At 36.7% G+C, this 61,425-nt stretch overlaps 2 protein-coding genes across 3 annotated transcripts; one reads left to right on the top strand and one right to left on the bottom strand.

Moving 5' to 3' along the window:
• Nucleotides 1-1,375: 1,375 nt before the first annotated feature.
• Mcm8 (minichromosome maintenance 8 homologous recombination repair factor) lies at nucleotides 1,376-45,468 on the bottom strand. 2 transcript variants are annotated; one of them, XM_047538479.1, is made up of 19 exons: nucleotides 45,409-45,468; nucleotides 44,095-44,247; nucleotides 43,728-43,811; nucleotides 41,810-41,892; nucleotides 41,236-41,385; nucleotides 37,280-37,383; nucleotides 36,177-36,375; nucleotides 32,643-32,728; nucleotides 29,150-29,301; nucleotides 28,713-28,905; nucleotides 26,254-26,284; nucleotides 25,453-25,593; nucleotides 16,384-16,525; nucleotides 10,982-11,177; nucleotides 9,090-9,309; nucleotides 8,528-8,737; nucleotides 7,724-7,800; nucleotides 3,251-3,440; nucleotides 1,376-2,741 (listed from the first exon to the last, which is right to left on the bottom strand). In XM_047538479.1, exons 2-19 carry the CDS (start codon nucleotides 44,240-44,242, stop codon nucleotides 2,649-2,651), a joined length of 2,499 nt encoding a protein of 832 aa, XP_047394435.1. In that variant the 5' UTR covers nucleotides 44,243-44,247; nucleotides 45,409-45,468; the 3' UTR covers nucleotides 1,376-2,648. The 2 variants fall into 2 exon arrangements, with proteins under 2 accessions (XP_047394435.1, XP_047394434.1); XM_047538478.1 differs by having other exon boundaries at nucleotides 1,377-2,741; nucleotides 45,145-45,455.
• A 147-nt stretch (nucleotides 45,469-45,615) lies between these two features.
• On the top strand, nucleotides 45,616-57,594 carry Trmt6 (tRNA methyltransferase 6 non-catalytic subunit). The gene is made up of 11 exons (XM_047539958.1): nucleotides 45,616-45,869; nucleotides 50,132-50,259; nucleotides 51,584-51,693; nucleotides 52,437-52,528; nucleotides 52,650-52,733; nucleotides 53,007-53,131; nucleotides 54,102-54,457; nucleotides 54,818-54,903; nucleotides 55,507-55,609; nucleotides 55,711-55,797; nucleotides 56,831-57,594. Exons 1-11 carry the CDS (start codon nucleotides 45,742-45,744, stop codon nucleotides 57,020-57,022), a joined length of 1,491 nt encoding a protein of 496 aa, XP_047395914.1. The 5' UTR covers nucleotides 45,616-45,741; the 3' UTR covers nucleotides 57,023-57,594.
• Nucleotides 57,595-61,425: the final 3,831 nt, after the last annotated feature.

The raw sequence follows: 61,425 nt of genomic DNA, 5'->3' as shown, positions 1-61,425 counted from the left end.
GATGTGTGTGTGTAGCTTTAGGGTCCTTGTAGGAGGCTTAAAATATTAGTGAAGTATCTGGCATGGCATAAGTACTAGTTCTCTGCTCATTTCCTGTTTTTTGAGTATTAAAATGAGCATATACATCTACGTCTAAAATAGGAATAATGGAAAATGTCAATAGTAAGAATTGCTAATTGTTTACCTGGGAGGAGTACTTACTATAAAGGTTATAGTGCATTATCCCGTTTAATCCTCCGAATTCTAGCATAGGTTCCACTATTACCTTTATTTTTACAGTTAAAAAAAACAGGTTTAGAGGTTAAAAACTAATCCCAAGTAGTCATGAATCAGTTCATCACCGATTATTATATATTCAGTATTAATGTTACATATTAACATTTTAACATTATTGTTTGTTTGCAGTGCCACTACCATCGAGCTACATCCCTTGGCTATACCAAACAATATGAATGGTTCTGGTAGCCTCCACTACACCCCTCAGTGGGGTCTGTGATGGCATACCCACCTTAAAGTTGATCTTAAAGACCAATTGAAATTGAACATAATTATAGACCTAAGCATTTTATCCAAGACTATCTTTAATTTCTTATGCACATGTTGAAATGATGATATTGAGGGAAAAACTAGATTTTTTTGTTCTAGAATTATAGGAAGGGTAATTTTGTTTCTAAACAAGCACTGGAATTAGACATCTACAATTCTCCTAGGTAGACTTGGATTTTGGATAACCCTGGTAAGGCGGAGATGGGCAGAAAGGAGGAGAGGAAAGCCTAGTCCAGAGCTTTTACTACTATAGTGGTGAAAACTGAGGGGAGGCCCCCTATTGGGCAGGAAGTGAAATATAAACTTTGGGGTTTGTGACTGAAGGGTTTGAAATAAAACCTATAAAAGCTGATTGCAAGGGAGAAGTAAACAACTGTTAGTTTGGTCCTGTGATTCACTAATGTCAAATAGACAATAAAGAATCTGAGAGAATACGGAGCCATTTCTTCTGTTAAATTAGATTTATAATCTTCTTTTCCCTTATAACTTTACACAATATTAGCCTTTGATCTTTCAGGCAAAGATCTGAAAGTTCCCTTTTCCTCTTTCAACAATGTATTCTTGTCTTTCATGTCTACTACTGTTGATATTACCTGTTGACATTTTATGAAATATGCTGTTAATAGATTTACCCCCACCTTAATCTTTTTTAATTTTTATTTATTTATTTATTTTAACTCAGGGGCACTTAATCACTGAGCCACATTCCCAGCCCCTTTTTTTGGTAGTTTATTTAGAGACAGGGTCTCACTGAGTTGCTTAGTGCCTTGCTTTTGCTGAGGCTGGCTTTGACCTTGTGATCCTCCTGCCTCAGCCTCCTGAGCCACTGGGATTACAGTAGGCATGCACCACAGCACCCAGCCTACACTAGTCTTTTAAAGACATATTTACATTACAATCTACCTTTTCAAAAATCCAGCTTTTAATATTCACATTGAGTTGTATGGCTATACTCCCACATTAATTTTAGTTGTGATCTTATTATTGGTTAAATATTTAATGTAAGACCCATATTTTTGGTTTTATTTTGGTTACATATTCATTGTCTTCTATATATTTTTTTTCATTCATTTGGTTTGCTGAGGGTTTTAGTTGATTTTCAAACAATGGCTTACACTGCCTATATTTTAAAGTATTTGTTGACTACATACATGAATATATGGCAGTTCAGTTTGAATTCACTCACAAAACGTGGAAAATTCTGATGTTAGTGGTCCAGTCTCCCTGAAGTAGAACTGGGAAAACTCCCTAGCATCCTATGAAAAGCCTTCTTTAACTGTTTCTGGATAGGACTTCTCTTTAGAATTCAGCAATTTAAGATACCCATGAAGAATCCCTTTGTTACTATTCTGGTGTGGGTAGCAGTATTCTTTGGCCTTTCTACAGAGGTTCCTGGCATGTAAGTGACATCCATGGGGCAAGGGGGCAGTAGCACATTCCTATACAGCATCCAGTGTGGCAGCAGGGTGTTATCAGTTCCCTTTTCAGGCTAGTTCTAAGGCATGGTTTTCCAAACTGCTTCTGGAAGCTTATCCTCTTGGGTCATCCACTTTTTTACAATTCTATTAGCTTACCAAAATTCTTCCCCAAAACAACTTTTCTTGCTTAGTCAAGTTCTATTGTTTGCAACCAAGAGTCTACAAACTAGCCTATGGGCCAAATCAGATACACTACCTATAATTACTAAATGGTTAAAAAGAAATTCAGAATATTTTATATTCTCAACAGGAAAGTTTTATGAAATTCAGATTTTGGTGTTAAAAACAAATTTTTTTTTGGAACATGGACATGCTCATTTGTTTAGGTATTATCTGAATGTTTTCCCTATGAACATCTAATATGCAAAACAAATATAAACATGACAAAAATTCAACTATAAATAATTTATATCATTTAGATAAAACAATGTAAGTAATGTATTTTTAGCTTTTTGGAGAAGATGTAGAATTTTAACACATGACTTTATCACTTCTTATATTAGTTGACCATTATCTAACATTTTTTCCTATTATTTTAGGACATTATCTTTCAGAGAACAGTTTTTGCATAGTCTTTATTTTTGAGATGGCTTAAAATAGAGGCCCTGACAAGGCAAAGCCACTTTACGTAGTTTGAAGTTGGTAAATCTTTGGACCTTTTTTCAAGAGGTAACCTTGGTCGTTGAGTGACCCAATAAAGCTTTCAAAATCAGCAACCTGGAAGAAAACATAAAATTAGCCCATTAAGTAATAGGCCAAAATATGACTTACTAATCTTTCCAATAGTAATACACAACTATCAAGTTTCTTGGGCAAAAATTATTTGTACTTTTTTAGTGCAACTCAGTATGTTTTTAGTGTAAAAACAAAAATTATATTAGTTTTTAAAATTATTACCTATGCAATTTATTATGCAATTACATGGATTATTTCCTAGAACTCTAAAGTAGGAAGAACAGATGGAATCACGTACATTTAACAGATGAAGAAACTGAGGTTCAAAGACATGAAGATGATTAAGATGGGCAAGTCACAGGATTGTGGGCAATCCCTGTATGGAGACTTGAGACTTGCTATAATGCTTGCCTCTAGCTATGAAGATGCTGAAAAAACTTTGTAAATAGGTAGGTATAAATCTTAAATAAAAACTGCTTTTATTCTATTATACATTAATGAGGCTCCTGAAATAATTATTTAAAAAAGATTAAGTATCTAGTTTATCATACCTGAATGTTTAGCTCTTTAGCAATCTGTCGAAGTTGATGAAATTGAAACAGATTATTGTAAGTTCTTTCAGCAATGCTATTGAGAGCAGAAATAAATCTTTTTGCTGTTGACCGGTTGCTCATTCCAGAGCCATGCTGGGACCGCTCAAAATCTAGGTTTCCAAATTCATCAGAGTAAGTTCCTAACATGCTTAGAGAGGGAAAGAAAATGTTATCCAATGTGGCATGGCTATAGAAATTTTTGTCCTGGGCTTCTAAGTTATAAGAAACACTTGGATCCCAGTGATCTGGGAGGCTGAGGTAGGATTACAAGTTCAAGGTCGGCCTCAGCAATTTAGCAAAAATGTAGCTCAGTGATAAAGCAGCCCGGGTTCAATCCCTAGTACCAAAAAAAAAAAAAAAAAAAAAAAAAGAAAGAAAGAAAAGAAAAAGAAAAAGAAAGGAAGAAAGAAAAACTTGGAAGTAGCCCTAAGACTCTCACTAAGCAACGATCCAAACGTATTTTCTGAGTGACCACTTTGAAATGCAGTATGGTGTGGACTTGTTTAGGACAAAAATATTTTGGACATGGTTACTACTGCTTTTAAGAAACTTCTAAATTTTAAAGAGAAATATATAAAAACAGAGTTGATAAACTACTAATACCTAGAACATTCTTTTTGAATTATGAAAAGAAGAAATTCTAAACATAATAAATTTAGGCTTTATTTGTTAAAGGTATGTTCCTATTTCCTAGAGAAATATCTAGAAACGGCATTTAAAGTACTCTAGGAATGAAATAGGGTTATGTTGACTTGCAATAATGATGATTAGATATTACCTCCAGTTCTCTTTTGCTTTCTCTTATTTGTACAATACCACCAAGGAAAGAAATATGCACTTGAACAGTGAGTTTTAGCTAGAAGTCCGAAAACACCAGTTAGAAATTAAATTAACCAGCCTATAACCCAGCTTTATTGCTGATTCCCTACCTGAACAATGGAACAGATATATACTCATAGCCAGGTTAATAGGCAAAGATGTTATTTAATCAGGAATTAATCAATCATATATATACATATCAGTCACCTGCTAGGCAGTGGGCTTATAGTGGTGAACAAGACAGGTATAATCCCTATATTTACAGAGCTCAAAGGAATGATCTTAAAGGTTACTAACAATAAATCTTCACTTTTTTCTTGGATAATCACCTACATTAAGTAAAACTGTGATAATAGGAATATAGGTCATTCAAATCAGACTGATAAAACAATAAAACATGATGAGCATTTTCCTCTCTGAAATAAAATATACTCTTATTTAGGCTCTTATGATTAATCTACAGCATGCTTCCTTCTCATAAGAAAGTTGTCAAAAATGCTTTAGGTTAATAATTAGGTAACACTAACCTTAATTATATTTTTTAGACTATCCCACTTAATCCCCCCAGAAACCCTATGATTTAGAGACTATTATTCCTATTATACAGATGAAGACACAAAGTCTTGGTAAGGTTAAGTGACTTGCCAAGGGTCACACAACTAATAAGTGGAATATTTGGAATTTTAATCCATGCTACACTGCTGCAGATTTGGAGAAAGCTATGTAAGATATTTGAGCTACTTTTTTGAAATAGAAAAAACTCAAAATAATCTCCAATATTTCAAAGTAGCTCTATTCTGTTATGCTTCCTTGTATATTTTCAATTTTGGAAGAAAGTTTATATGCACCATTTACTAAAGGCAAACCTTTAGTTTTCAAAAAATATACAGCTCTGGGCCCTGCTAACTCAGATGAACTATATCACAGTTTAGATTTTTCTCATTCAGGCTTGGGCTTCCCAATTAAAATGTAATTTTACAGGTTCAAAAACACTTTAAGGACAAACCTTCAAAGAAGCTGAAGAGATAAGAAATTCTAAAATAGAAAATTTAAAGAATGAACAATGATTACTAAGTTACTTTTAGCATTAATGCAGTACATTTAATGAGGGCCTACTGTGTGCCAGACATGATTCTGGCCTTGGAAATACACTGAGACAGAGAAGGTCCCTGCTATCATAGGCTAAGGAAAAAGCATGTTTAGTGTGGCAAACAGATAATTCAATGTAATCTCAATGTGTTTAATTGGGTCTACCATGGAAATAATGCTACATAATTACAATCATCTGCAATCTATTCTCACTGTTGCTGACAAACTCTGAATTAAAGAAAAAGTTCTTCCTCTTCTATAGGCTGCTTATAAGAGAAAGAAACAAGCTGCAGCTGCCTTCAGAAGGCAGTCTGGGTTCCATTCTATTCATTTGCATACCTGCAGAGGCAGCTGGGGGAACCAAGCAGCCTCCATGTGTGAGGCAGTACCAGCCTGAGGATGACGAAAATGAGGTAAAGTTTCTCCCCATTAGAAAAGGGAAAAAGAATCTCCAGTTCAAGGCTATTGGACAATTTAGAATGACAGCACTGAGGACTAGATCCTAGAAGTTCTTTGGACTTGTTCTTCCAGCTATGAGGCACTTTTTTTTTTTTTTTTTTGGCAGGGGTGGTGGGGGTTACCAGGGATTGAACTCTGGTGCACTCAACCAATGAGCCACATCCCCAGCCCTATTTTGTATTTTATTTAGAGACAGACAGGGTCTCACTGAGTTGTTTAGTGCCTCACTTTTTGTTGAGGCTGGCTTTGAACTTGTGATCCTCTTGCCTCAGCCTCTCCAGTTGCTGGGATTATAGGCGTGCTCCACTGTGCCCAGCTATGAGGCACTTTTATTCATAGCCAAAGAGAAAGAACTGGGCAAAGTCACCTGTTTCTGACACCATGCAAGCCCCAGAATATCAGCAACTAGAAAACAAATCCTTCAACTTGTTTGTAATAGAAATTACTTAACATAAAATAATCTTTAACATACTTTTAGCCCTGGAAAAATAGGTTCCTAACAGATTTAAATTTTATTTGCTGTGAGAACATATTAAAAAAAAATCTAATACCTATGATTATTATGATACCTATGATTACTATGAAATTATGATAAAGTTGTGAAATGAAGGGGAAACTCTAGGCCGTGAAATGGAACAATAGCCAACATGCATTCTAAATGAAATCAGGTATAAAATGTGTATGGTATGCTACCATCTGTCTGCAAAGTGGAAAAAAAGAAAATACAGACATGTATTTGTGATGAGTATTTTGTATCTGAAAGTTATACACAAAATTGGTAATATTTGTTGCTACTAGGGCAGAAGGAGGAAGCATTGGATAGCTATTAAACAGGTTAGGAAGAAACCTTTTCTCCTTCCTAACTTTTTAACTTTGGAATTTTGACGTATATAAATATACTTAAAATTTAAAAAAAAAATCTTTTTAAATTGGGAGAAAAAGAACCCTACCTAACTAGCTTTTACTTTTACTGATTAAAAAAAAAAAATACATGTCTAAGGTAGCCATATATGCTCAATTAAAATAGAAACTTTTCTACCTTCTAAAAGTCATGACCTTCTAATGATATATAAAATACAAAGGATACAGTTTAGCACTGTTTATCAAAATTGAAATATACTTACCCCTGTAAGTAGCAATATCACTTTTGAGAATGAATTAAAAACATTTACCCACATATGAAGTATCTTATATAGGACATTACTTATTTTTTTTAAATATGTTTTTAGTTGTAGATGGACACAATGCCTTTATTTATTTATTTTTATGTGGTGCCGAGGATCGAACCCAGTGCCCTACACATGCTAGGCAGGTACATTACCACTGAACCACAACCCCAGCCCTAGAACATTACTTATTGTAGCACTATTTCTAATAGCAAAAGAATCAAAAATAATCATGAATCTAGCAATGAAGGACTGATTAAATAAATTACAGTGTATCTATACAATAGAATACTATGTAACTATAAAAAAACGTAGTTCCCTACGACAATAAAGAATGATCTATGGAGATATTGTTAAATTAAGAAATGGTATAGAAGAGTGTAAATAGTATGCTATTTAAGGGGAAGTAATGGGTATCTCAGTGGAGAAGGGTGGGTGGTAAATGGGGCAAGAATAAGCATTCTCAAAATATGTATTTTTTAATTTATTTCTGAACCATGTGAATGTATTACCCACTCAAAAATATTTTTTCTTTTTCTATTTTTTTTTTTTCAGTACTGGAAACTGAACCCAGGGGCACTACCACTGAGCTACAGCCCTGACACTTTTCACTTTTTATTTTGAGACAAGGTCTCACTAAGTTTTCCCAGCTGCAATCCTTCTGCCTCAGTCTCCCAAGTGGTTGGGATTATAGGCATGCAACACCACACCCAGCTAAAAAATTTTCTAGAGATTTACACAGTCAGAAATATTTTAAACCAAGAAAATACAATTTCTTCAAAGGAAAATAAATGATCTCATAGACTAAGTAACCTTTATTAATAATATAATTTGATATAGGAAAGTAAGATAACTGCCATTTCATTTAAAAATTTAAAATTTAAAATTTTAATCTTACCTATATTTCATAATTTCAACTATATCTTCAGCATCTTCTTTGGTTGCTTCCTCTCTTAATTCCAACCTTGCTCGTGCCTTTGAAAGAGAAACAACAATTTGAAGATAACAGAAGATAAATATGTTTACCATTGTTTGAGTAGGTATACTATGTCTAACTTATTTATTCATTGTACATAACAACTGACTTTTGAGAGAGACAGGTTGTAATATGAAAAATCAGAATTACAAAAATAATTAAAAAGCTCGAGTATAAAAATAACTCATTTAAAATATTGATAAAACTTATTTCTACCTACTAAACATCTTTTTCTGAGTGTATTCATTTCAGGAGATTTAATTATTTTAACTACCAAAATTCTCTTCAGCATCTCACAATGTGAAATGAAAAGATATTGCTGTTAGAAAAATAGGCATTATCCATACAGACCTGTATGTAATCAAATCAAATACCTATACTCAACACAGGAATCCCAGAATCCAAGTTTACCTAACCACTTTTCAGAAACTTTAGGAATCTCCTAATGCCATTAAAAGAAAATAAAAGTTAAATAGTAAATAACTGGTCTTGTGCCTAGAAAGAAATTTATGTGGACATGTTAACAGTTATGACCAAATCTTTTTAAACACTTTTATCACCATTTTTTAACATCTCTCCATAGGAAGAAAAACCAAGTCAACTGTGCAGAAAACTGATCAAAAGTGAAATCATACCTTCTTCTTGCCCCCCCCAAAAAAAACCAAAACAAAACAACAACAACAAAAAACCACACAACATACACACATGAATGTAAAATTAACAAACCTCTGTTAGACGAATCAAAGATTCCAGCTGCCTGGTAGTGATTGGTGAGCTATTTAACCGCTGGCTCTGTTTCCGGAGCTCCAGGTAGAAATCTTGAAGAACTTGAGCAGCTTCTGTGGACAGCTTTGGGCAGACATACTGTCGAGCATAGCCAATGTACTTTCTCAATAGCTGGTGGGGAATCGGATCTATTGTTTCTCCAGGAACCAACTAAACATGATAGAGAGGCCCAAGATTACAGAATAAGCAGCAAATAAAATCTTCCTGGTAAAATAACTTTAGAAATATATAATTCTAAAATATGTAATTCTAAATAAACCAAATACTATAGTTGTAGTTCTCATTCTCATTGATATAGATGATTTCAAAGTTTACATGAACTCTAGTATCACTGTATGAAAGTTTATATATTATTGCTCTATCATAAACCAAACACTGAACTTTTTTCTCTTTTCGGTTGCTGGGAATTGAACCCAGGTCCCATAAGAGTACCACATCCCCAGCTTCTGTCACACACTAAACTTTCAAACCAAACTGAAGAATTAAGGAAAAACATGTATACCTTTAGTCTTTCTGATAATGGTTTCTCAGATACCACTTCAAGTACAGAAGTATTTGAATCTTGACTATTCATACGAGCTACTGTGGCACTGCTAATAGTTCTCTGCTTTCCAGCTCTTATTGCAATTACATGTTCAGAGAGTAAGTGATCGTGCTGCTCATTTGGAGTATCTAACAGGATAAAGACCAAATCAAATCTGGATAGTAGGGCACTCCCCATTCTAAGAAGCATGAAAGAAAGAAGAAACAATGATTGGAATCAAAATAACCAGAAAATCTAGAAAACTATTTACTTACTTGTTTACTACCCAAGTTCTATATAGAACTTAAATCAAGCCTTAGCTTAAAGATACCAGTAAATAGCTCTTTAGATTCAATATATCTACCTACTACAACCTTCAATATGTGCACAAGACTTAGATGATCTAATCTTGGTAGGCTGAGGATACACTGCCCTTTCCATACCCTCAAAATCACTTCTTTATGTTTTATTATCACTAACTGGCAATGTTACATTTTCTATCACAGGCTGTACTTAATTGAGGAGTCTTAGTTTTTATCTTTTTTCTAACCAAAACACTGAGGTTCTCAAAGCATTTGTCTCATTTAGAAGCAAAAACCCACTTTTTCTTCAAAGGTTATCATGTCTGTTAGTCACTAGAGTAAAGATGCAATGTTCTATTTAGTCATCATCTCTGAACTCATCAATCTGGGTAACTTCTCTATTTAAGACAAGAGAAATGAATTCTGGAGTTACTAAACAATGTGAAGAAGGGACCAAAACAGATCTATGAGACTACTAAAATCAGAGTCCAAGTCTCCTGGATTTTTATTCAAGAACATTTTTCTGATTTTTAAAATACATCACTTTGTTACTTTACTAAAGAAAACCTACCAATAGATTGACTATTTTGATGGTGGTAGTATGGAAATGCCCCAAATCCTCAAGTGTAATTGTGTATTTAATGATGTATCAAAGACTATTTTTATACTGAGTTTAAATTATTAAATATTAGGAAGTTAGCAGGTGTGATGGTACAGGCCCAGCTACTGGGGAGGTTAACGCAGAAGGTTCACTTGAACCCATGAGTTTGAGACCAGCCTGGGTCACATAGTAAGACCACTATGGGCCACAAAGTGAGATCTTCATCTCAAAAACATAAATAAGTAAATAAAATTTTAAAAAACTAGGAAATTAGCTTTCTGTCCTCACTAGACTTAAGGTTCTAATATTTTTATATGAGGTTCTCTTGTCTTTTCTCACTTCTGCAATACTTAAATCTGTTTTCCTCTTTCCATATATTTCATCCAACCTGTTCAAAACTAAGTAGAAAAGTACAAACACTTAAGATATAAACTTTTTTTTTTTAAAGTGGTATCACACTATATATGTAAGTATGTTACATGGTCTACTCAATAACGAAGTACAAATACACTTTTCTATCAGTACATTCAAAATCACTTTTATTCTTAAAATTACTACTCTCTACTGTACAATCTTAATCTAGTTTTAGGTTGTTTCCCAGTGATTAAACAATGCTTCAGTAGCCACCTTACAAACATATCTTTATGCTCTTTTTCTGTGATGAAGACTCCTAAAAGTAAAAAGGCTGAAACAAATGGGATTGTGCATTTAAAACATTATGATAAACATAGAAAGTCATCCCTCAAAATACTAATGGTGTATGTGAGAACCCATTTCCCCACTCCTTTGCCAATAATGACTATGGTATGTCAATGGTACTTCACTGTTTTAATCTGCAATATTCAAGCACATTTTTGTGTATTGGAACTTTTAACTTCTGTGAACTATCTATTTACATTCTCAGTTATGTTTCTATTAGTTTATTAGGGTTCACTATCTTAAAGGTATAAATAGTTGAAGAAACTTACTTCAAATTCTCAGAAACTGTTTTCGCTTTATTGTAGTGTCCCCCAACTGGATTTGCAGCAGCAATAATGGAAGTTCTTGCAGGAAGGCTACAAACCACACCAGCCTTAGCAAGGCTAATACTTTGCTGTTCCATGGCTTCTAACAAGGCTTGATGTTGGTTTCCCATCTTATCAAATTCATCTATTCCACAAATGCCTACAATCACAGTAGAATAACATGGATAAAAATATTTTTCTTTGGTTAAGTTGCAAATTTTACAAGATAAACAAAAAGAATTATTTCCATTTGTTCCTAGCAGTTAAAATTCTAAAATGTAATACACTGGAAAATTACTATTTGCTTTATAGCAACTAATATACTTGTCTTATTTAACTAAGTTTTATGTAATATTTTATTCATTTACAACTTTATCTAAACAAGGAATTATGCTGTGAGAGTTGCAAAACTGAAGAAGACATGAGGTTAAGCACTTAAACTCACATAGATAAGATACATACAATTTAAGAAGAATAGTTTAAAAATCCTATGAGATGTGCATAATTATATAAGGTGAGTTTTCTGGAGTGGGGAATGGTTAAAAGAAGAAGGAAATCTGGAAAAGTTTCAAGAAAAAAGTAGTATTTGAACCAGATCTTGTTAGGGAAAGTGGGATAGCACAATTTGGGAGGAAGAGTATGGGCTCTACAGACTGAAAACTCAAGCATAGTTGTTAGCAATACCAGGTTCTAACCATACACTTGCAGGGAATCACTTAACCTAACTAAACCTAACACAAAGCATCACCACTGACTGAAGGCATTTTATGTGCTAGGGCAGGAATGTTATATAAACCACAAGATAATGAAAACCTTCTAACATCACCTTATAATATTTTCTTCCCATCTCCCCATACCAGTTAGGTTAGCTGTTAAGGGATCATATATGAAGGGCTTTGCTATGGGTTAACCTCACATATATCCACTCTATATCCAAGTAAACTTTGTTAACTAAGAGGTTCTATAAGAAATAACTGCTGATTAGACTTCTGTATAAATTTCAAGATGTTCTTATGTCCAAGAATCTGCTTCTGGTTCCATTAACTTGGTTCTCTACTTCATGGAGTCAATTATCTTTTATGTCAAATGTCCTTTATTTTCTGTCTCTATAATTGCCCCTCTATTTTAAACTGCTCTTTTCTTCTGCATTCACTGAGAGTATCTTAAACTTTCCCCCTGTACCTTTAATCATTCCTTTGGCAGGGTTAGTGTTATATGCTACTTTAATAATTATATTGCTAGTCATCAACTTGCTATCTATAGTGTCCTTACCATATCCTTCCCTTGCTTTATTTCATTAAATTCATGTACTTATTAAACTCTTGAAAAATTCAAGGAGAATTTTCATTTGTTCCTTGGATTACAATTTTGTCTAGACTGGGCACTGTGTTTATTTCTAGAACCAAATTGTACATGTTAATTTTTTTCTTATTTCTGCATAGCTGCCATTCTGCCTATCTTGCTCATGTTTAATGATGACTGTTCTGTCCAAATCTATTTTCTTTAACATAATGTGTATGAATTTTCATTAACACTCTTTTCCTGCTGTAATTTTGACCCATTTTTTCCTTTCTAGCTACAATTTGCAAGCTACTCTTATCTTTTTCTCACTTCTGCAATACTTAAATCTGTTTTCCTCTTTCACATATTTCATCCAACCTGTTCAAAACTAATGAGAAGAGAAAGTAACCCAAGCATTTGGAAGAGGAAGCAAAGGGGCTTTGTTGAACTTTGTGTCACCTTTCTTACTGATCTCTTTTGAAAGGGTTCACGCCTCTCTGTTGAGAATGCATCTATGCTCACAACAGAAGATCCCTGTACATTAGCCTCTCTCGGCTGCTCAGTATGGCACTCTGGGTGATGGGGAGCCTTCCCTATGGTTTGTTCCTTGATCCTGGCAGTGGGACATGTGAAGGCTTTATCTCAACTTTCCCATGTGTTGCCCATTGCTCTATCTGCCCACACCTCTCTGGAATCAATGGTGTTATTAGAAATTCTCAAGATGATTAGTACTCTTCCTCAGAGGTGGGGATAGGGTAAAAACAAAGTCAAAGCTACTTCTTTCTCTGGCTGCTACTTTGCAGAGTGTAAAGTAAGAGACAACAAACTTATTCTATAAAGAAACAGTAGTATATATCCCAGTTTTGCAGGATACTACACTCTTGCATATTCTTGAGTTTGCTTGCTCTTTACAACCCTTTAAAAACATAAAAACCAGTTTAACCTTGTGTATTATGTTTGAACAGGCTACAGGCTGAGCTTGATCTAGATTAAAGCATTAATCTTTGACTATCTTACACTCATTTCCCTATTCAAATATAAATGTTAAATTATGAAATTTAACGTTTTGTTGTCATTAGATGCTAAAGAAGGAAAGTGTTATACAGCTTCATTACATCTTTTATTCCTTCAAAGTCTTCTGTAAAGATCTTAGTAGGACCCTGTGTTTGTTTCTAGAATCCAGTCTTCACTGACCTTACCTTTGTATTTGTAAAATTTGTTTTTATTTTGACAGTGCTATGGTCACCATCCCAGTACTAAGCTTATGGCACTGGCTATTCACATTCTGCATTTTAAATTCCAAATTCCAGGGCTGGGGAAATAGCTCAGCTGGTAGAGTGCTTGCCTTGCAAGCACAAGGCCCTGAGTTCGATCCCCAGTACCGCAAAAAAAAAAAAAAATTCCAAATTCCATTAGCTGCCTGTATAGCTAAACCTCCAAATCACCTTCAATTAATCACCTTCTAATTAGCAAAAAGTTTTCTGGTTTAACAATAAGTACCCTTTTCATTTGCATATTTTCTTCACCTGGTATCTCAGCAAAAATACTTTTGCTTCTGATGTGCTTTATTATAAACAGGTAAATGGTTTTTGAGTTTATTAATTCAATAAATACTTATTGAATACCTTCTATATACCAGTACTATATTCTTTGCATGCAGGATATACTACTAAAAAGACAAAATTTCCTGCCCTTGTGAAGCTTATATTATACTCAATTGATGGGAGGCAAACAATTAAAAATGTAAATCATATGGAAAGTGGTAGGCACTATGGAAAGAAAAAATAGTGGAAGGAGAGTAGGGACTGCTAAGGTAGCAGCAGTTCGAAGGATGCTATGACTACTTAAAATGTGTTTAGAGAAAGACTTGCTGGGGCAGAACACTTGAGCAAAAACATGAAGTAGGAAAGGGAACAACCCTTGCAGACATACCTGGAATACATTAATAACAAGTACAAAAGGCCCTGATGCAGGAATGTGGTGTACCTAGAACTCTGATGATGTTTAAGGTACAGCAAGGAGGCCAGTATAGCTAGAGAGGAGGACACAATAGGGAAGCAGTAGGTAATGAGGCAGAAGAGGTGATGAATGGTCAGAATGTGAATGGCACTTGGCCACCCTCATGACTCTGGCTTTCATTCTGATCAAGATGGGCAGCTACTGGAGAGAGCTGAGCAAAAGAATAACATAACCCAAGTTTTTGTGAGATTACTTTGTTAAAAACAGTAGAAAGAGGTAAAGTTGTCAAAGGCATACCAATTTGAAGATCCTTGTAATAATTCATGTGAGAGATGATGATGTCATGGACCAGAGTAGGAGCAATGAAGAAGTAGATACTAGATAGATTTTAAAAGTAAAGGAACGGGATTTACTGACAGGTTAGGTATGTGTGTATGAAAAACAAGTCAAGGATGGCTCCATGTTTCCTGATTTAAGCAAATAAAACTGGAGTTGTTATTGATTGATGTGGAATAGGTTTGAAAGGCAAGATCAGGATTTTGGCTTTAGACATATTAGGTATGAGAAATTGGTGGAGATACTATATATATATAAAAATATGTGCCTGGAGTTCAAAGGAGAATTTTTAGCAGACAAGTAGGTAAACAAAGCCACGAAACTAAGTTCAAGACCTCCAAGAAAGTAAGTATAGACCTGGAAGACACAAGGTTCAAGAACTAAGTATCTGAAATACCTACTAGTTAAAAGACTGAGGAGATGAAGATGCATTAAAGACTGAGAAGAAACAGCAAGTGAAGTAAGAAAAAACCTAGCGAAGTGCAGTGGCCTGGAAACCAGTGTTTCAAGTGTTTCAAAAGGGAGTAGTATTCTGCTGTGTCAAATGTGGCTGACAATATTGAACTTAGAAATAATGGGGTCGTAGCTTAGTGGTGGAGCACCTGCTTCACATGTGCGAGGCACTGGGTTTGATCCTCAGCACCACATTAAATAAATAAATAAAATAAAGGTATATAAAAAAAGAAATAATGGAGATCATTTGCAAAATGAAAGAAATATTCTCAACTGGACTGGGATCTGGACACTTCCTGATACATGCATAAGGAACATGTTTTTCCAATAAGGTTAAGGTATCACAAAGAAAAATGTAAGTACTAAAATCCAATGTAAGGATCTTTTCTTGTGGAGTCCTACTGGATTTCTTATAAATTGTCACCCAAATCCTGGAAAAACCCTAAAGAGATGGATTGAAATATAGTAAAACTATTAATTCTAAAGGAAGATCTCTAATCTTTCATGGTAAGTCTCTTTTTAGCATAGGATGACATCCACATTTTTTTGAGTTTCAAGGTAACCAGAACTATTTTGAGCTAATTTTTCAACATGTATTAACTGAGCACCTACATACTAGTCAATGAGAACAGGCAATCAACAAGATATCCAAATCCTATTCCACAGAGAGCATACAAGCTCCAAAACAGATTTGAAACAAATGATCATAAATGTGAGGGGTGGTATGAAATGGGAAGTGTAGTGAGCAATACAAATTTTATCTGATTATTTAATTTTTATATATAATAGTATGTATGTGCTATAAGATTCTGAAGATGAATGACTTAGTACAAGTTTTAATTCTGTAGTATAAATTATAAGTACATTTTCAATTTTTTTTTTTTTTTTTTTTTTTTTTGCGGTGCTGGGGATTGAACCTAGGGCCTTGTGCTTACAAGGCAAGCATGCTACCAACTGAGCTATATCCCCAGCCCCATTTTCAATTATGAATTCTGACATTCATTGGCAACTCACTGGTTAAGACAATGCTATCCAAATGCCTTTTGGACCAAATGTAAAGTGACTGATTGAAAAAAGAAAAGACTTAAAAAAAAAAAACAGAATTATTGATTAGTGGGAGGGAATAGGAAAGACAGCAGAATGAATCAGACATAACTTTCCTATGTTCATATATGAATACATGACTAGTGTAACTCCATATCATGTACAACCACAAGAATAGGAAGTTATACTCTTAGGTGTGTATAATATGTCAAAATACACTCTATTGTCATGTGTATCTAAAAAGAACAACAACAAAAAGAAGTGTTGATTAGTTTCCCCTTTTGATTTCTCACCTTGATCACCAAGTACCAGAGCCCCAGCTTCCAAAGCAAAATCACCGGAGGAACTATCTTTTGAAAGGGTTACAGTCAGACCAGAGGTGGTCGTAGTGTTACCACAGACATACACACCACGTGGTGCAACGTTGCATACTGCCTGTGAAACAAAAAGTATAAAAGAATCATTCAATGTAAAAGGGAAATGATAGCTAAAAATCATTGCTCACAAATGTTAGCTACATGCCCAGAATTCTTATAAGAGTTTACTATACGATCTTGACCACCATGAAGGGGAAGGTATTTATTCCTATTTACTAATGTAGGAAGCAAGGCTTACAGTGGGTGAGTGAAGAACTACATAGCTATGAAGGTAGGAAACCAGGATTCCATCAAACCCAGACAATCTGATTCTAGAGTTTGTGGTCATGTGAATGTTCAACATAATTCCATTTTATTCTGATTTTTCAAGTTTAAATCATAAATTCTGAGTACAAATTTTAATTCTGAAAGCTCAATGCTTCAGAATCAAGATCAAATAATAAAATTGCTCCTCATGTGTTCACAAGACAAGTTTTGGTATGTCAGAAGAGTAAATAGCAGAGTAAAGGCACCAATATCTGGAGCCAGGCAGACCCATTAAAATCCTGGATCCACCACTATAGCTACCAGCTATGTAGCTCTTGGATCTCACCAAATCTCAACTTAATGTTCTATCACAATATTGCCCTGAGGAATAAATGAATAAATGAAACTATGCATGCAAGGCACTTAACCTAGTACCCAGCACATCATAAGCACCAAACTCAAAGCCATGGTGTATGAATGTACACTCCTTGACTCCAGGGGATGGCATTCACATCTTTCCCCCTGCATTACAGTTGTGCACACTGATGGGATCACGTTATCTTTTTCAGTGGTATGCTCTAGACTTATGCAGTGCACACCCCAAAAGATCCTATGATGCTGGCTCAATAAACAGTATCATTATTTTTGTTACTAGTAACTCCATATTTTTAATCTTTTTGAGAAATCTTACAATACTCTTGAGAGTGAGGTGGTTTACTACATAGAGGAAAACAAATTTTAAAATGTAAACAGCTCTTAACTGTTAGTATTAGCCTAATTTTTAAAAACCTGGCTTAGTGAAGATTATATGCAATATCTTCCTTTGTTTACAATGCTTAATTTCCATTAATATTACAGCTTATATTTTAAAATTGAGTGAAGAGTCATAAAAGCATTTATTCCAGTTCTAAACATCAAGAAAAATTAACAATGCCACTTCTCTCTCTTTTTTTTTTTTTTTTTTTTTTTTTGCGGTCCTGGGGATTGAACCCAGGGCCTTGTGCTTGCAAGGCAAGCACTCTACCAACTGAGTTGAGTGGCCCACAATGCCACTTCTTGGTATTAAAATTTTTTTCAGTACCCTTAAATGTATTTGGAAGCATTTATCTTCTAAGAGGCTTTTCTCCCTCACTCCTCCCCACAAAACACACACAAGTACAAAGATAGAAAAGAAAGTTATAACAATGCAAATCCCCACACATACCTTCTGCATATTTGGGTTAACTGTCCTGCTTTCATTTTTATTATGAACCTTATCTTACCTACCACACACAGTTGTGTATTGTGCCTCCAATTGTCATGCTTTGGCAAGGGCTCAGAATAGATTTTTTTTTTTTTAAGTAGGCTTAAGTGATCAAAAGGAATCAAACATGGATGCAATGCTTCAGTGGAATTAAAATGATGACTGGTTTCATATTCAAGCACAGGGAATAAAGGATGACTCACACCTGAGGGACATGGGGTTTACAATGCAATGGCAAGATCCAAGTTGCTCTTGATTCTGGCCACATATTGGAATCACTACGAAGGGCCACGCATGAACAGAGACTGGACCTCTAACCTCAAGGCTCTTAATTCAGTTGGATTGAGCTGGCCACACTATTTTCAGAGCTCCAAGGGTGATTCTGATGGAAAGTGAGGGTTCCCAAACATTCAGCAGCCACAGGACTACAATTCACAGGGAACCCTTGGTCTGGCCACATTTTCCTCATTGGGCAGAGAAGAAGGGAGTCCAGGGCGTTCTGAATTAAACCAATATGGCTGGCTTACCAAGTACCACTCTGAGGAAACCACAAGCACTCCAACAAACAGCACCTGCTGAAGCCATCACAAACTCAAGAGGGAAATAACACTGGGCAAAATCTTCTTGGTGACCAACAACTGACTGGTCACAGAAGTTGCTTTGCTTTGCATTCAGGGAGAAACAAGAAGTATACAGACAGATCCCTTACCTCTATCAGATTGTTCTTAAAGTCCAATACAATGTTTATGTGCTTTTTTAAACTTATTTTTATTGTAAACAAATGGGATACATCTTGTTTCTCTGTTTGTACATGAAGTAGAGGCATACCATTTGTGTAATCATACATTTACATAGGGTAATAGTTTGGATTCATTCTGTTATTTTTTCCTTCCCCCACACCTCTCCCACTCCTCTTTTCCCTCTATACAGTCCCTCCTTCCTCCATTCTTGCCCCCCTCCCACGCCCCTTTATGTGTCATCATCCACTTATCAGCAAGATCATTCGTCCTTTGGCTTTTTGAGATTGACTTATCTCACTTAGCATGATATTCTCCAGTTTCATCCATTTGCCTGCAAATACCATAATTTTATTATTCTTTATGGCTGAGTAATATTCCATTGTATATATATAACCACAGTTTCTTTATCTATTCATCAATTGAAGGGCATCTAAGTTGGTTCCAAAATCTGGCTATTGTGAATTGAGCAGCTACGAACATTGATGTGGCTGTTATCTCTGTAGTATGCCGATTTTAAGTCCTTTGGGTATAGGCCAAGGAGTGGAATAGCTGGGTCAAATGGTGGTTCCATTCCAAGTTTGCTAAGGAATCTCCACACTACTTTCCAGAGTGGATGCACTAATTTGCAATCCCACCAGCAATATATGAGTGTATTTTTTTCCCCACATCCTTGCCAACACCTATTGTTGCTTGTATTCTTGATGATCACCATTCTAATTGGGGTGAGATAGGATCTTTGATTTGCATTTCTTTTATTACTAGAGATGTTGAACATTTTTTCACATATCTGTTGACTGCTTGCAGATCATCTTCTGTGAAGTGTCTGTTCATTTCCTTAGCCCATTTGTTGACTGAGATTTTTGTATTCTTGGTGTAGAGTTTTTTGAGTTCTTTATAGATTCTGGAAATTAGTGCTCTATATGAAGTATGAGTGGCAAAGATTTTCTCCCACTTTGTAGGCTCTCTCTTCACATTGCTGATAGTTTCCTTTGCTCAGAGAAAGCTCTTTAGTTTGAATCTATCCCAGTTATTGATTCTTGCTTTTATATTTATTTCTGTTAAGGAAGTCTGATCCTAAGCTGACATGTTGAAGATTTGGACCTACTTTTTCTTCTATAAGATGAAGGGTCTCTGGTCTGATTTCAAGGTCCTTGATCCATTTTGAGTTGAGTTTTGTGCACGGTGAGAGACAGGGGTTTAGTTTCATTCTGCTGCATATGGATTTCCAGTTTTCCCAGCACCATTTGTTGAAGAGGCTATCTTTTCTCCATTGCATATTTTTGGCACCTTTGTCTAGTATGAGAAAATTGTATTTATTTGGGTTTGTGTCCGTGTCCTCTATTCCGTACCATTGATCTACCTTTCTATTTTGGTACCAATACCATGCTGTTTTTGTTACTACTGCTTTGTAGTATAGTTGAAGTTCTGGTATTGCGATACCCCCTGCTTCACCCTTCCTACTAAGGATTGCTTTAGCTATTCTGGGTTTCTTATTCTTCCAGATGAATTTCATGATTGCTTGCTCTATTTCTGTAAGGTACATCATTGGGATTTTAATTGGAATTGCATTGAATCTGTATAGCATTTTTGGTAGTCTGGCCATTTTGACAATATTGATTCTGCCTATCCAAGAACATGGGAGATCTTTCCATCTTCTAAGATTTTCTTTAATTTCTTTCTTTAGTGTTCTATAGTTCTCATTGTAGAGGTCTTTAACCTCTTTTGTGAGATTGATTCCCAAGTATTTTATTTTTTTCGATGCTATTGTGAATGAGGTAGTTTTCCTAACTTCTCTGAGGATTCATCACTTATGTATAAAAATGCATTAGATTAATGAGCATTGATCTTATATCCTGCTACTTTACTGAATTCATTTATGAGTTCTAAAAGTTTTCTGGTGGAATTTCCCGGTTCCTCTAAGTATATAATCATATCATCAGCAAATAGGGATAGTTTGAGTTCTTCTTTTCCTATTCGTTTCATTTTAATTTCTTTGGTCTGTCTAATTGCTCTGGCTAGCGTTTCAAGGACGATGTTGAATAGAAGTGGTGAAAGAGGGCATCCCTGCCTTGTTCCAGTTTTTAGGGGGAACGCTTTCAGTTTTTCACCATTTAGAATAATATTGGCCGTGGGCTTAGCATAGATGGCCTTTACAATAAAGGAATGTTCCCACTATCCCTATTTTTTCTAGTGTTTTGAGCATGAAGGAATGGTGTACTTTATCAAATGCTTTTTCTGCATCTATTGAAATAATCATGTGATTCTTAACTTTAAGTCTGTTGATATGGTGAATTACATTTATTGATTTCCAGATGTTGAACCAACCTTGCATGCCTGAGCTAAAACCTACGTGATCATGGTGCACTATCTTTTTAATATATTTTTGTATGCAATTTGCTAAGATTTTCTTGAGAATTTTTGCATCAATGTTCATTAAGGATATTGGTCTGAAATTTTCTTTCCTCAATGTGTCTCTGTCTGGTTTAGGTATCAGGGTGAGATTAGCTTCATAGAATGAGTTTGGGAGGGCTCCCTCCTCTTCTATTTCATGGAATACATTGAGAAGTATTGGAATGAGCTCTTCTTTAAAGGTTTTGTAGAACTCGGCTGAGAACCCATCTGATCCCATACTTTTCTTTGTTGGTAGGCTCTTGATGACTTCTTCTATTTCATTACTTGAAATTGATCTATTTAAATTGTGGATGTCCTGGTTCAGTTTAGGTAATTCATATGTCTCTAGAAACCTGTTGATGTCTTTGAGATTTTCTATTTTGTTGGAGTATAATTTTCAAAATAGCTTCTAATTATGTTTTGTATTTCACTTGTGTCTGTTGTGGTATTTCCTTGTTCATTTTGAATTTTAGTAATTTGAGTTTTCTCTCTTCTTCTCTTTGTTAGTGGGCTAAGGGTTTATCAATTTTGTTTATTTTTTCAAAGAACCAACTATTTGTCAATTTTTTTCTATTGTTTCTTTTGTTTCAATTTCACTGATTTCAGCTCTGATTTTAACTATTTTCCTGTCTTCTACTACTTTTGGTGTTGGTTTGTTCTTCTTTTTCTAGGGCTTTGAGCTGTAGTGTTAGGTCATTTATTTGTTGATTTTTTTCTTCTTTTATTGAATGTGCTCCATGAAAAGTACTGCTTTCATAGTGTCCCAGAGATTTTGATATGATGTATCTTTGTTCTCGTTTACCTCTAAGAATTTTTTTACTTCCCTCTTGATGTCTTGTTATCCATTCATCATATAATAGCATATTATTTCATCTCCATGTGTTGGAGTAGTTTGTTTTTTTATTCTGTCATTTATTTCTAATTTCAATCCATTATGCTCTTCTTGTATTTGCTAACAGTAGCTTTGTGGCATAAAATATGGTCTATTTTAGAGAAGGATCCATGTGCTGCTGAGAAGAAAGTGTATCCACTCTTTATTGGATGGTATGTCCTATATATGTGCATTAAGTCTAAGTTATTGATTGTGTTATTGAGATCTATGGTTTCTTCGTTCAATTTTTGTTTGGAAGATCTGTCCAGTGATGAGAGAGGTATGTTAAAGTCACCTAGTATTATTGTGTTGTGGTCTATTTGATTCCTGGACTTGAGAAGGATTTGTTTGACATACATGGATGGGTCACTGTTTGGGACATAGATATTTATGATTGTTATGTCTTGCTGATTTATGCTTCCCTTAAGCAGTATGAAATGTCCTTCTTTATCTCTTCTAACTTGGGCTTGAAGTCCACATTATCTGATATGAGGATGAATACTCTGGCTTTATTGCTGAGTGCATGTGCATGGTATATTTTTTCCCATCCTTTCACCTTTAGTCTGTGGGTATCTCTTTCTATGAGATGAGTCTCTTGCAGGCAGCATATTGTTGGATGTTTCTTTTTAATCCAATCTGCCAGTCTATGTCTTTTGACTGATGAGTTCAGGCCATTAACATTCAGGATTATTATTGAGATATGATTTGTATTCCCGGTTATTTGGCTCATTTTTGTTTTTTTGACATGACTTGGTTTCTCCTTTATTTGGCTATTCCTTTAGGGTAGTTCCTCCCTTTGCTGATTTACATTGTTGTTTTTCATCTCTTCCTCATGAAATATTTTGCTGAGAATGTTCTGTAGTGCCAGATTTCTTTATGTAAATCCTTTTAGCTTTTGTTTATCATGGAAGGATTTTATTTCATCATCAAATCTGAAGGTAAGTTTTGCTGGGTATAAGATTCTTGGTTGGCATCCATTCTCTTTCAGAGTTTGAAAAATGTTGTTCCAGGCCCTTCTAGCTTTTAGGGTCTGGATTGAAAAATCTGCTGATAAACTGTATTGGTTTCCCCCTGAATGTAATTTGATTCTTTTCTCTTGTGGCCTTTAAAATTGTCTTTATTTTGTATGTTAGGAATTTCATTATAATGTGCCTTGGTGTGGGTCTATTGTAATTTTGTATATTTGGAGTCCTATAAGCCTCTTGTATTTGATTTTCCATTTCATTCTTCAGATTTGGGAAATTTTCTGATATTATTTCATTGAATAGATTGTTCATTCCTTTGGTTTGTTTCTTTGAGCCTTCCTCAATCCCAATAATCCTTAAATTTGGCCTTTTCATGATATCCCATAATTCTTGTAGATTCTTTTCATGATTTCTTACCATCTTCTCTGTTTGGTCAACTTTGTTTTCACGATTAAATATTCTGTCTTCAATGTCTGAGGTTCTGTCTTCCAGGTGTTCTATCTTATTGGTTATGCGTTCTATGGAGTTTTTAACTTGGTTTATTGTTTCCTTCATTTCAAGGATTTCTGTTTGTTTTTTTTTTTTTTCAATATCTCTAACTCTTTATTGAAATGATCTTTTGCTTCCCACATTTGCTGTTTTAACTGTTGATTGGTGCGATCATTCAAAGCCTGCATTTGCTCTTTCACCTCATCATTTGCTTCTCTGATCATTTTAATTATGTACATTCTGTTTTTTTTTTTTTTTTTTTTTTGCGGTACTGGGGATTGAACCCAGGGCCTTGTGCTTGCAAGGCAAGCACTCTACCAACTGAGCTATCTCCCCAGCCCTAATTATGTACATTCTGAACTCCCTTTCTGACATTTCTTCTGCTATGCTGTCATTGGATTTTAATGATGTAGCATCTAGGTTTGTTTGGGACATTTTCTTCCATTGTTTTCTCATATTTCTCAGCTATCTACCCCTCTGGTAGTGAAACTCTGAGATATTGCAGATCTCCTCTACTGACTAATAGTGTCCCTGTAGAATTCCAATAACTCACCTCCTAGCCTTCAGTAGCCTGAAGTCTTGGAGGAACTTGATAATGCAGTGCTCCACAAGGAAGCTGCCCCTCTAGGGGTGGTAGCCTTCAGGTGGAGTATATTCCCTGCTAGTAGGCAGAGGCACCTCCACTTGTTGACTGATGGTCAGTCAAAGGGGTTCTAGACTGTGAACTGGGGCACGTCTAGTCTGGGCCTGTGTCTCTGGTTCTATTGCCCTGGTGGGAAAGCCTCACCCAGCGGGGAAGACTCACCCGGCAGGGAATTTCGCTGGGCAGCTCTCCTCTGAGACATTCCCTTCAGTCCAGAACTACCACCTGGACTGGGCAGCCCTCCTCTGCAATGTTCCCAGGGGTCTGGACCTACTGCCTGGGCTGGGGAGCCTGGTCCTGCGAGGGGCTCTCTCACTGAGCAGTTGTCCTCTGCTATGTTCCCTGGGGATTGGAGCTACTGCCTGGGCCAGGAAGCCTCACCCTGCACCGAAGCCTCTCGCTGTGTGGCCCTCCTCTGAGATGCTGCCTGCGGTCTGGTCCTGCCACCTGGGCCTGGGACCCTCACTCTGGGTTGAAGCCTCTCGCTGTGCAGCCCTCCTCTGGAATGCTCCCAGTTGACCAGGTTCACAGCTCCAGCGGGGGAGTCTCACTGGGCCACTCTACTCCACAAAGTTCCCTACATTCCAGGACTACAACCCTGTCCGGGGAGCCCACCCAGTGGGAGAGACTCACCCGGTGGCTCTGAGTTGGTCCCAAGTCTCTCAATACCTCCTGTTCTTGAATCCTGAATGCTGTCAAAGGTCCTCCGGTCTCCTGTAGGTATCTCAGGAATGGAGCCGCCCTTCCGATGATGATGATGGCCACACCCTCAGGAATAATTCAAAATGCCTGCACCAGCCTATAGAGAAGCTGGAGAGCCCCAGCAAGGGTGTGCTGAATCAGCACAGAGGCAATTGCAGTGTCCCTCAGCAGTAGGGGGAGCAGGCAGGCAGGTAGGTTCAGCAATGGCGTCCGACCTCGGTTTGGGGGTCGGGTGGGGTCGCTCAGTGATGGCGTCCGACCTCAGTGTCGGGGTCGGGTGGTCCACGATGGCGACTGACCTTGGTGTCTTATGTGCTTTTATGAAGACAGAATTGGTGATCCTGCTTTACCCCCTAAACTAATCTGTTCATATATAAGATCATATCACAATAATGAAGAATAGTAAAGCACTGCTAGATAAAAATATATATATATATATTACAGAAGTAGTTAACATTTCATTTCATTTTAGTTGAAGAATCAGACCTGCACAAGCAGCCTATATGTCAGGAGACTGATTCAATTTGAAAACAGAATCAGATACACATTATATATTACTCAAACTCCAGCTTACCTTTGCCACTGAACAAAGCTGATCCTCTAGAATATGCACCAAGGTTTGAGAAAATTCACTTGTCAATGACTCATACATTTTACAAGTAAAAGATCAAACACTGAAAGGACTGATATTTTACCTGTAGCATCTGACTTTTTCCCAAGCCTGGATCCCCAACAACAAGGACATGTGGGTCTCCTCGAATTGGAATTCTGTTTTTGTCATCTGCATATTTCTGGCTACCTCCAAAGAGTGCCAATGCCAAAGCTGCTTTAACAAGCTCGGGTGTGAAAGAGAAAAAAAAACAAACAAAAACCAGATAAAAAAGATATAGATGACCAGCAAAAGAGTATTCTTCAACACTGATATGGTGAGGATTTTTTTAAAGCACGATTGAACTTTTTTATAATAAAATCTAGAAATAAACCATAACATAAATGCTTAAAAAGTAGAAGCTTGAACACATGTAAAATCAGAAATATATCTTATAAATTGCTAAGTAAAGGTCTAATTTGCAAAATATTTATGGTCCCTGCTTTAACTTATAGTTACTTTTAAGAAACTTATTCTTATGAAATATACTTGGTAGGCAGCCTTTCCTTAAAAAGGGCTATAGTCTGCCTCCCATATCATTAATTCATGGAGAATAAAGACTCACATTAAAATATGAGTAGCTATTTTTTGGAATTACTATGTAGGGCCATGCATGAACAGAGACTGGAACTCTAACCTCAAGGTTCTTAATTCAGTTGGCTTGGGCTGGCCACAGTATTTTCAGAGCTCCAAGGGTGATTCTGATAGAAAGTGAGGGTTCCCAAACATTCAACAGCCACAGGACTACAATTGAGAGGGAGCACTTGATCTTTGGCTCTATTTTTTTTTTATAAAATACTGTCAACTTTATTTATATTTTTGAGTGAAGATGAACTAAAATACTTACTTCATGACCAAAAATGACTGGGCAAAGTGAGCTGAAAAACAGAATACAACTTATAAATTCTAACTTATAATTCATTAATCCAGTAGAAGATCTATTTTAAAGTAATTTGCTTAACTTGTTTTATTGAGGACCAAAAAAGACAAATATAAAAAAATTTATGTTCCTTCAGAAAATAAATTCCTATCAGTTCTTAGTTAATCTATAAAGGGAAGAATACTTTAAAAATTGTACTTGTGGAAGAAAGACAGGATACTTGCAAAGCACTGCAAAGTAACCAAATATGTTATTGATTTTCTGATAGAAATAGCCTTTAAAGTGCACCATACCGCTGAGGTGTGGTGAGGTTCACCTGTAATCCCAGTGGCTCAGGAGGGTAAGGTAGGAGGATCATGAGTTCAAAGCAAGCCTCAGCAAAAGCGAGGTATTAATAAGTAATTCAGTGAGAACCTATCTTTAAATAAAATACAAAATATTGCTGGGGATGTGGCTCAGTGGTTGAGTGCCCTTGAGTTCAATCTCCAGTATGGGGAAAAAAAAAAAAAAGCACCACACTTATGATCTTCCATTTTGGACCATCATCACATGTATTTTAAATGAACAGACATCTCTGAAAGAAGGGGACTAAGGAGAGAGCTCAGTACAAATTATGTTAAGATGGGATAAAATTTCATTTTCTTCAGTTCAATTCTAAAAGGGTCAGATTAAATAAGAATCTGAATATAAAGAATTATATTTACATTTGTCCATTTTATAAACAAGGAACAAACAAAAATGAACAGCATGTGAGAGATATAACCAGGAGTAAAATATGATGTTCTATCCCCTTTTAATATGTGTGAGCACAGAAGAAATTGGTGCCCTGCCCATAATCCTATTGGTATGCACTGTTGTGCATGTTCCTGCCTAATACTGCTGGTAACCTACCAAACACCTGTACCTGTCTGTGAAAGGGTTTTCTATGGCCACAAAAGCATCAAGAAGTGCCGTCATGTTTCATATCCTGGGAGTAGCCTCAAACTAGGGCCTTAGGAAAAAAATACTAAGGTTATTAGGTTTATAGAGGGTAGTATTCCAGAGGCCTTTTTCACTGCCTTCTTCCATCTCCTTTCATGATCCTCCATTTGTTATTTAGTATGGGTCAACAAACTTTTTCTTAAAGGGCTAGCAAGTAAATATTTTCAGCTTTGTAGGCTATCCTGTCTCAGTCACAACTACTCAATGAGTAGAGTAAAAGCAATCACTGACAATATGTAAATATATTGGGTGGGACTATGTTCCACTAAAACTTTATTTACAAAAATAGGCAACTGGCCTTGTTTGTCAATTTGTTGGATTAATAAATGTAGGACCATGAAAACTTCTAGTTATGATGCTGAAATCACAAACATGGGGGATAAAAGCAAACTGGGAAGAAAACCCAAGTTTTTCATATTAACATATGAGCATGGCAGAAGTACCACTGAAAACGTTCAGTTTTCATTTATAACCAGTAAGAACCAAATAGGTGTTTGCATTCTCAGGCAGGTCTTGCCTGCCTGCTCACAATTCACATCCTCTCTCTCAGGGTAGGTCTGGATGGTATTTTCAAAGAAAGCATCTGAGGATTTAAGAATAAATAACCCCTAAATACAGATATAAAATGCATCAAATTCTCCTAAAGCCTAAAGCCTAGGTGAAAAGGAAAGCAAGACAAATATAATTTTTCTGATAAAATCCATTTTGAAATTTTCTCTGTTCTTTACCTGTCTTAGGTACATCTATTATTCAGTCTATCTTGTTTGCCCCTATTTCCTCAAAATTATCCAAAAAAAATTGTCATAGAAGTATCAAAAATAGGGTTGAGATTGTTCCTTAGTGGTAGGCCCTTGCCTAGTATGCAAGAGACCCTGGGTTTGATGCCAGTTGATGTGTACATGGGATTACCAAAAATAATAGCATGCTGTGTTAATTATGATAAGCATGTTACAAAATATGACTTAAATCTTCAGAATAACCTGTAGTAGATTAACAAACTTCTTAAGATAGTAAATATTCCTTATTAAACTAGAGATCAGAAATTTTTTTCTGTAAAAAGATAGTATCAACACCATGAACTAAATATATGTTTTCTTATAAACATAATGAGCTGTCACAACTACTCAACTCTGCCACTGTAGCACAAAAGCAGCCAAAGACACTATGTAAATGACTGAGTGTGGCTGTGTTCTAATAAAACTTGACTTACGGACACTGAAATCTGAATGTCACATAATTTCATGTGTCATGAAATATTCCTTTTTCTTTCAACAATTAAGAAATATAAAAACCATTCTTAGTTCATGGGTTATGCCCAAATGAGTGATGAGCTGGAATTTTGTCCATGGATACTAGTTTGCTGGCCATTTTGACTAGTTTTTGTGATTTGCAGCCAAGTCGTGTTTGTATATGTGTAAAAAAACTTAAGATACCCTCATACATACTTGACAATAAGTTTAAACAGGTTTTCTTCAGCTTGAATCTCTTGGATAGCATAAAGGTCTTTAAGTGAGAACTCCATCAATGTTCCATGCTTACAACCATCCTCAGTCTTTGTTTTCTGTCCTTTGCTATTGCTAACAGAATTTGCTTCAATGTACAAAAGGAACATGCACTTGTCATTCTTGTTTCGAGAACCTGTAAATTCAAAGTATTAAATACAATAATTGGCATTCATTTCCCCTACAATGACTCAACTAAAATGTTAAAGAAAGTCACAGAGAGTTATAAATAAACATTTATCTTAAAGGAAAAGTTTCATCTATGTAAGCAACAAGGAATTTCCTAAATTGTTTGAGATTCAGAAGTATCTTATAAGGAGAAAAGATGAATACTGACATTTTTGAGAGAATATTAAAATGAAGAAAGAGCTACCCCATACCTTCATCAGCATTTGAGACTTTGACAATTCCAGTAACAGTCACTGTGTCTCCTGGTACACAGCTATCCACAAGGTCATGAACAAGTTCACATTCTATTGTTCGTGGAATTCGACCTGCTTCTCGCTGAGCATCAGACATAAGCTCCTGGATTCTAAAAAGTTGAAAAATTTTCAGTTAGAATACCTACTTACATTGGGATCTTCAGCATATTAACTATTCCAGGTTCATATGGTACTGAGCTAAAGGGCAGATTAGTTTAAAGAAGATTAATGACATATCTAAAATTACTTTAGCAGTTTCCAATTCAGGATGGCATAATGAATATTCACATTTGCTTAGCCTCCCTCTGAGGATCAACCAAAATAAAAGTTACTAAAAAAGCAAAAAGTTTTAATCAATTAGAACAAATAAAAAAAAAACTGCTATAAAAAAACCTCATAAAGTTGTTTGAGGGCATGTAGAGGTGTCATCAGCAAATGGGATATTAGTAAATTTTCTGAAAACAGCAGGTGGAAAAGTACTGATGGCTAAAACAAATAAAATCCAAAATGCATGCAGCCAAAAATTATGATACAAGAGAAGTAGCGCTCAATGTTCTCAGCAGAGCTCTAGAAGAGGTCCCAAGTTGGAGATGGCAGGAATGGAGAACAGGAAAATAAGATTATCAACTAAAAGATGATAGCTATTTAGAATTTTTTTGGAAGACTGGTAGACAGCCAGGTAGGGAAAGAATGAGGACTTAATCTGGTAACAACTAGAGCATTTTTCTACAGAAATGGATCTATTCCCTCTATACAGGGAGCTAGTGTCCAGTGAAACTATCAGAACTCCAGAATAAAGACTTCTCATTTGGCATTTGAGAAGCTGAAACCAATTCAAAAATACATTCACAAGTCAAAATTCCCACTTTCTTATTCAGGAATGAGGCCTCACAAGGAAAAACTTCTACCTACAAAATAGCAAAGAAAACATCCTATTCCAAATACTTTCTCTTTTTTCATCAGATATTAGAGAATAAAATAGCAGTAATTCAAGTAATTAAAAGAAAAAATGGCTAAGTTTGTTGCTGTAGCAAAAAAATAAAAATAAGCTGCTATAAAAAAAAGGAACTATGAAAAAACAAGCGTGAAATCAGAAAAATTAAAAATATATATATATTAAAAAATATATGTGTCAAACATTTATAAGACACAAGAAAAAGTCAAGAAATTTAGAGAAGAGCACAAAGAAAATGAAAGAGTGAAGCAAAAGTTAAGACAAATGAACAATCCAAAGGATGCATATCACAGGAAACCCAAAAACAGAAAAAAGATATTATATGGTTGAAAATGACTGCAGGACAAAAGGACCTATCTGCTTAGGGGATGAAGACACAACTAGATAACCCTCACTGTTTCAGAACAATGAAGAAATTACAAAGGAAGGAAAAGTCCAGTACCCTCAAAGGAGTAAGAATCAGACCTCTCATCAACAGCAAGGAAAATTATAACAAAATAGTCTTTGGCAGTCAGGCAAACTCTTACCCAAACTAGGATCCAGAGACATTTCCAGACATGTAAGGACCCAGAACATCTTACCTCCCATGCACGCTTTCTAAAAATTTACTTAACAACCAGAGGAACAAGTTGTACCCCATTTGTTTACAATAAAAAATTTTTTACTTAATAATTCCTCTAGAAAAACAATATTTAGAATTGTTAAAAGCAGAAAACAATGCCCAAGTTGAGCAGCCTAATTTCAGATGCACAGTGATGAAAATCTCAGCAAGGAGTAGGGGTTGTAGGTCTAAAGAACAAGAGATTTGGACTTAAGTAGGACTCAGGAGGTGCATTTTTTTCAATTTCATTTTTTTAAATAATAAAGCGTGGATTCCCAATATTCAATAATTTATTTAAGAAAGAATGTGTATGGTTTGAATATGATATTATCTCCCAAGTAACAAGAGTTCAGAAACTGGTCCTAGAGATGGGGTCTACCCTTGCTCTGGTTTCCAGTTTTGCCAACTGATCTCTCCCTGGGAGACAATATGATTAAAAAATAGAAAACAAACTTTGACAATTTAACATAACATCAGAATTGAGAATCTCTAGAAGTAGAAGACATGAAAGCTAGTATAGCATCTCTAATGTTATCTACTCACATAAAATAAATGCAATAAAGCCAAGTACAAGAGACCAAGAATATTATTAAAAGTTGTATAGAACTACCCATTATAGTAATTGAATTAAAAAAAAATTTACATGTATTACTTCAAAACATTTTTATTTAAATAACTGATATAATTATAATCCCACAACATTAAAATATTTACTTTGGAATACATTCTTGTAATTCCTTTCAGAGAATGGCCAGGCACCAATATCCATCTAACATTCTTAACTTCAAACCCTGTTCCATGGTTAGCCACCTTCACCCTCAATGGACATTCAAAAATTAGTAAGTGCTGGAGAGTGGTACTGGCCAAATTACATTGTCATATTGTGTGCATGTATGAATATGTAACAAATCCCATCATTATGTACAACTGTAAAGCACCAATAAAAAATGTGGAAAAAAAAACTAGCAGAATAAAAGTAAAAGTCTTAGAATGATACATGTTCAGATCACTTTGCCATAAATAAATGTTTTTTAAATAAATAAATGTTTATAAAATGCCTCTGCTCCTTTGGTAGTAAAAGTCAAAGAGACCTGATTTCCAGGACATAATCCTAAGCAAGAGTCTTAAACACTTTCTCTGCTATAAAATGAGGTGTTTGTAAAGATCTCTGACTAGAACATGGATATATGCTACATATTAGGGTCTTGGTGTTTACAGGGAAGAATGGGGAGAAGCTAGGACAGGGTTTAGTAGCATGCCACCTCATCTTTGCCCTAGGTTCTGTTTTAGAGCCATCTCCTATTTCAGTCAGGTTTCCTGAAAAATATTCTACACTTCACAATTACCCTCATTATTTTATATTTAGGGATGAGTTATGGGCCTATGGCTAGAAAAAAAAAATGGGACAATTATTGGATGAAAAATAAAGACAGAAAAAACTACCAGACTTGTGTGGGTAATGGCGGGAGCCTATGGGAACATAGTATAAAATGCTTAGTGGGCAGTAAGTACATGAAATGAAACAGGACCCCTTCTAAGAGATTTTCTGAAAACTTCAATAGTATTTCTATCACAACTCATTATGCAGTGAAGCATACAGCTTTGTTTATGGCCTACATCCAGTTCAATGATCACATAATTGAAATATAAAATGAACTATTTCTCAGTAGCAATAGGACATAAGGTTTACATCCTTTCTGGAATCCAACAGAGAATAAATTTCAAATAAAGACAGTTACAATTTCAACACTTCAACTCTTCACTGAAGAGACTTATTATATACTTTATGATTTTTACAGATTAAAAACTACAGTAAACTACAGTAAAATTATAGATTTACTCTGCAGTATGAGAGTTCCTAAAACCTGCCTTTATTTTAGGTCTTGATTGCTTACTTGATTGACTGCCAGTCCATTGTTACTGTGAGAGGAGAACTACGGAGAGCAGCAAAAGACTTCCCTCGACATGCAGGCACAGGACACTGCAACAAGTAATTCACATTAAGATTGTGATAAACTACAACCACATGTCAGGAAAATTCAAGTTATACTTCTTAAAATAAACCCACTAAGAGCTGTAATGACTTTCCATTTCTTACAGCAACAGTTTGATATCATAAGCTTTCAAGGCATTTTTTGTCCAGCTGGTCTCTCTCTCTCTTCCTGCTCTTAAATTCTTTTTGCTGTGGGCAGGCAGGCTCCTTGCTCTACCTTTTAGACCAAGCACTCATTTTTACCTATGTGCCCATGTGGTCTCCCAACTCCAAGGGGTCCTTGAACACTCTTCCTCCTTCAGTCCATATATCCAGCCCTAATCTTCTCCTTTTTGAAAATCTTTCCTATGTCTTAAATCCCCAGCTCTCATCTAGCTTCCTTTTGAGCTGTTCATACAATATTTTTAAACTGTACCACACAGATAGTCCTCAAAATAAAAGCAAGTTCTTTTTTTTATTTTTTGCAGTACTAGGGATTTGAACCCAGGGCCTTATGCTTGTGAGGCAAGCACTCTACCAATTGAGCTATATCCCCAGCCCACCAATAAAAGCAAGTTCTGTTTAAGTTTCCATAAGTCACTTGCTTGGCATTTGGACCTCAAGATACATTTATAAACTCAGACACTGTGGAAGATTTATAAATATGATTACAATAATGTTTTCCCTCAAATCTTTCCAGAACCTTACCATTCTCCTATCAAGAGAGAATCTATAGATAATTGGGAGGCTAAGGCAGAGGATTGCAAGTTCAAGGACAGCCTGGGCAACTTAGTGAGATCCTGTCTCAAAATAAAACAAAAAAAGGGTGTGGGGGATGTAGCTTAGTGATAGAGCATTTGCCTAGTATACACAAAGCCCTGGGTTCAATTCCCAGTACCGGTGGCAGGGGGGACCACAAAAAACAGATGGGAATCGTAATTCCTTCTCCTGGAATCTAGGCAAGCTGGTAACTCGCTCTGTAATCAACAGAACGTTGACAGAAGTGATGCTGCATGACTTGGAAGGCTAACTTATAAAAGGCAAAGCCATTTCTGCTTATCGACTGAACTTCCTTACCTTACAGCTCTCAGCATCCATATGAGCAGACCAAGTACTCGGATCTGCCAAACTGTGCGAAAAACAAAACCAGCCATGCACACGTGGCTTGGCCAACCCAACCACCTTACTATTCCCAACTCCAGTCACAATCTATCTGATTATATCTCCAGAGACCTAGAACCTCGACTACACAGGTGAATAGTTCTTCCAAACTCCTGATCCACAGAAATAAAATGATTATTATCTTAAGCCCCTAAGTTTTATGGTGATTTGTTATGCAGCAAGAATGACTAGAACAGAGATCACCTGGAATAGCCATCTTTCTGAAGACTTCAATTCACACACATGCAGGACCTCTTTGTAAGAGTACTCATCTTCTGAGGCAGTGTTACTCCCCACTTTACTAGAGTGTGTAGAAAAAAAACTAAACAAATACTGCTCACAGAAAATATCCCATTTAAGGCAGAAATTAAATTCTGGCCTCTGAGTTAAAGGATGTGTCTTGAACCTGACCTGAGACGTATATTAGATGGCACTCATTTATCAAAACAATGATTATTCAGAAACAATTTTTGCTGAATCTACTATACCCTGTTCTTCCTGTAAGAGGAAAAAAGCCCTAGTATTTCCATTGACAAATTCTTTAAAGAATCATTTATTTCACTAAAGGTTCTAACCTTTACAAGAGTAAAAATGTTTTAAATGTTAAATGTATTAAAGTGCAAAAATGGTAAAGGCAATTCTAGAAAAGAATAAGACAGGGCAAATCATCCTGCCTTATAAGTTTTATTCAGATCAATATAAAAAACATGGTACAGAGCTGATACAGAACCAATGACATGAAACAGATTCACCATGTCTACAGGAACACAGTGTACCACAGAGGAGGCATAACACATCAGAGGCAACAGAAGGCTTAATTAATAAATGATGACAGTACAACAAATGGCTTTTCATCTAAAAAGAAGATTCCTAACTTCATGCCATTCAAGAAGTTAGATGCCAGATGAATGAAAGATCTAACTATAGAAGACAAAACTTGAAAAATATTAGAAGAAAATGTAGGAAATAAGTTTATAATGTTTGAATGAGTAAGAGCTTCTTATGCCTGTAACTTTGAAAGTCTTTAGCTAAGGAGAGGAAAGCCCTCTGATGCATCATTTGTAATTGTTAAGAAACAGAAACAACACAAATGTTCACCACCAGGAGAATGGATAACTACCAGGAAAATGGATAAATAGTGGCCATTCCTTGAATGGAATACTCTACAAGTGTAAAAATGAAAGAATTAGATATGTATTAAAATAGGCAGAACTCCAAACAAGGGAAGAATAAGTTGCAAAATGTTACATTTGGTATATAATTTATGTAAGTACAACAAAAAAACTAACCTTACACAGAAGATGAAGAATAAAGATGTAAACTTGAAGAATACATGCTAATTTCAGAATAATGACTGCCTCTCGGAAGAGAACAAACGGAAGAGAAGGAAACAAAGAGACTCAACTTTAAGTGTAATATGTTATTACTTTATATTTTTGTTAAAAAAAAAGTTAAAATAGAAAAAACTTAACATTTGTCAACCCATATGTGTGATACATAGATGTTAGTTATATTATTCTCTCTACTTTTTAATATTTTAAAACCTAGAGGTTAAAAAAAAGTCAATAAAAAGCCAGGTATGGTGGTGCACACCTATAATCCAGTGCCTGGGGAGGCTGAGGCAGAAAGAGTCAAGTGTGAGGTCAGCCTCAGCAATTTAGCAAGACTTTAAGCAACCTGGCAAGACCCTGTCTCAAAATAAAAAAAATTAAAAGGGCTGAGGTTGTAGCTCAGTGGTGGAGCACCTCTGGGCTCAATCCTTAGTACCAAAAACAAACAAAAAACAAGAAAAGAAAAAGTAAATAAAGAGAAAAAGAACAAAACACATTACTTCCAAAAAGGAGAATAAAGGAAAGAAAACAACTTGATGTGTGGTACCTATTAAGTCAAAATATAGAAATATGAATGGAAAGGCTGCACAATAACTTCAGGATAATGATTATCTCTGGGAATGGTATAGGCAAAGAGTTAAGAAGATAATATTCCATGTCTTTAAAAACATATCTGGAAGGGCTGGGGATATAGCTCAGTTGGTAAAGTGCTTGCCTCACAAGCACTAAGCCCTGGGTTCAAATCCCCAGCACCGCAAACAAAACAAAACAAAACAAAAAAACATATAGCTGAAAAATGGGTGGTGGGTAGAAGAATGTTTATTTCTGTATTTCTTGTATCCTGAAGTATTTAATAATTGAAAAATAAAAAGCTCTGTGTTCACAAACACTGGGAAATGATATCTATAAATTGATTTGCCTTCATTACCAAGATGAACAAAGAAGCAGTTAAAAAAATATATCACCTTTGTGGGAAGATTGTATTTTCCATCTGGAAGAGGAAAACTCTGAACCTCTCCACATGCAGCACAAAGAAAAGCCATCTTGGTGCAAAGAGGCTTTATATTACTGACACGAACCACTGTCCCTCTTAAAGCAATGTATTTTCCATAGTAATTTGCTCGGACATTCTTGAGATGTGTCAAGGGCTCATAGTTGTATATCCTAAAAATAAAACAGGAACATATTAAAAATGAATAGAAAGTTGATGTCTGTATTGTCACAAGTTCTTTTTAGGAACAATTATGGAATTCCCAAAACATATCACCACTTTATATATCAGAAATCTCCCAATAATTAAATTATTCTTAAAAATAAAAATGTTAATTAAGTCTTTCCTTTTCTTATCTCAATAGACTGCTGTCTAGGGAAAAAGGAAGAAATAAATTTTAAAGACAAAAACGAAAATATAACGTCAATAGGAAAAGTTATATATTCAACAACCTCCAGGATTTGAACTTATTTTTAAACATTGCTAGGAAATACCTTTGATTAATTTTGGAAAATAAAAATAAAACCCTGATGATTTCCTTATTTATTCCTATTTCTCAATGAATTAAAAATGTTAAAATACAATAAAGATGAATTCAAGAGGGCTAGAGATATAGCTCAGTTGGTAGAGTGCTTGCCTATCAGGCACAAGGCCCTGGGTTCAATCCCCAACACTACAAAAAAAAAAAAGATAAATTCAAGAAAAATAAAATAATTTAATTTATTCCCTGTGTCAAGTAGAAGCCTAATAATTTAACTATATATATGATATATACATATATATCACTTAGCATATTCCGTGGACTTTAAATTTGCACATCAGAGTCTTGATAAGTACATATCTAAAACCAATATTTACAGAAATTTTCAGGTTGGAAAGTCAACATATTTGAGAAGAAAACATTAATTTCTGTCATGATAGCTTTGAATAATTTTCAGTGGGTTCACTGTGGTGTGATGATCTATGAAATTAGCAAGGAACTCACATCATTTTTACTATTTCCTTGTTTGTATAAAATAAGGTTCTCATAAACAGTCTTTCAGGTCATATTTTAAATAACACCAGTAAGTTGCTCACCTTGCATAAATATGTGGCACATCTACCATTGTTTCCCCATCACTAGACAATCCTTCTTGGGCTTGTAATTCAGCTGCATGCCTTTCAAGGTCCTTAGTTAATACCTAAACAGGACAGACATTTACTCAAAAGTTGAAAAATAAAGTATCCTCCTGAAGCAGAACTTATATAGAGAATCTAAAGTTCACCAATATAAACAGTTCAGAAAAAGACAGAATACAAACAAGACTCCTTGGAAAAACAAGACCCCTTGGGAAGTGTGATGTTTAATTACGACTACTTATTTTACAGTGGATTATTTTACCTGGTATTTTGCTGTTCCTGAACTCAAAATGTTCAGCATCCCTCTCTGCTACCTACTGTTCCAAATAAACTTAACATTTAGTCCTTAGAGTAGTCCCAAAAACCATTACACTTGGATTCTATAAAAACTTTTTTTTTCTACTTCTCCATATTCATAATTAAGAGAGAAAAAGTAATGATTTTTAAAATACCCAGTACCAGCTCCACTGGCATTTGATACTAAATAAATAAATAATACCTGCTTGTGTGCTAACAATCTAAGAGGCAAAATTAGAAGCCTGTATATAGCTATAATTGTTATAAGGACCATAATGATTTATAGATAAAATGCTTGTGACTTTTGAAAATGATTTCTAAAAATGCTTTTACAAAGAGAAAAGAGGCCCACAAGAATTTGGATATGTGAGGTAAAGGGAATCCTTTGTTCAATGGACAACATGAACAAGAGTATTTAGAGAATACTAGAAGGAGCTCAATTTAGTTGGATGGTAGTGAATGTAAGAGAGGAGTGGAGAGATGTTTAGCCAGATCTTGGGGGTAGGGGTTTCAATGTCATATAAAGGATTTTAAATTCATTTAGAAGAAAAGGGTGACCAGTTTTCAAGAACAAATCATATTTTACAAAAGTGATTATTTGAGAACAATAAAGGCCTAGCCTAAGACAGAGGCAGTAAGGACAGAAAGGACGTGCACTAAACATTTTTTTGTTTGAACTTGCTATGTTGCCCAGGCTGGCCTCAAACTCTGGGCTCAAGCAATCTTCCTGCCTCAATCTCCCATGTGACTGGGACCATAGCAGCATGTCACCACACTCAGTTTAAGAGACATTTTAGAGAAATGAAAGGATATGGTTAATAAGGAGCTGAATGAATCTGAAGACAACAAGCAAAGTTTACAGTTTAGGGTTTCTAGCAGTGTAGACCTTTGTGATGAACTATTCCTTGAACCTGCTCTATGTCCAAATTCTAGTTACCCTCTTAAGACCTATCATAATCCCTGAGTCTTCCTCTGAGCTTTCCCCATTCTCCCCCATAGGAGAGAATGCAACTGGCAATATAATCTGTGCCTGTCCTGAGATTTGCAACTCTTTACCTTGATGCATTTATCTGTTTGCTGGCCTAAAAAAAGCTTTCATATATGTGTATCATCTGACCCTGAGGAAAAACTCAGGCAGGGACAAAACACACTATTATTTCTCTTTTAGATACAGGAAATGAAGTGATCTGCTTCATGCCATAAAACCTAAATCTGAAGATCTTCTTGCTCCAAGTTCAGGACTGGCAACATCATGATGCCTTATCTTCCCTATGAGACTGAATAATTCCCCCAAAACAAAGTTTAATTTCTGCCTCACCTTTTTTTTTTTTTTTTTTTTTTTTTTGTGGTACTGGGGATTGAACTCAGGGCCTTGTGCTTGCGAGGCAAGCACTCTACCAGCTGAGCTATCTCCCCAGCCCTCTGCCTCACCTTTAATGATATTAAGCTAATTCAAATAAATTAGAAATGTTATATTGCTGGTGGAACTGCAAATTGGTGTGATCACTCTGGAAAACAGTATGGAGATTCCTCAGAAAATTTGGAATGGAACCACCATTTGACCCAGTCATCCCACTCCTAGATTTATACCAAAAGGACTTAAAATCAGCATATTACAGTGACACAGCCATATCAATGTTTATAGCAGCTCAATTCAAAATTGCCAAACTATGGAACCAATCTAGGTGCCCTTTAGTAGATGAACAGATAAAGAAAATGTGATATATACACATTCAGCCTTAAAGAATGAAATAATGCATTTGCCAGTAAATGGATGGAACTGGAGAATATTATTCTAAGTGAAATAAGCCAATCCCAAAGAACAAAAGGCCAAAAATTTTCTCTGATATGCAGATGCTAATTCACAATGGGGGGGATAGAGGTATTTTTGACTAGACAGAGGGGAGTAAAGCGAGGGGAGGGAGCATGGGGGTAGGAATGATAGAATGAATTGGACATTATTACTCTATATGACATATGATTGCAAGACCTGTGTAACTCTATCATGTGCAACCAGACAAATGAGAAGTTATACCCCATTCATATATGATGTGTCAAAATGCATTCTGTCATGTATAACTAATTAGAACAAATTTTAAAAAAGAAAGGTTATGATAGATTCAAACTAAAAAGTTTTTTCTCAGCACAGGAAACAATCAATAATGTGAAAAGAGAGCCTACAGAGTAGGAGAAAATCTTTTCCACACACTTCAGACAGAGCACTCATCTTCGAAGTTTATAAAGAACTTAAAAAACTTTACACCCAAAATATAAAGAACCCAATCAATAAATGGGCTAAGGAAATGGGCAGATACTTCACAGAAGAAGATATACAGGTGATCAACAAATATATGAAAAAGTGCTCATCATCCCTAGTAATTAGAGAAATGCAAATTAAAACCACCCTAAGATTTCATCTAACTCCAATTAGAATGGCTATTATCAAGAACACAGCAATAATAAGTGTTAGCGTGGATGTGGGGGAAAAAGGCACACTCATACATTGCTGGTGGAGTTGTAAATTGGTGCAGCCACTCTGGAAAGCAGTATGGAGATTCCTCAGAAAGCCTGAAATGGACCCACCATTTGACCCAGCTATCCCACTCCTCAGTTTATACCCAAAGGACTTAAAATCAGCATACTACAGTGATGCAGCCACAACAATGTTCATAGCTGCTCAATTCACAATAGCTAGATTGTGGAACCAACCTAGATGCCCTTCAGTTGATGAATGGACAAAGAAACTGTGGTATATATACACAATGGAATTATACTCAGCCATAAAGAAGAATAAAATTATGGCATTTGCTGGTAAATGGATGAAGTTGGAAAATATCGTGCTAAGTGAAACAGGCCAAGCCCAAAAAACCAAAGGATGAATGTTTTCTCTGATAAGTGCATGACAATATATAACAATGGGAGGTGGCAGGGGGAAAGAGAAGAATAAAGGAACTTTGGATGGTGTAGAGGAAAAAGGGGTGGGAGGGGGTAGGAATGAAAAAAACAGTAGAATGAAACAGACAGTATTACCCTATATACATATATGTATGATTACATGAATGGTGTGAATATACATTGTGTATATCCATAGAAATGAAAAGTTGTACCCCATTTGTGTACCATGATTCAAAATGTGTCTATAAAAATAAAAAAATATTTTAATAAAAAAAGATAAATGCTAGAAGGAAACAAAAATGAAAATAAAATAAAATAAAGTGGAAAAAATTTAGCTTTTAATTAAAACTATGAAATTGTTGGGGAAAGGTAAAAAAAAAAAAAAAGAAAGGTTATATTTAGATAAGCTTTTATATATAGAATGAATGGTATTTTTGTTAATATAAGATTGTGAGCCTTCAGTTCAAGCCAGTAGCCGTATCTGTTAGCAAAACCTAAGTTTTTTTTGTTTTTTTTGTTTTTTTTTTTTTTTTAAAGACAGGGTCTTGTGCTTGTTATGTTGCCTAGTCTGGACTCAAACTTGCAAATCCTCCTGCCTCAGTTTCCTGAGTTGATGGCATTAACACCACATGCAGGTAATCTTAGCATGTTTTAAAGAAGGTCCTAACACTGAAATCTTCCTTTAAAATTTTGATGTGAGTCGACACAAGATAAATATTTACCTGATGTATTGCCAGACCCATGCAAGCCAAGATTTTCTCAGGTGCATCCCTTAGTTCATTCGCTATATTTGGTATCAAATTAGTTATTTCGTCACCTTTTGTCAATTCTTTAAAATCCACCAAAATACTTCCCTTTCTTTCTATTTCATCCTAGAAAAGATTAAAGTTTGAAAGTAACAATTGATCTTTTGGAGTCAATTATCATAACTGAGCATTTAATTATACACTTTGAGAAAGCATATAATGTTCATATGGTGATAATGCTGAGTACTACATAAGCTTTGTATCAACCACAGTCCTAACATTTTAAATATGTTAACTTATATCTCTTAACAATTCTTTGAGGTAGGTATTTATACTATTATCTCCAAATGACAGAAGAGAAAAACTGAGGCACAGAGAAGTTAAGTAATTCACCTAAGTTCATACTATAGGTAAGTGGCAGAGCTGGGATTTGAATTAAGGCAATTTGACTCCAGTGCCTATGATCACAATCACTAGCACCTCAAATAATACCATTCAGTCAGATGACAAATAAAGGTTGACTGGTAGTATTATTCTAAGGAAACCTTACCTTATCATATAATTCAATATGCCTTATGAAAAATTTTTCAAATGCTTGAATCTTCTCAATAAAAGGAGAGTTATCACTGTAAACTAATTCAACAAATAGGCATTAGCACTAATAATCATACATGTACAAGTATACATTTTCATTAAATAAAAGAAGCACTATAAATGAGAGATTTTTCCCCAATTGCTCTATATTCTGATTACATTTAAATAAGAACTAGTATGAACATAAACTTAAGATTATAAAACATGTTTAGGCCTGCATAATCTGAAATGGAGACAGGAAATCTCTGTCCCTAAAAGTCCCAATATTTGGGAAATCTCTAATGAAGCCTTAGATACCTAATTGGACATATCAGTTCCAATAACTTACACAACAGCTAAAACTAAACATTATAATTATAATAAAGTAAAAATTAGATACATAAGCTCTTATTCTAGAAACAGAGAAAAAGGTAATTATGGTCTTTGCAAAGTAAATTCTAATAGTACAAATTGCCACTTGTCAAATTCTTTCCTAAGACCTGGAGACACACAGAGTACAAAACATTTGACTCTGAGCTCAAAATTATACACTTTATTTTATTTTATTTTATTTATTTTATTTTTTTAATTTTTTTTGCAGTGCTGGGGATCGAATCCAGGGCCTTGTGCGTGCAAGGCAAGCACTCTACCAACTGAGCTATCTCCCAAGTCCTACACTTTATTTTTTAACATTGTAAAGATATATATTTTCAACTTCCCTCACAGAGAAATAGTACAATGAAGTATATGGAAGCACATCTGGTCAGGCGTAAGGCACCTCTTGCACTTTATTTTTAGGATCAGTACAAAAATTATTTATAGTGTTCTGAGATTAACTACTAGGGGAATAAATGAAGTGTTGGTGGCTAATGTATCCTCAAGCAACAAGACAATCTATGAAACACATGTGTCTATTTAATAGAAGAAATTTAAAAAAAGACTGTCAATACAGAAAACATTTGTAAAGTATCATTCATAAAATGAACTGCAAGCGCCTGTATGGGGCAGGGTCCTGACTTCAAGCAGTGTAGCTTAGTGGGAAAGAAACACACACACACACACACACACACACACACACACACACACACGAAATCTGGGTTGATTACTTGCTCCTCGTTCCAAGTTCATCATTCTATTTCCTGTTCTATGATGCTCTGATCAAGCTCTGCACCCTATATTTCCCAGATTCCTTTTAGACTCTGCCAATTAGAGGCACTTTAAAGACTGGAAGATAGTAGGAAGTAGGAAAGAAATATATTCTTGTCTCCAATTCTTTTTAGTTATCTGGGCAGCTACAGAGGATAACTACAGTTCTAGCCTCCAGGTCCAAGTAACAACTAAGTCATGCCCCATCAGTTACTAGTGATGAACAGTTTCCTTTACATCAGTGGTTGCACACAGTGCTACAGTGTATCCGTCATGGGCCTAAGTACAGTTTTATAGGGCGGACTTTAGAGGTCAAAACAACTATGCCCCCACCTTTGAATTCCTAGGTCCTGATAATCTCAGTATTTCTTAACTTTTGCTAAAGTTAAAGAATGGCTACTGTTTCCTGAAATTACTACCATCTGGAGTTTTATTTTGATGTTCCCTTTCTACTTTTTCAGTTTTTCATCTGAATGCCCAATTTTTATATCAAACCCCTCTTTTCAAACACCTACTGTGTTTTATTTTACCGACTGATATAAAACCTAAAAATAATGCTCTTTAATATAAACATGATTTAATTGGAAAACAAAGATTAGGAAGTATGTAGCAGTAAGTCAAATAAATCACAGTAATATAAAATGTAACATCCAAAAACAAGTTATGTCTTTGGATATATAACTTATATCTTGTTATATCTATGTCTTTGGAAATAAAACTTATGGTACTTTTTGCACTTTTAATTCTACCTTCAGAGAAATAAAGTTTCCAGCCTTTATATGGTATGAATTGATCCAATGTTGACTGTAGTAGCAAAGGTTGTGGGGTTTGTTCTGGAAAACAAAACAAAAACCAGATGCTAAGTTAATAAAAACAAAATAACCTTTTTTTTCCACTTTGTTTCTCCTTTCAACAATGAAATGGCATTAATAGAGCAACTAAATTAAAGGTTTCTGTACGAATTTTGCACATTAACTTTCAAATACTTGCTAAAGAGTAACATCAAATAAAAGTTCAATTGAAGTTTGAGCTAAATTACCTTGTCTGATAGGGATGAACTGTTTGCTTCATGAAGGAAAAAACTGAACCATCATTGTCTCATATGATCATACATACCAGAACTATTTTTTCCCATGGCTTTACTCAGGTTAGGTCTGTGTTCTCTTCCCCTCCATTTTCCTGAAAAGTTCCCACCACCTCTTCCTCTTCTCCAGCTTTGAAATCTTCCCTGTCCAAATCCTCTTCCTCTGCACTCGCCACTCATGTCTTCTAATAGATAGATATTAGAAAAGACTTCACCAAAACAAGTAGGGAAATAGTGCTCCTAAAAATGTATTAATGTAATACAAAACAGAAAATGTATTGTTTTTCAGCAGTACACAGGTTTACAAAGTTGTACATTGTGGGAGAAATCCCGAACATTCTGCAATTACTCTTCTAATTTCCACGACTTTTTAAGGTGTACAGTAGATGTTTTATTAAGTACATTAAGTGCTCATGGAATAAAAATAAGAAAAGGTACTGCACTGCAACAGTATTCAAGGAGCCCCCATGACAGAAATGACGGTAAGCAGTAATTAACTCTAAGATGCTTGCTTGCTGTGTTTAAAACCTATTATAAAGCAGGAGTAGTTGAAAATAATTCTGAACTATGAGATGCTAGGGATACATCACCATAGCTCCAATCCTGCAGTATCATACTCATTTTCTGCACAATTTTTCTGTAAAACTAAAACTGTTCCTTAAAAAATAATGTATCTATACACTGTAGTACAATTCATTACAAGAAGCCTGTGCAAATCTCTATTTAAAAGAGGTTTAGTTAGTAAATGAGTTAATAGCTACAAAGTTCATGTTTTCAAGGCACGATAGGACTTTAATCATCAACCAGACATTACACATTGAGAAACTGAAGCTCAAAGAAATTAAGAAAATGGATGATCAAAGTTGTTTGGTGACAGGACAGCAGTCAAAACTGTCCTGAGACTCCCAAGCTGAAGTGCTCCTTCGATAACGCTCCGTGCCATACCCTTCTCAAACGAGAAAATATGATGAGAACAGTAATAATTCCAAAACAAACGCAAGAGGGCAGGACAAGAAAGAGCTGCCCATTGGCTGCTGTCAGTCGTTAAATACTTCATTTACGTCTCCTCAGGCTGTTCTTACTTGCATGGGACGGGGGTTCCCAGGCTCTCCCAGTTCACGACTCCGGGGTATGTGCTAATCCCAATGGCCTGATTCTCCCTCCCTCCCGGGGGGAAGCACAAAGGGCTAAGAAGAGCCTCCAGCTCCTCAGGCCATCCCTGTCAGGTCTTAAGATTTTCTTTAGCCTTAGACGTCCCTGCGCAAGGCCGGATCCCTTCAATCACAGCAGCAGTTTTTCCACCGCGGCCTCGGGAAAGAGTCGGGGAGCAGTTACCCCAAAATCACCTCAAGGAACTGTCCAGTCTCCCTCTCTATTCTTTTTGGCGCGTCCGTGACGCAACTTCCGTCCAAGGAAGCGACGAAACAAGAAGGGCGGGGCAAAGTGTAGCCAATCGAGGAGTTCGGTCAACCGGAAGTCGTGAGGCTCTCGGAAGCAGTCGGAAGGACCCGACCGGAAAGCGGAAGCGGCGCACAGCACGTGGGGGCGGTGCCGGTCGGAGGACTCTAGAGTCTGTGGTGTCGCGGGGAGTGAAGCTGGTCGTTGCGACTGTGTTGCAGGAAGAGAGAGGCGCCTGAAGCTGCAGGGACGCGGCGGAGCACTGAGACCGGCCGAACGTCATGGAGGGCTCAGGAGAACATCCGAGCCCACAGGCCCCGTATCCCGGGGATAACCGCATCCACGACGGCGACTTTGTGGTGCTGAAACGGGAAGATGTGTTCAAAGCAGTGCAGGTCCAGCGGAAAAAGTAAGTCAGGTTGCTGGTTTTGGAGTCTCCCACCCCACTTTCTAGATAAGCCCTCCTTCCGGATTTTCCAACCCTTTCCACCAGGATCCCATTCTGAATTCACTGGATCTCTATCCCCATCCTCGTTTCCTCCTCTCAGATGATCTCGTCACAGAGGCCTTCACCTACTAGATTCTTTTACAACCCGTGCCCCTCCTGCCTTCCCACGGAGTCTCCCTTCTGGACTTCATACCCGGCTTTCTACCTTCGGCATCCTTTCCAGTTTTGCCACAAAAACCTTTCCCCTGAATTCCATTATTGGTCCTTGGTTGCTCAGCTCGATTGCTTCCCTTTCCATCGTCGTCGTCGCTGCTCCCCACCGCCTGGGTTTCTACCTCTGCGTTCTTAGGATCTGCTCTGTGTTCTTACAGACCCCCACTGTCTTCATCTCTGTTCTCATCCTTTTCTCTGAGTCTCCTCCCGGCTCCCCGCTTTTCCTCACAGATCTCCTTCCTTTTTAATCCCTCAACCAGGATCAGTCCCACCAAAAAAAAAAAAAAAAAAAAAAAAGATCTCTTCCACCTAGTCTGGCTTTCTGACTGACCTCTTCTCTCGGTCCAAATGGGACTACCTGTCTGTGTGGAATAAGAAAAGAAAACAACTTTCCGTAGAGTGTGGAGTCCCATGGGGGTTGCTTCATTTTACACCAAGGTGTTCAAAGTCCAGGAAAGTTGAATTGCTCAAAAGCAATTTGCTCAAGGTCTTAGAACTTGAACTAAGTTTTGGTTTCTGAACCTGCTAGCAAGTAACATTCTGTTTTAATAGTAGAGAAGTAGGATTTTGATAACTCTGGCAGTGATGGTGAGGTTGTTAAATCCTAACAGCTTATTAATGGTAACAACATATTAGGTTGTTTGAATGAGAAGTATAACCAAGTTTTCTTTTGCACTAGGTTATTACTGTTTTGTTTGTTATTGCAGTGCTGAATATCAAACCCAGGGCTTCACACATACTAGGCAAGTGCTATACCACTGAGCTACATCCTTACTTAGTCTTGTATTAACTCTTGACAGAGAAGTAAGTTGTAAGTTGAATGCAGTGTCAGAAGAACATCATTCTGCAGACCAGAAAACTCGGCATTAGTTTGGAATTTCTGATAAATGCCTACTTAACAAAAATTGTTTTAGTATTGTTTTCATCAAACTGGTATTTAAAGAAAGCAGGTATTGTTAAAAATTAATCAAGTTAAAATCCCCAAAGCACCAAGCTGGTGATAACCAAGTTTTTTTTTTTTGTTTTTTGTTTTGTTTTGTTTTGTTTTTCGGCATAAGCATCAATTTGGTAAAGAAAAAATTATGGGGAGGAAGGTTCTTCCAGTCCAGAAAATGAAATATCTGCACTAGCTTTTAAGCATTTAAAAATTCTCCTTTGATGACATTTTTTTACATTTTGGTGGATGAAAATTTTTGTAACTATTCCTCATTACTGATACACTTCTGTGTTCTTGAAGTCTGTTTTTTTTTTTTTTCTGTCCAGAATTTTTAATTAGAAATTCTGTGCCTGCTCAGTTATCAAGAATACAAGTAACAATAAATGTTGGCAAGGATGTGGGGAAAAAAGGTACACTCATACATTGCTGGTGGGATTGCAAATTGGTGCAGCCACACTGGAAAGCAGTATAGAGATTCCTCAGAAAATTTGGAATGGAACCACCATTTGACCCAGTTATCCCACTCCTCGATGTATACCCAAAGGACTTAAAATCAACATACTACAGTGACACAGCCACATCAATGTTTATAGCAGCTCAGTTCACAATAGCTAAGCTATGGAACCAGCCTAGGGGCCATTCATTTAACAGGTGGATGGATAAGAAAATGTGGTATATATACACTTTGAAATATTACTCAGCTACAAAGAAGAATGACTTTATGACTTTTGCCAGTAAATGGATGGATCTGGAGACTGTCATGCTAAGTGAAATAAGCCAGTCCTGAAAAACCAAAGGTCGAATGTTCTCTCCTATATGCAGATGCTAACACTCAAGAAGGGGGTGGGGTAGGAAGGGGATTAGACAAAGGGGAATGAAGGAAAGGGAGAAGGATGAGAGTAGAAGAGACAGTGGAATGAATCGGAAACAACTATCCTATGTTCACATGAACACACCACCAACAGTGAAACTCCTCATCTTGTACAACCATAAGAATAGGATCCTAATTAGAATAAGTTGTATTCCATGTATGTATAATAAGTCAAAGTACACTCTATGTATATCTAAAAAGAACAAATTTTTTAAAGTGGGGAGAAAAATTTCTGTGCCTTCTTCCAAGTGCATAATTTTTGAACATTTCCAATACAAATTGCTTAAACTTTTTAGTTGAAGTATAACAATTATAAATACACAGTTTGATGAGTAAGCCCAAATTACGCATCTTGTAATAACTATCCAGGTAAAGCATTTTTAGTTTCTTTTGCATACTATTCCTGTAATTGCCTTAATTTTCAAGCATGGTTGTTTCTAATTATGTGCTCTTTTGGACAGAATCATTTTCATTACCGAGGAGATAGCAGCATCTTAAGTTCTAATAGGTACTCTTTAGGCCTGATTTGGAAACACATATTGTTGGTCCCTCTTGGTAAAGCCATAATGGCTAATTTTGTTTTAATTAGAAAATGACCCTCTGAGCTCAGCTGCATCCCAGGCCAGACTCCCCCATCACCTTTCTTTCCAAACTACTCATCTGGTTAGGCAGAATCTGTTCTGATTCTTTGAGATGGGCAAGTCCTACTCCTTTCCCATGAAGATGGGATGATGCCCACATCCCCTCTGACTACACATGCCCTTCCTACCTGGTGCATTGGCCTGTCAGACCAGTCAGTTTGAGTGACACCCCTCCCTGCCTTTGCACATCAAATAGGCTAGCAGAGGTGAAATCCAACCCAGCTTAGATCCAGTGGTTCATTAGCACCAAGGTGCTTGAAGGGTGGTGGATACATAGCTGAACTGAATTTCAACTTCTCAGGGGGGTTGTGTCAGCAAATATTTTGAATATCTGTTGTGTTAGTTTTGGGAGACCCAGCAAAGCATAAGAATTGGCCCTATCTGAATCACTTAGGATCATGCCATATTTCACTCAGGTGTTTGAAGTAACACATAATGAAGATGGAACATATACACAAAGGTGTGGTAGGCTATAAGGAGCCAAAAAAATGAAGGTGACATACTTAGGAACTAGCAGTGGTGGGAAGCATTTGACAGGCAAACCTAGGTGATACAGCATGCATTATGTTACTCTCCAGGGCCACAAAGGAAGAGAAGGACTGAAGTGGGGCACAAATAGGACTGACAGCACATTTTCCAATATTCTGAAGTTTTTGGATGTGGACTGGGCCTGAAGCTCAATGGTACTTCCTAAAGTCATTTGGCCTTTGCTGAGAAATATTGTGTAATATAGTGGAATTAACCAGACCTAGGGATCAGACAGACCTGAATTTGAATCCCACTCCAGCACCTTGTAACTGAACACTTTTCCCTGGGCCTTAGATTTCTCCTTTGGAGAGAGCTATGTCCCAGGATTAGTATGAGAATTAAAAAACATGAATATATGTGGCACATACTGCCTCTGGTTGATGTCAGCATGTGTTAGTTTTCTTCTTTTGAAAGGGAATGTTTTTGTTTTTATGGGATTCCCCTCTTAAATATCAGTAAAATACAAATTGGAGTGATAAGAAAATCCTGTTTCCTGGTCTGCAGTATAGCATTGTCAGTATTAGGTTTCATTTCATTTGGAAATGAAATGCCGGTGACGTTTATTTGAAATATAATTTGCTTGTATTAGATAATTTTTCAGTAAAATGGCTATTTAGACCAAGACCAAGGAGTTCCCTGAATCCTTGTCATCTCAGTGATTGTTCTGTTTTGAGACATGTGAGTTGTGAGGAATGTCACAGTGAATGTCTGGTGACCTGGCAATCTTGGTTACCCTGTCTGCTGTTTAGGAATCTGCAGAGCCTGTGAGTTTGGACATCCTGGTAGACAGTACAAAATGGGGGTCTGATGATGCCCCAGAAGAGAAATATCTTTTGTCTTTGCTTCCCCTTTCCAAAATTCAATGTTTTCCTAGCTTCTTTATTCATTTTATGTCTCTACCCCAAACCAGTTCCCTGTAGTTTATGCTGATCATCCATTGAGGAGACCACTTTTGAAATAAATTGGAATGAACAGACTTTTCTTGAATGAATACAAAAGACATCAATTAATTGATTACTTTTTCTTAACCCAGAAAAGTGACTTTTGAAAAACAGTGGTTCTACCTGGATAATGTGATTGGCCATAGCTTTGGATCCACATTTGAAGTGACCAGTGGAGGAGGTCTTCAGCTCAAGAAGAAAAAGGAAGAGCCTACTTCAGGTGCACCACTTAGAACTGTATCTTGGTGGAATGAAGCAAGTACTACCTTCAGCAATAAAATAACCTGAATTCTGGCTCTAGCCCACCATTAGCTGGCTCCCTGACCTTGAACCAGGCGGTCAATCCCATGAGTCTTTGGTGCTTTATTGCAAGAGCACATTGAAAACCTTTTCAGTGCCCATAAACTGCAGCGTCATGGATAGTGTGAAGATTGAGATCTGGCTTTGAATAAAGTGGCTAGGTTTAAGTACCTGCTTTATTACTTGACTTGCAACTTTGGGCAGATGATTTGGTTCATGTGGTTCTTATATTATATTATTAGTCCATTAAATGGGGACATAAACAAGTTTAATGCCTAGGTTGTGATGAGTGTTTAGTGACATAGCCTTCTTAGGAAGATCCTAACAGTGCCTTGCCTATAGTAAGGGTCCCATCATTTTGGCTATTATTAACTAAGGATAAATGCTTGTTTATTAAAATAAACGTTATTAATAAAATATATAAACATTTAATAATTACTAAAAGCTAACTAAAATACTGTTTTGAGCCAGACCAATTAATTAGATATTTTAAAATTAACATCTGTATTTTTATTAAGTACCAAATAGGTGTCAGGCATGATTAGGGCACTATTATTGTAGCAATTCATAAGACAGAGTATCTTATAAAATGTATTTACCAGTGGAGAATAACCAAAATTATCAAGTAGACAAGCAAACAGCATGATTTCTGATGATGATACATATGAAAATAGTAAAGTAGGGGTGTGTACTGGAGCCTGATTGGGCAAGATTAGCCTTGACTGAGATAACAAAGAACCAGCCACTTGGAGAGCTGTCATAAGAGCCTTCCAGGTAGGGGGAACAACAAAATTCTGCTGAGGGACCTTGGTTGGAATGGTCAAGGAACAGAAACAAGGGCAATGTAGCTGAAGCTTAGGGGTCAGGAGATGAGGCCAGGAAGGGGAGGCAAGGCCCACATCATATATGACCTTGCAGTTATCTTTGGAACGCATTCTCATTGCTGTGGAAAGCCACTGTATGCTGTTAAACATTCAAATAGATGTACCAGTTTGCATTTTAAGAAAAAGATCACTTTGGCATCCATGTGGATAGGAAGGGAGCAAGAGTGGGAACAGGAAGATGAGTTAGAGGCTTGGGTAGTCACCTCAAGACAGGAGAGTAGACTACAGTGAGGGCAGTGGAACTAGAAAGCTACACTGGAATGGCCGATGGACTAGATGTGGTATTTTACTTAGGGGAAAAAAGATTGTAAAATAATTTCAGATTATAAATGTCATCATAGAGCAATTTCTTTTCCTTAGAGACCAAAGAAGCTGGCACTGATAATCGAAATATAATTGATGATGGAAAATCTCAGAAACTTACTCAAGATGACATAAAAGCTTTGAAAGACAAGGGCATTAAAGGAGAGGTAATATTCAAAGAACTTTTAAAATTTAGTTTTTGCTTGGTTGCTATTTTTTTTTTTTTTTTTTTTTGGGTGCTGGGGATTGAACCCAGGGCCTTGTGCTTACAAGGCAAGCACTCTACCGACTGAGCTATCTCCCCAGCCCAGTTTTTGCTTGGTATATAGAAAGTGGTTGTTTTTTTGATTTGTTTTGTTTTGTTTTGTTTTTTTGTGGTGCTGGGGATTGAACCCAGGGCCTTGTGCATACGAGGCAGGCACTCTACCAACTAAGCTATCTCCCCAGCCCGTGGTTGGTTTTTAAAGCAGACTTTGCCAAAGGCAAAATGGAAAAAATCACGTTATAATTTGTTAGAAATAGGTTGTAATGTACATGCAATTTAGTAATCAAGATTTTGTTTCTTATTAAGATGGAAAAATATAAGGAAATAACATGGTAGAGAATTTAATAACAATACATATTAGGATTTAACTTTATTCATTTTCAGTAATGTTTTCAGCCAGTGCTCTCAGAAATGACAGTTTTATTAAATATTTCTCTTCTTTACCTTGGTTTAAATGGATTTATAAATACTTTATTACAAATTCTAAATAGAATATATAACTACAGAGTTGATCTATTTGGACTTCTGTGGAAGAGGGACTGAAAAATCAGACCTGTGGATATATTCTGGGGTAAGAAACACTTGAACTTATTTGTTCTGTGGAAGTAAAGTTTCAGAAAATCTGCTTGCTCCTTTTTTTTATAGGAAATAGTTCAGCAGTTAATTGAAAATAGTACAACATTTCGAGACAAGACAGAATTTGCTCAAGATAAATATATTAAAAAGAAGAAAAAGAAGTAAGTAGAAGTAGATGGAAAATAGTTGATCTTTTTATGAATTTATGAGGTATATATTACTAAGAAGTAAAATGTTTTAGATATTTGTTAAAAACTGGTGTCCTGTTTTTAACTTCCCCAGATATGAAGCCGTCATAACTATTTTGAAGCCATCTACCCGTATTCTTTCAATTATGTATTATGCAAGAGAACCTGGAAAAATTAAGTACGCTTTGTTTCCTTTCAAAAGTATAATTGGGGGAAAATGTATCTTTAAGAAAGTCATGATTTTAAATAAAATGAAAAACTTGCTCACCTGCATAAAGTGTCCTCCTACCTCATAAATTGTAAGTCCTTTTACTGTCACCTCCAAAGCAATCATTAATGTTTATCAACATAATTTTTATTAAACAATAAAACTTGAAAAATGATGATTAAATTTTTAGGCTTTACTTAGCAAAAAGTGAATGAATCATCCTTTTTTTTTTTTTTTCTTTAGCCACATGAGATATGATACACTAGCCCAGATGCTGACCTTGGGAAATATCCGTGCTGGCAATAAAATGATTGTAATGGAAACATGTTCAGGCTTGGTGCTGGGTGCAATGATGGAACGAATGGGAGGTAAGATTTAACATTTTCACATTCAGTAAAACCCTACTCTAATGTGAGTAGAGAGGTCCAAAATGTAAACTGATAAAAAACTGGATTGAGGAAACCCTATGTAGTGGCACATGCCTGTAATCCCAGTCCCTCTGGAAGCTGAGACAGGATTGTAAGTTCAAGGCCCTTAGCAGTTTAGCAAGATCCTCTCTCAAAATTAAAAAAAAAAAAAAAAAAAAAAAAAAAAAGGCTGGGGATATAGCTCAGTGGTAAATCACCCCTGGATTTAATCCCTAGTCCAAAAAATTAAAATTAAAAAGTTGAATTGAGTTACTTCAAGATTAATGAAGGGATTTGGCATGAACTTTTATAACTACTGTTCTGGGACCTTCCTTTGTGGTCTGTATCTCCTATCCTACTGTGTTGGTACCCTTGTTGTGGTTGTCCTTTTCAGCTTTAGTATTAGTGGGTATAAGTGTGGGACCTGTGATTGACTAGGACCTTCAGGACAGTAATTTCAGTAAACTTATTTCAGTAAAATAGCTGGTGCTTATCTTATTGACCCGAATGGAGGGGATTAAGTGGGAAGACTACTGGGGATGTATTCTCTCCTGAAAGAATACAACACAACCTGATGTACCTGTTCTTTCTCTGACCCTATGAAAGACAAGGTTATATAAACTATGCCACTTAAGAATTGGAGTAAGAGACAAATTCACATGATCCCACGGTCTTAAGAGTAATGTCAAGTGGGGGTAGCTTCCTTAAGACTTCCTATTCATCTGTTTTGGAATTATGTTGTCTTCACTTGGAATATTCATAGACTCCAAACAGACTCCCCAGACTCCAAACAGACTCCCAGAGGAGCTGTACCATTCCTCCACTTCTAAACAGAGTAGGAAAGTCTTGCTATGGTGGAGGACTCTCTGAGGGTTTGTGTAGTCTAGAGTTGCCTCCATTGTGCAGATGTTTGTTTCTTTTATTTGCTCAGGTTTTGGCTCCATTATTCAGCTCTACCCTGGAGATGGACCTGTTAGGGTAGCAACAGCATGTTTTGGATTTCCCAAATCTTTCCTCAGTGGTCTTTACGAATTCCCCCTCAACAAAGTGGACAGTCTCCTAAATGGAACATTTTCTGCTGAGATGTTATATGCAGAGCCAAAAGACAGTGCATCAGTTGAAGAAAGTAATGGCGCACTTGAGGAAAAGCAGAATTCTAAACCAGACAATGAAGACAGCATGGCCGAGGCCCCAGAGAGCAATAACCCAGAACAAGAATCGATGGAGGTTGTTCCTCAAGATCCAGAATATAAGGAGCCTAAAGAAAGAGGAAGCAAAAAAGATTATGTAAGAATGTCAGTTATATCCCCTGTAATATTCTCGGGACCTTCATTAACTTCACTTAAGTAATGAGATTTGATTTGGCTATGGAACATCCCTGCCCAATAAATGTCACAGTTGGAGACTGTGTGTATGTGTGCAGACACATGTGCATGACTTAATCTTTGGAATAGAGCTCTAGGATACAGAAACGTGTAGTTGCTTGGTGGAGGTTTTCTAACAGATTTTCTAGTGTATTTTCATCTTATAAAGGTTACTTTAGTCTGGATTGATAAAGTTCATTGAAATGTTTTGATAGACCAGAGTATTTCTGTAAACCTGACTGAATGACTTACGAACATTGGTTTCTTCTTTTTCTTCTTGAAGATTCAGGAAAAGCAAAGGAGACAAGAAGAGCAGAGGAAAAGACACTTGGATGCTGCTGCTCTGCTGAGTGAAAGGAACGCAGATGGGTGTGTTAATAGAGAATACAGGGTACTTCTTGGTGCTTGTGGGCTCTGCTTCAAACAGATCAGCACTCTCTTTCTGCCTGTCTGCTCTGATTCTAGTGGGAACTGAGATAAGGATTCTGTCTTAGGTTTTAAAGAAAAGCTGCATCTGGCAGAGGTGGGAAATTGATGTTGCTACTCTGTTTCAGAAGAAATCTGAGTTTCTCCAATGACAGTGCATCAGATAAGGCTGTGTGGTCCCACTGGGTGCAGGAGGTGGGACATTTAAATAACCATGATACTGACTAATGGCAGGGTCTGGTGAAAACCTGACAAGGAGAGTTAGAGTTAGGTATCTACAGAACCAGTATACACCATGTTGCAGTTGTTTCTAGAAAAAAAATTGAGTGTCATCAAGTGCTACTTAGAATTTCCAAGCTCTATGAGAGGTGTGACCCAATTTGTTTTCTAGAAATAAATAGCTCATGATTTCATTATTTCGAAGTTCTGGAATGTTATATTTAAATCTTTCTTGTGTGAATAGCATCAATAACTACATTTATTTTAAATGCATTTAAAATCCTATTCTTCACTTCAGAAGTGATTTGTCTGACATTTTCGTTGCAGTTTAATTGTGGCCAGTCGTTTCCATCCCACTCCATTGCTGCTGTCTTTGCTGGACTTTGTGGCCCCTTCAAGGCCTTTCGTGGTCTACTGTCAGTATAAAGAGGTAATACTGGAATAAGGTGGACAGAATTCTTACATCTGGATTTTGATTCTCAAACTGCAGCATAGGAAGTATTTCTAACAGAACTCTGTTTTTGCCTTCAGCCTTTGTTGGAATGCTACACAAAACTGCGTGAGAGGGGAGGTGTCATCAACCTCAGGTTGTCTGAAACCTGGCTCAGAAATTATCAGGTACATGTTCTTACAGTCTATCCAGAGTTGCTGGCTCCTTACAGTAGTACTGGAAGTGGTTAAGTAGAAATATTCCTGTTTCTGGCTACTGCAATGGAAATGTTTTCTTCCTGTGATTCAGAGAATGGGCCCCTGACCTTTCTTGACACCTTTTCATGTCAGGGTACATTTATGTCGTGATTCCAGCCCAGATGGTTAAAGTGCAAATAGTTGTAGTTCTTATTTCCCCAAAATCTTGACATCTTTGTGGAGGGGTCAAACTGGTAATAGCAAAATCCCCAGGTAAATGAGGGAGTGAACCTCTCTCTCTGCTGGAACATCTTCAAAGCTTGTTTTCAGAATTTGCTGGTGGGGTCTATGTCAGTCAGGTTTTCTGAAAAACATGCCAAGATGGAAGTCAAGTATAAGGTTTATTGGGGGATAGATACAGCAAGAGGGAGCAGGATTAGATCTTACAGGTTGTTACCTATAAAGTGGTGGGGTGGAAGAGGGAGAACAGGGGAGAAAGATCCTGCAGTGCTGCTCTGAGAAAGTCTCAGCCAGGCCACTGGGGAACCCAGGAGCAAAGACTGCCCTGTGTTGGGCAGAAATGATCTAGTACTGGCATCTCTGCTCAGTTACCACTGAGAGCAGGCCATCCCTCAGTATGATTCCAAAGCGCAGCAGCAGTGAGTCCTGAGAGACCCTACCCTTTGTGGAATTTGTCTTATTTAATTAAAGAAATAGTTTAGAAGAGTTCTTGTCAGTTAACAGGATAGGAAGGAAGGGAGTTCTGAGTATGCATCTGCTAGCCCCTTCTCCATAAACCCAAGGGCCATGTTGGCTATGAAGCTTTTTGGAACCATGAAGAAAGTGCACAAACCATTTGCCCAATTTCTATACTGCCATGTGAAGGAATGAGCTTTAGAAATTTACCCATTTAAATCCTCAAGAGAATCTGTGTTATTTAAATTACGATTTTTAGTAAGCGTGTCATTGGCATGCACTTTATCATCTTGGGAAAACATGAATGTCTGTTTTCTGTTTTGATTAGGTTTTGCCAGATCGAAGTCATCCCAAGCTGCTGATGAGTGGAGGTGGAGGTTACCTTCTGTCAGGCTTCACTGTTGTCTTGGACAACCTTCGAGCAGACACCAGCCTCAAGTCCAGCGCGAGCACCTTAGAATCACACAAGACTGGGGAGCCAGCAGCTAAAAGACAGAAATGCCCAGAGTCTGGCTCGTAACTTTTCAAGAATGGCTTTGATTTTTGTTCTCAGGCATTCTGCAGTTAAAACTTAAACTTTAAATGTCATAACTAATTTTTTTGTCTGTATGCGTATTCTGAGAATAAGAAAGTGGCTGTATACCCCTTCCTGAGGAGAAGGAATAGCCTTTGTCCACTTCCGACGCAGATGTGTTTAATCTGTCTAAACTGAAACTCAAGTATGCAGTAGTGGATTGGTGGGGCAATTTTGTTTAACAAAAATCCTCTGAGTATTTCTAAATACTCTGCAAATATCGAATTTCAGCATCCTGAAAATGTATTTGTACAAGACCTTGTTTGCATTTTAAGCTAACTGGAATAACGCAATATAGCTAAAACTTGATGGGTACCAAAGGGAAGGAATTTGTGGAAGAAATTTCCTCTGCTCATTCCATTCTCTTCAATATAAGCAATATGAATGTGTGAATATATGAAATTTATAGTACCAAAAATATCCATTCTATTCCCCAGTGTAGAATGAGCATTTTTTAAATGCTAGGTTCTATTATTCTAATAGTTTTCAACCTGAGAAAGTTCCAAGTATTCATTTTACTGCCTTTTTTTTTTTTTTTTTTTTCTTTTTTTTCCTTTTTTTTCTTGGTACATTAGAAAAGTTTAGTAGGTACTTTTTGGCATTAATTTGCCAATCCTTTTATTCTCTGTTCCAAATAAAATGACTAGAATTTTTATATGATGCTTAGTTAAAATAATTGTTTTTCCCAGAGACCTAAGGATTATACAACATGCATGCATGTATATATATGCACACTTGTGCACACACATATATATGTATGTATAGGTGATGGTATACACATATATACACATGCACACACACGTATATGGGTGTCTAGGTGTTGGTATATATATGTATATACACACAGAATTACTACCTATATAATATACACACACAAAGAGAACATACTATTTATTTGAACTATGATAAAATTTTGGGCAGGACTTAGACCAGTTCTCATTGCATTGGTGTTGGCTCCTTGTCAAATGTTTTTTAAAAGTGCCTTTTTCTGGTGATTATTAATACTGGTCTGAAGAGCTCTGCCATGATTAGATGGTTAACCTTTATAAGCTCTGAAAAATTATAATCAAATTATTTAATCATCTGTTGCAACAAATAAAAGTGTTCTGAGCAAGCCAAGGCTCTTCTCCATTTGAGAATCGTCTTGCTCTCTAGAACATGCTCTTGTGTATCGTTCACGTTGTCATAGTATAGAGGGGTATTATCCAATGAGGAATCTCAGAAAAAATTTTCCTCCTAACAGCATGTCCTGTTCTGATAATGGCCAGTGTGATTACCAAAAGTACAATTTTGATTCATTTTTCTTAAAACAGTTGTTTTTAAAGAATAAAAGTTTCCTACTATGATCTGTGTAACTGTCATTAATGATGCAATCATGATGCCATATTGATACTTTCCAGCTGATTGTGACGCAGGGTCTGTCTTGGTAGAAAGCATACCTGGGTTGGTACCTCACTGAACATGAATCAGATTTGTCATCTATCCACATACAACCAGTCAAGTTTATCAAGAAGACAAAACCGTAGATGAGATTCACTGGTGTTGTCTCCTTGGTCACTGGTAAAACAGTGTTCTACTTGGGACTCAACCAGTTTCCAAGTCCTATTCCCTTCCTTAAGTCTTTTGCATGAGTTCTCTGTTCTGAGAGGGATTGGTCAGGTCTCAGCTACCAAGGCCCTGCCTGTACATGTTCCTGTCCTGGGAGGGGACCTAACTCCTCCCCAGCAGCAACAAAAGTGAACTTGTGTTATTTTTTTCTCAGATGTAATTTACTGCCCTGAATAGAGATGACTTAATTCAGTGGTTCACAAACTTACTCTGCCATAGTCCCTCTCGTAGTTTTTCAGGGATCAACAAACTCTTAAAAAGGGCCTCAAAAAATATTTTAGATTTTAATCACAACTATTCAGCTGTATCATAGTGAGAAAGCATTTATGGGCACTGCCTTTTGAAGCAGCCACAGAGGGTCTGGAGTAGGCAGCAAGGATGTAATGTGCCATTCAGAGTTTCTTAGACCTCTAACCCTACTAGCGACATTTGACCCCTCCTCTTGCCAGTCTTCTCACTTGACTTGGAGGACCCCGCTGTCCCCCACTTCCCTCCCACCCTGATTTCTTTCACTGGTTCCTTCTCAGATTTCTAAACACTGGTACGTCCCAGGCTCTGCCATACACCGCCTTCTTCCCTCTCATCTTAATACACTGGTTCCCTAGGATGATTATGTTTTGGGGGCTGATCAAAGAAAAAGGTAGGACCATGAGGTGGCAGTAGCACACATTCACTTCACTGGGTAACATTCTCAACAGGTTTGTATGGGGAAGAGACGATGAGTCTGTCCAGAGGCCTTAGCACCAAGGTTGCTACTCAGAAAGGGAGGAAGGAGGCCAAGGCACCCCTCCACCCCAGGGAGAGGGGACCTGAAAGAGGCTGCTGGTCTTGATGTTGCTCAGTAGGATTCTTGGGAAGCAACTTGGGTTCTTAAACCACAAGGCTCTGTCCCATCAATGGCTGTCAGTGGTTGGCCTTTGCTGGGTTTAGTTTGGTGTGGGTATTGGCAAGGGGAAGGAGAGGACAAGCAGACCCTAAGTAGCTAAATAAGATTGCTTATAATGTGTCCAGAATCGATGTATAAAAATTTGCATTTGGCATAGGTGATCTAACCAATCTGGCCCTTCAGTGAAGCAATAAACGGTCTAGGGGCCACCTCACAGAGGTCATCCTGGACTCATTTATATAATGCTAAGTGACCTCACCAGTTTTAAGGCTTTAAATGCCATCTCCAAGAGGAGTCCCAGGTTGTCTTCAGCACAGGCCCTTTCTCTCAGCGCCAGCCCTGCGTGCCCAACTCAACTTCCATGTGTGTTTATTCTCCTCTTAAATTTAACATATCCAAGCCTGAGCTCCCAACTCTCCCTTCCCAAGCCAGTCAGCTGTCTGCAGAATAGATCCAAAGTTCGACAATTTCTCCCCACCCAGTGCCAACACCCTGGTTCAAGATCATGAAGGTCCACCAGGATTATTAGGGCAGTGGTTTCTGTCTCTTCCCTCACTTCCTAACTGCCTTCTCTTAACTCAGTAGTCAGTGTTGTTAAAAGATAAAGCAAATCATGTCAGCCTTATGTTAAGAACTCTCCAATCACAAAACAAATACTTCCCAGGACCTACAAAACCCTCAGTGGTATGATCCCTGAGACTTCTCAAACCTCACTTCCTGTGACAGTCTCCAATACTAGCCTTCTTGCTCTTCAAACACATTCCTGTCTCAGGGCCTTTGCACCTGCTGTTCCCTCTGCTGAAATGCCTTTCCCCTGGGTGTTCACAAAGCTCATGCCCTCACTTCCTGGAGGTCTTTCGTCAATAGGTACTTTCTCAATGAAGCCTGTGATGTATCTGAGTGCTGGTTCCTAGACTGCAGAGTTGTAATTATTGCAGTTAGTTGATTATGTTAGCACCCAAGATCTCCCAGTTATACTGTTTTACAATGGTATGCATTTTCATTTTATGATAGTACCCTTTCTCTCCTCCTGTCCTGCCTCCGTTCTATATAACTTCTTTCGATAGAATATTAGAGGCCATGACAACTTAAATATTCAATTAAATAAACTCTAAAATAACAACGGGGGGCTGCATCTCTTTCCCTCTTTCACTTCCTTCCTCCCTCTCCTGGTCTACTGTGTCTTTTGATTGCATGCATCCTTTTCCACAGAACCTAGATGTATATACAGGTTATGCCATCTAGGTTTGTGCGAGTGCACTCTATAAAGGTCTCATGATGAAATCACCTAAAGACTCATCTCTCAAGACATGTTCCTGTCACTAAGCAACACACAGTGCATATGTGTGTGTGCGTTTGTGTGTGTGATTGCTAGACTGGCATTTGGTGCATTGCAGTGTTTTTCTTTCTCTCTTCTACTGAGATCAACTCCTATCCATCTTGGGCTGTTTATAAAAATGCTGTTTATTTAGGAAATGATTTTGTTTTCCACTAGGCTGCAATTGGAAAAAAGGTGTTTATGTTTGTGTTTTATGTTTGTGCACAGGTTAAGCTTTTCTTCGTATCTTACATCCAGACAAGGGGTTATACCTCTGATATTTACAACTGCAGTTTTATTATTTGTTAAGATACCTGCCTCAACTTTGGGTGGTTTCTTAGGTCAAGTTCCCCCAGGAGCAAATCCCGAGATAAGAATTTGAGGATAAGCAGTATATGTGGGAGGTGTCCTCAGAAAACACCAGCAAGGTGACCAGAAGGCAGCACAACAGGAGGTTTAAGTAAAGGTAGCTGATAAAAGATGGAGCAGGTCCCTGTGGTGTCACCTGGGGCCCAACCCCCAGGGGAATCCCAGCAG

The sequence above is a fragment of the Sciurus carolinensis genome, chromosome 2 (assembly GCF_902686445.1).
Source record: "Sciurus carolinensis chromosome 2, mSciCar1.2, whole genome shotgun sequence".
In the NCBI taxonomy this organism is placed as follows: Eukaryota; Metazoa; Chordata; class Mammalia; order Rodentia; family Sciuridae; genus Sciurus; species Sciurus carolinensis.
Note: the sequence above shows the minus strand (reverse complement) of the source record. Positions and strands in the feature narration are given on the sequence as shown.

Excerpts from the sequence above, each read along its gene's own strand:
- Mcm8 (XM_047538479.1), bottom strand. The coding sequence starts at position 44,242 with ATGAGTGGCGAGTGCAGAGGAAGAGGATTTGGACAGGGAAGATTTCAA. Across the intron at positions 41,386-41,809 it reads ATATTGAATTATATGATAAG|GATGAAATAGAAAGAAAGGG; the intron begins GTAAGGTTTCCT and ends AATCTTTTCTAG. Across the intron at positions 25,594-26,253 it reads CAGTCATTTTTGGTCATGAA|CTTGTTAAAGCAGCTTTGGC; the intron begins GTAAGTATTTTA and ends TTCACACCCGAG.
- Trmt6 (XM_047539958.1), top strand. The coding sequence starts at position 45,742 with ATGGAGGGCTCAGGAGAACATCCGAGCCCACAGGCCCCGTATCCCGGG. Across the intron at positions 53,132-54,101 it reads AATGATGGAACGAATGGGAG|GTTTTGGCTCCATTATTCAG; the intron begins GTAAGATTTAAC and ends TTATTTGCTCAG. Across the intron at positions 54,458-54,817 it reads GAGGAAGCAAAAAAGATTAT|ATTCAGGAAAAGCAAAGGAG; the intron begins GTAAGAATGTCA and ends TTCTTCTTGAAG.